Source organism: Nicotiana tabacum, chromosome 18 (genome assembly GCF_000715075.1).
Source record: "Nicotiana tabacum cultivar K326 chromosome 18, ASM71507v2, whole genome shotgun sequence".
NCBI lineage: Eukaryota > Viridiplantae > Streptophyta > Magnoliopsida > Solanales > Solanaceae > Nicotiana > Nicotiana tabacum.
Window position 1 is genome coordinate 109,136,795 of NC_134097.1, and position 72,089 is coordinate 109,208,883.

Consider the following 72,089-nt stretch of genomic DNA (forward strand, 5'->3'; position numbering starts at 1 on the left):
AGGACATTTAATTTATTTCGATCCGAGTGGTCCTGCTTGTATAAATATTGCCAAAATATATATTTTCATAAATCATTGCCAAATGATTTATTTTAAGAAGTTGTTGAAGTCAGGAGCCCGCCTGGAGAACGGAGGTGTTACATTTTAAGAAGTTATTGAAGTCAGGAGCCCGCCTGAAGAATGGAGGCTGAATTATTTTTAAGAAGTTGTTGAAGTCAGGAGCCCGCCTGTAGAACGGAGGTTGAATTATTTTTAAGGTTGGAGTAGTTAGGAGCCCGCCTGTAGAACATATGTTGTTATATTTTAAGTTGTTGAATGTTAAGTTGGTGTCAGGAGCCCGCCTGTAGAACGGAGGTTGTTATATATTAAGTTGAAGAAGTCAAGTTGGATTCAGGAGCCCACTTGCAGAACAGAGGAATACATTGAAGTTCGAAGTCAGTAAAGCAGAGGGTTACAACAAAAATCCCCAGTAGAAATTAGAAGGAAGACCACAAGTCGAGCTAGAAGTAAAGAAATACTAGAGGAAACACAAAGCAACAAGGTATCAACAATCACATGACCAAGCTCGAGAATAAATCTTTGTAATTCATAGATCATAGCTTAGTATAACTTCTTGTTTTCTTTCTAGCAAACAGCAGTGGTAACAGCATGCAACAGCAGTAACAGTAATATCGCAATCCCATGGTAGTCCCAGCTATCAACTTTCTGAACTACACGCGACCTGATTCCCTTATAACCAGGGATATGTAGGCTGTCCAAAACCAGGACTCGGTTGCGCCTTTCCTTTTTTTTATTTTCTTCCTCTTTTGAATAACGATATGATCAAAAATTAGTCGCATTGTTCACTTTATCTTTGCCCGAAAGCTCTTCGTGTTTTCGAGCAAAGAGGGACAGCTGTGAACACCTAATTTTTGACAACATTTAATTTTTTATCGATTCTTTTATGTAAATATTTTAGGGGGTTTTAACCTACTATTATTTTAGCTTTATTACACTTTTTATTATAAGATAAAAATACCAAAAAAAATTAAAAGGTGAATTATCACTATTAATATTTTATATATATATAAAATAATCCGAAAATATTTATTTTATTTTATTTTTAAATAATAATAATAATAATTTCGGGAATGATTTAAAAAATAAGAAAAAGAGAAGTATTGAATAAAAAATAATATAAAAGTAAAAATAGGTGGAATTCTCTTTTAAAAAAAGTAAAAGAATGTAGAAAATTTAAAAAAATAAAAAGTTTTGTGGAAATTTTAAAAAAATTAAAAAGTAAAAGAAGGTTGGAATTAAAAAATAAATATAAAGGTATCTGAAAATTTAAAAAATTTAAAGTAATTGAAAGTAGCATTTTTAAAAGAAAAAGAAAAGATAGTGGTTTGTTTTTTTAAAGAAAAGTTAAATAAAGTGAGATTCTCTTTTAAAAAAATAAAAAGTGGGATTTTAAATAAGATAAAAGTAATTAAAGTTGGAATTTTAAAAATAATAGTAAATAAAGGTGGGATTTCTTTTTCTAAAAAAATAAAAGCAATTTGTAAGTGGGATTTCTTTTAATTAAAAAATAAAAAATAATAAAAAAACAAATTTGAAAATTTCAAAAATTTTGCTATAAATAGAAGAGAAAATTTAGGAAGAAGGGGGTTCAAAAAGAGGAAAAACTAGATAGAAAGAAGAAAAATAAGAGGGGGCGGAGAGAGTGGTATACACTCGATATACACTCTGTATACACTAGATATACAGGGACAGAATTCATTTTGGAGAGAGTAAAAAAGATAGAACCAAATTTTCTGAAATATTGAGAGCGGAAGAACACCATAGAGAGTTCAAAGCTAGAAAGATAAAACAAAGAGAGATTTTCGGACTATTTTTCTTCTCCATTTTTACTAGTTTTCTCTGTGTTACTAGGATTTCTGGATTGAGGTGTTGAAGCAACTGTGTTGGGCTTTCTGCTGCTGTATGTTGCTGTGTTACATACTACTTTGCTGACCTTCTTCTTCTTGTATTGACAATACCAGGTACACAATTGTAACTTTGGCATATTGTAAGTTGAAATGTGAAAGCATGAATACATATGAAGAATGGAACTTTGAAGTTTTAATTTAGCTTTTTCTTTGTTTCTTTTACTAATTGTATTTAGGCTATTTCATGTATTATTATTCTGTAAATTTCTGTCGCTTTGCATAATTAGGCATCTTGTAGTGATGTATTAAATAATACTTTGCTTTAACTTGATTATTAGGTAGTATATATTTAAGCATGCTCATTACTGTCAAACTGTTTAATAATTGGAATAAGAGGAAAATAACATAAGTTGGTCTTTAGTTAATCGGATGGCAAAACTGATTAAGTTCACTGGCTATGAAGGTTTTAATATTGTCAACATTAGGTTAATCGTGAACATGTAGCTAAATTTAGTTAAAGCATGATTAAATTAATTTCGCGAATTAGGCATTATGGCATGATTTGAGTTCAAACAAGACGAGTTAAAGTTTAAATTTAATAAACTTTCGAATATGCATTGGTAATTAAGATTGATTCTAGTTTCAAATAGTTGTAAATGAATTAATTCCAACGGTTCAAGTCATCTAACAATGCGAGTTTAATCTAGTTATAGGATAATTATTTTCTTTTGAATATATTATTTGTCGATTCCGTATTTTATTTATAATTTCAATTTTAGTAATATTCCTTTCCGTTAACATTTGTCTTAATCTAGCATTTAATATGTTACGTTTTTTTAAGCATGTAATTAATTAGAATTTTTTATCTTTTATTTTAGAGACGAATTTAATAGAAATGTAGTCACTTTAGGATATCCTTAAAATAAATTAAGCGTGTTTCGCCAAAATAAATACAAAAATTGTGGGGCCCTCAAATTTCGGGATGGGCCGTATAGCAAATTTCACGGCCCTACCCAAAATAATAACAACGCGTTAGTCTTTAGACGCATATTTAATAATGTTATTTTCCTAAACTCGGGTGCACATTTATGTGACCCAAATCCAAATCTCAACGGAGTCGAAGTGTGTCGACGACCACGGGTACATTGACTGTGACGTGGTTCGAGATATATTTTCACGAGGTTGCAATTCTCGATAAAAAAATAATAATAATGATAAAAATGATTAAAAGTTAAAATTCACACATATGTTCAACATGTATTATATCAGATAATCAAGCCGAATATGACAGTTGAGCGACCGTACTAGAACCACGGAACTCGGGAATGCCTAACACCTTCTCCCGGGTTAACAGAATTCCTTATCCGGATTTCTGGTGCGCAGACTGTTAAACAGAGTCATTCTTTTCCTTGATTCGGGATTAAAACCGGTGACTTGGGACACCATAAATCTCCCAAGTGGCGACTCTGAAACAAATAAATAAATCCCATTTCGATTGTCCTTTAATTGGAAAAGACTCCCTTCCGAGCCCCTTTGCGGCGGCGCGGGTGAAAAAGGAGGTGTGACACTTGTACTCAGTCATGCTATATTCTACTGTTTTAATAACTCAGCCATGTTTACTCTGTTTTAAACATTAAATGTTATTTTCAATGATAAATTGGGGTGAGCATCATGTTTTACTATCGCTTGAGTGACTTATGAGATTCTGACTGAGTAAGGCCGATAGCCTGTGTTGTGAGGATACACTAATTATGATTATGAGGCCGAGGGCCTGAGTTCTACGCCACGAGGGGAAGGATGTGATGACCCGACCAATTGTCTCACGAGCTACCGCTCTGTTTCAGCTATTTCTGTTTCTTATTGCTTTGTTTATCGGTTATATGTGTGATCGGGTTGGTTGGCTCGAGTTCGGAAAGGTTTTGGTAAGGTTTGAGACACTTAGTCTCTTTTGAGGAAGCTTAACTTGGAAAAGTCAACCAGTTGTTGACTTATGTGTTAGAGGGATCGGATGTGAATTCTGATGGTTCGAATAGCTTCAGGAGGTGATTTGTGGCTTACGAGCATGATCGAAATGTGTTTTGGAGGTCCAGAGTAGATTTAGGCATGAATTGGCGAAATTAGAATTTTGGCGTTTTCCGTTTGATAGGTGAGATTTTGATATAGGGGTCAGAATAGAATTCCGGGAGTTGCAGTAGTTCCATTGCGTTATTTGGGATGTGTACACAAAATTTCATGTCATTCGGACGTGGTTTGGTAGACGTTTTGATCAAAAGCATAATTTAGAAGATTTTGGAATTCTAAGGCTTGAATCCGATGCGAATTTGGTGTTTCGATGTTGTGTTGAGAGTTCCGAAGGTTGGAACAAGTTTGAATGTTGTTATGGGATATGTGGGCATGTTTGGTTGAGGTCCCAGGGGCCTCGGGTGAGTTTTGAGTGGTTAATCGGACTATTTCATGTTTTGGATAAATGCAGAAAATTGTTGTTTAGTGTTCAAGACAAATGACCTTCGCATTCGCGAGTAGGCCCTCGCATTCGTGAAGGGTTGGCAAGTGAGGCTGAGGATTCAGCCTTCATGTTCGCAAAGGAGGCTCCACGTTCGCGAAGGAGTGGGATCTTGTGTATCGCATTCGCGAGGATGTGACGTGTTCACGTAGAGGAAAGTTGGGCAGCTGGGTTCAGGTGGAATTGTTCATCGCGTTCGCGAGAAAGGGAGCGCATTCGCGAAGGTTGGGCTGAGGAACCATCGCGTTCGCGAGGGACTGGTCGCGTTTGTGTAAGAGGAAAATTTGGTCAAAGTTAGATTATGCTTCACAAACATGAGACGTTGACTGCATTCGCGTAGAAGGTTTGGAAGCCTGGGCATAATGTTTAAATAGCCATCTTGTCCGCGATTTTGGGGTTAACTTCCACCATTTTTGAGTGATTTTGGAGCTTTTTGAAGAGGATTGAAAAGGGATTCAAAGGGAAACACTTGGAGGTAAGATTTATAGACTTAATACTCGATTCTTATGTGAATTCTACGTAATTAATCATGGAATTTAAGCCTAATATTGAAGAACTACGGCTTGTAATTGGAGGCTAAAATTTGGGATTTGAGGGGTCGTTTGTGGTTGAATTTTGATGCTTTTGGTATGAATGAACTTGGGGAGTGATAAGGAGTCTATTGATGTAAATTTAATCGGAATTTGAGACGTGGGCCCGGGGGTCGGGTTTAGCCAATTTTGGGATTTGTGTTGTAATTTGATTTCTTTCGAGTGAGATTTGTTTCCTTAGTATATTTTGATAATTTTGCACTGATTTTGGTTAGATTTGGAGCATTCAGAGGTCGATTTGAGAAGCAAAGGCATCGCGAGCTAGAGATTTGGATCGGGTAGATGTGAGTAATGATTGTAAATGTTGTTCTGAGGGTATGAAACACCGGATTGCACATCGTTGTGCTATATTGAGGTGTCACACATGCTAGATGACGAGTGTGGTGTCGTGCACCATTGGGGATTGTGACTTAGTCCATCCCAAATGACTGTTTTACCGCGTATTTGATTGAAAACTATTTGCTATCATCATGTTTTGGGCTGAAAACTATATTTGGGCCCCGTGCCAACTATTTGGATCCTTTAGGGTTTTTTACTGATATTTCCTCACTGTTTTGACTTTATACTTGTACTCAGTCATGCTATATTCTACTGTTTTCATAACTCAGACATGTTTACTTTGTTTTAAACATTAAATGATATTTTCAATGAAAAATTGGGCTGAGCATCATGTTTTACTGTCGCCCGAGTGGCTTATGAGATTCTGACTGAGTAAAGCTGAGGGCATGTGTTGTGAGGATACACTGATTATGATTATGAGGCCAGGGGCCTGAGTTGTACGCCACGAGGGGGAGGACATGACGACCTAGCCAATCGTCTCATGAGTTACCGCTCTGTTTCCCCCATTTCTGCTTCTTATTACTTTATTTATCGGTTATATGTGTGATCGGGTCAGTTGACTTGGGTTCGGAAAGGTTTTGGTAAGGTTTGAGACATTTAGTCTCTTTTGAGGAAGCTTAACTTGGAAAAGTCAATCGGATGTTGACTTATGTGTTAGAGGGCTCAGATGTGAGTTCCGATGGTTTGGATAGCTTCGGGAGGTGATTTGGGGCTTAGGAGCGTGATCAGAATGTGTTTTGGAGGTCCAGAGTAGATTTAGGCGTGAATTGGCAAAATTAAAATTTTGGCGTTTTCTGTTTGATAGGTGAGATTTTGATACAAGGGTCGGAATGGAATTCCGGGAGTTGCAGTAGTTCCGTTGTGTCATTTGGGATATGTATGCAAAATTTCAGGTCATTCGGACGTGGTTTAGTAGACGTTTTGATCAATAGCGTAATTTAGAAGATTTTGGAATTCTTAGGCTTGAATCCGATGCGAATTTGGTGTTTTGATGTGTTTTTGAGCGTTCCGAAGGTCGGAACAAGTTTAAATTATGTCATGGGATATGTGGGCATGTTTGGTTGAGGTTCCGTGGGCCTCGGGTGAGTTTCGGGTGGTCAATCGGACCATTTCATGTTTTGAAAAAATGCAGAAAACTACTGTTCAATGTTGTAGACAAATGACCTTCGCGTTCGCGAGTAGGCCCTCGCGTTCGCAGAGGGTTAGCAGGTGAGGCTGAGGATTTAGCCTTCTTGTTCGCGAGGGAGGCTCCACGTTCGTGAAGGGCTGGGATCTTATGCATCGCGTTCGCGAGGTTGTGCTACGTTCGCGTAGAGGAAACTTAGGCAGCTGTGTTCAGGCGGAATTGTTCAAAGCGTACGCGAGAAAGGGAGCGCGTTCGCAAAGGTTGGGCTGATGAACCATCGCGTTCGCGAGGGACTGATCGCATTTGCGTAAGAGGAAAAATTGGTCAAAGTTAGATTGTGCTTCACGAACGCGAGGCGTTAACCACATTCGCGAAGAAGGTTTGGAAGCCTGGACAGAATGTTTAAATAGCCATCTTGTCCGCGATTTTGGGGTTAACTTCCACCATTTTTGAGCGATTTTGGAGCTTTTTGAAGAGGATTGAAGAGGGATTCAAGGGGAAACACTTGGAGGTAAGATTTATGGACTTAATACTCGATTCTTATGTGAATTCTACCTAATTAATCATGGAATTTAAGCCTAATATTGAAGAACTAAGGCTTGTAATTGGAGACCTAGAATTTGGGATTTGAGGGGTCGTTTTGTTGTTGGATTTTGATGCTTTGGTATGAATGAACTCGGGGACTGATAAGGACTCTATTGATGTAAATTTTATCGGAATCCGAGACGTAGGCCCAGGGGTCGGGTTTGGCCAATTTCGGGATTTTTGTTGTAATTGGATTTCTTTTGATAGGGTTTTTTTCCCTTAGCATATTCTAATAGTTTTGCACTGATTTTGGTTAGATTTGGAGCGTCCGTAGGTCGCTTCGAGAGGCAAAGGCATCGCGAGTTAGAGATTTGGATCGGCTAGAGGTTAGTAATGATTGAAAATTTTGTCTTGAGGGTATGAAACCCCGGATTGCACATCGTTGTGCTATATTGAGGTGACACACATGCTTGATGACGAGCGTGAGGTCGTGCACTGTGCCAACTATTTGAATCCTTAGGGGATTTTTACTGATATTTCCTCACTGTTTCGACTTTATACTTGTACTCAGTCATGCTATATTCTACTGTTTTCATAACTCAGCCATGTTTACTCTATTTTAAACATTAAATGATATTTTCATTGATAAATTGGGGTGAGCATCATGTTTTACTGTCGCCCGAGAGGCTTATGAGATTCTGACTGAGTAAGGCCGAGGGCCTGTGTTGTGAGGATACACTGATTATGATTATGAGTCCGAGGGCCTAAGTTGTACGCCACGAGGGGGAGGATATGACGACCCAGCTAGTCGTCTCATAAGTTACCGCTCTGTTTCCCCCATTTCTGCTTCTTATTGCTTTGTTTATCGGTTCTATGTGTGGTCGGGTTGGTTAGCTCGGGGTTCGGAAAGGTTTTGGTAAGGTTTGGGACACTTACTCTCTTTTGAGGAAGCTTAAGTTGAAAAAGTCAACCGAATGTTGACTTATATGTTAGAGGGCCCGGATGTGAGTTCCGATGGATCGGATAGCTTCGAGAGATTATTTGGGGATTAGGAGCGTGATCAAAATGTGTTTTGGAGGTCCAAAGTAGATTTATGCTTGAATTGGCGAAATTGGAATTTTGGCGTTTTCCGTTTGATAGGTGAGATTTTGATAGAGGGGTTAGAATGGAATTCTGGGAGTTGTAGTAGTTCCATTGTGTCATTTGGGATGTGTATGCAAAATTTCAGGTCATTCGGACGTGGTTTGGTAAACGTTTTGATCACAAGCGTAATTTAGAAGATTTTAGAATTCTTAGGCTTGAATCTGATGCGAATTTAGTGTTTTGATGTTGTTTTGAGCGTTTCGAAGGTTGGAACAAGTTTGAATGATGTTATGGGATATGTAGGCATGTTTGGATGAGGTCCTGGGGGCCTCAGGTGAGTTTCAGGTGGTCAATCACTCCATTTCATGTTTTGGAAAAATGTAGAAAACTGTTGTTCAATGTTGCAGACAAATGACCTTCGAGTTCGTGAGTACGCCCTCGCATTCGCGGAGGGTTAGAAGGTGAGGCTGAGGATTTAGCCTTCGTGTTCACGAGGGAGGCTCCGCGTTCGTGAAGGGCTGGGATCTTGTGCATCGCGTTCGCATAGAGGAAAGTTAGGCAGCTGGGTTCAGGTGGAATTTTTCATCGCATTTGCGAGAAAGGGAGAGCGTTCGCGAAGGTTGGGCTGAGGACTGGTCGCGTTCGCGAGGGACTGGTCGCGTTCGCGTAAGAGGAAAATTTGGTCAAAGTTAGATTGTGCTTCGCGAACGCGAGGTGTTGATCGCAGTCGCGAAGAAGGTTTGGAAGCCTAGGCAGAATGTTTAAATAGTCATCTTGTCCGCGATTTTGGGGTTAACTTCCACCATTTTTGAGCGATTTTGGAGCTTTTTGAAGAGGATTGAAGAGGGATTCAAGGGGAAACACTTGGAGGTAAGATTTATGGACTTAGTACTCGATTCTTATGTGAATTCTACCTAATTAATCATGGAATTTAAGCCTAACATTGAAGAACTAGGGCTTGTAATTGGAGACCTAAAATTTGGGATTTGAGGGGTCGTTTGTGGTTGGATTTTGATGCTTTTGGTATGAATGAACTCGGGGAGTGATAAGGAGTCTATTGATGTAAATTTTATCGGAATCCGAGACGTGGGCCTGGGCTTCGGGTTTTGCCAATTTCGGGATTTGTGTTGTAATTTGATTTCTTTCGACAGGGCTTTTTTCACTTAGCATATTTTGATAGCTTTGCACTGATTTTGGTTAGATTTGGAGCATTCGGAGGTCGATTTGAAAGGCAAAGGCATCGCGAGCTAGAGATTTGGATTGGGTAGAGGTGAGTAATGATTGTAAATGTTGTCATGAAGGTATGAAACCCCGGATTATTTTACCGCGTATTTGATTGAAAACTATTTGCTACCATCATGTTTTGGGTTGAAAGCCATATTTGGGCCTGAATGCCAACTATTTGAACCCTAAGGGAATTTTTACTGATATTTTCTTACTGTTTTGACTTTATACTTGTACTCAGTCATGCTATATTCTACTGTTTTCATAACTCAGCCATGTTTATTCTATTTTAAATATTAAATGATATTTTCAATGATAAATTGACTGAGTATCATGTTTTACTATCACCCGAGTGACTTATAAGATTCTGACTGAGTAAGGCCGAGGGCCTGTGTTATGAGGATACACTGACTATGATTATGATGCCGAGGGCCTGAGTTGTACGCCACGAGGGGGAGGATGTGATGACCCAGCCAATCGTCTTATGAGTTGCCGCTCTGTTTCCCTCATTTCTGCTTTTTATTGCTTTTTTTATCGGTTCTATGTGTGGTGAGGTTGGTTGGCTAGGGTTTCGGAAATGTTTTGGTAAGGTTTGAGACACTTAGTCTATTTTGAGGAAGCTTAAGTTGGAAAAGTCAATCGGATGTTGACTTATGTGTGAGGGGGATCGGATGTGAGTTCCAATGGTTCGGATAGCTTTGGGAGGTGATTTGGGGCTTAGGAGCGTGATCAGAATGTATTTTGGAGGTTCGGAGTAGATTTATGCTTGAATTGACGAAATTGGAATTTTGGCATTTTCCGTTTGATAGGTGAGATTTTGATATAGGGGTCGGAATGGAATTTCGGTAGTTGCAGTAGTTCCATTGTGTCATTTGGGATGTCTATGCAAAATTTCAGGTCATTCTAACGTGGTTTGGTAGACTTTTTAATCAAAAGCGTAATTTAGAAGATTTTAGAATTCTTAGGCTTGAATCCGATGCGAATTTGGTGTTTTGATGTTATTTTGAGCGTTCTGAAGGTTGTAACAAGTTTGAATGATGCTATGGGATATGTGGGCATGTTTGGTTGAGGTCCCGGGGCCTCGGGTGAGTTTCGGGTGGTCAATCAGACCATTTCATGTGTTTGGAAAAATGTAGAAAACTGTTGTTCAGTGTTGCAGACAAATGACCTTCGCGTTCGCGAGTAGACTCTCGCGTTCGCGGAGGGTTTGCAGGTAAGGCTGAGGATTTAGCCTTCGCGTTCGCGAGGGAGGCTTCGCATTCGCGAAGGGCTGGGATCTTGTGCATCGCTTTCGTGAGGTTGTGCCGCGTTCGCGTAAAGGAAAGTTGGACAGCTGGGTTCAAGTGGAATTGTTCATCGCGTTCGCGAGAAAGGGAGCGTGTTCGCGAAGGTTGGGCTAAGGAACCATCGCATTCGTGAGGGATTGGTCGTGTTCGCGTAAGAGGAAAATTTGGTCAAAGTTAGATTGTGCTTCGCGAACGCGAGGCGTTGACCGCGTTCGCGAAGAAGGTTTGAAAACCTGAGCAGAATGTTTAAATAGCCATCTTGTCCGCAATTTTGGGGTTAACTTCCACTATTTTGGAGCAATTTTGGAGCTTTTTGAAGAGGATTGAAGAGAGGTTCAAAGGAAAACACTTTGAGTTAAGATTTATGGACTTAATACTCGATTCTTATGTGAATTCTACCTAATTAATTATGGAATTTAACCCTAATATTAAAGAACCAGGGCTTGTAATTGGAGAACTAAAATTTGGGATTTCAGGGGTCGTTTACGGTTGGATTTTGATGCTTTTGGTATGAATGAACTCGGTGAGTGATAAAGAGTCTATTAATATAAATTTTATCATTATCCGAGACGTGGGCCAGGGGGTTGGGTTTGGCCAATTTCGGAATTTGTATTGTAATTTGATTTCTTTCGAGTGGGCTTTCTTCCTTTAGCATATTTTGACGGTTTTGCACTGATTTTAGTTAGATTTGGAGCATCTGGAAGTCGACTCAAGAGGCAAAGGTATCCCGAGCTAGAGATTTGGACCGGATAGAGGTGAGTAATGATTGTAAATATTGTCCTAAGGGTATGAAACCCCGGATTGCACATCGTTGTGTTATATTGAGGTGACACATACGCTAGGTGACGAGCGTGGGGTCGTGCACCATTGGGGATTGTGACTTAGTCCATCCTGAATGGCAGTTTTACCGCGTATTTGACTGAAAACTATTTGCTATCATCTTGTTTTGGGATGAAAGCCATATCTGGGCCTCGTGCCAACTATTTGGATCCTTAGGGGATTTTTACTGATATTTCCTCACTATTTTGACTTTATACTTGTACTCAGTCATGCTATATTCTATTATTTTCATAACTCAGCCATGTTTACTCTATTTTTAAACATTAGATGATATTTTCAATGATAAATTGGGCTGAGCATGATGTTTTACTGTCGCCCGAGTGGCTTATGAGATTCTGACTAAGTAAGGCCGAGGGTTTGTGTTGTGAGGATATACAGATTATGATTATGAGGCCGATGACCTGAGTTGTACGCCACGAGGGGGATGATGGGATGACCCGACCAGTCGTCTCATGAGTTACCACTCCGTTTCCCCTATTTCTGCTTCTTATTGCTTTGTTTATCGGTTCTATGTGTGATCGGCTTAATTGGCTCGGGTTCGAAAAGGTTTTGGTAAGGTTTGAGACACTTAGTCTCTTTTGAGGAAGCTTAAATTGGAAAAGTCAACCGGATATTGACTTATATGTTAGAGGGCTCGGATGTGAGTTCCGATGGTTCGAATAGCTTCGTGAGGTGATTTGGGGCTTAGGAGCGTGATCGGAATGTGTTTTGGAGGTCCGGAGTAGCTTTAGGCTTGATTTGGCGAAATTGGAATTTTGGCGTTTTCCGTTTGATAGGTGAGATTTTGATATAGGGGTCAGAATGGAATTCTGGGAGTTGCAGTAATTTTGTTGTGTCATTTGGGGATGCATATGCAAAATTTCAGGTCATTCAGACGTGGTTTGGTAGACTTTTTGATCAAAAGCGTAATTTAGAAGATTTTGGTATTCTTAGGCTTAAATCCGATGCGAAGTTGGTGTTTTGATTATGTGGGCATGTTTGGTTGAGGTCCCGGGGGCCTCGGCTGAGTTTTGGGTGGTCAATCGGACCATTTCATGTTTTAAAAAAATGCAGAAAACTGTTGTTCAGTGTTGCAGACAAATGGCCTTCGCATTCGTGAGTAGGCCCTCACGTTCGCAGAAGGTTAGCAGGTGAGGCTGAGGATTTAGCCTTTGCGTTCACGAGGGATGCTCCTCACTGTTTTGACTTTATACTTGTACTTAGTCATGTTATATTCTACTGTTTCATAACTCAGCCATGTTTACTCTGTTTTAAATATTAAATGATATTTTCAATGATAAATTGGTCTGAACATCATGTTTTGCTGTCGCCCGAATGACTTGTGAGATTCTGACTGAGTAAAGTTAAGGGCTTGTGTTGTGAGGATACACTAATTATGATTATGAGGCTGAGGGCCTGAGTTGTACGCCACGAGGTGGCTTGATATGAGGCTGAGAGCCTATTGATTATGCCACGAGATGGCTTGATATTACGTTTGGGCCATAAGGAGCCCCTCCAGAAGTCTGCACAACCCTAGTGAGTGCGAGTATCCATTGTGATGTGAGATATAGCCCGAGGGGCTGGTATTATTCCATGTGTTGCCCAATGGGCTTATTCTGTTGGTATTGTGCATGAGGGGCGGTTCTTTATGTGTGTATCTTTCCTAGTTGTCTGTCATTTTAACTGTTAAAAAGGCATACCAAAGAAGTTTTAACTGAACTAAAGTGATTTTACCTATTTTTCATTGTTTCATTGCTTTTATTGACTTTTATTGCTTCTTTATAGTCTGTTGATGTGCCTTTACGTGGTTTCTTATTACCCAGTCTGCATTTATTATTATTACTCACTGAATTGAAGTACTCACTTTACTCCCTTCACCCCGTGTGCAGATTCAGGCGCATCAGGTCCTACTTGCGAGGGCTGAGAGTGCTTCCAGCAGATTTTAGAGATTCACTAGATAGCTACCCGACGATTCGCAGCCCAGTGCTTCTCCCTCTATCTTATTTTCTTCTGTTTTAGTTATGTAATAATTGTGTAGACTCTTTTCAGACTTGTAGTTTTTATGCTCATGACTGGTGACACCCCGATGGCGGGCTATGTCTATTCTGCAACTGTATTAAATTCCTTATTTTGGGATTCTTATTATTATGTTAAAGACTTAATTTTATTACTTAATTGCTTAAAAATGAATTGGGAATGTATCGGCTGGTTTTGTCTTCACCAGAGGCGTCATCACGACCGGGTTCGGGTTTAGGGTCGTGACAAAAATCTTCTAAAATTATAAAAAATTACAACAAAGTAAACACCTTTTCAATCATTCCCCATTCATCAAAAACATTATCTAAGATAACCAAAAACACCTGCAATAAAACAAAGGAAACAACAAATTTTTCTTTTGGTCTAAATTTAAATAGAAAAGGAATTTATGGACTCCTAATCATAAAATTGAAAAGCATATAATCAATGCTTTAATCACGCGACATAAATAACTTGTATCTTTCTCTCGAGTTAGAGTGCATACGATATTATAATAGATATAAAAAAATAAACAGAAAAGTTTAAAGAATATGAAAAGGAATTTCTTTAAGTTAGCCTCAAATTTGAATCCATTTAAATTACTTTTTTTAGGGGTTGAACATGTCATTGTCATAGACTATTTCTTAAATGTAATTAGATATTTATGAGGGGCTTAAAATGAAAGCTATATTAAATCAAACTGAAAAAAGGAGTTATCCATATAACACAAATGAAAAAATAAAATCCATATAAGACTAGTTCCGGCTAAAGACTATGAAGAGGAAACATGAAACATTCTTTTCCTTCCGTTAATGCTATTTTCTTTGGAAAAACAATTCAACATGAGACATACTTTTCCAACTATGAACCTCAAAAATAATTACTTTTTCTAGATAATTCTTTCCATCATTTAATCTCACAAGTTACATTTCTCTTCCATATAAATTTTAAAAGCAAAAAAGAATCAGACTAATACATACTCAAGTTCATTGGTGATGATTATTGTAACAAAAAATACTGAACAATTTAAAAGTAGATATTCACTCTAATATGTACTCAAAAAAAAATCGGAGGAACCGTTAAGAACTGAAATTTTCTAGTGCAATAATTCTTTATAGGTGCTGAAATTATATAGAATAGTAGTATTTATACAGAGTAACATATTAACTACCATACTTTTTCAATGAACAGATCTGTTCCATGAAAAAGAATGACACATCCTCACATTTAAATTTTTTATTCATCTAAACTAACTACACTATTCTTCTTAATTTTCATCATTTGTTTCTCTCCATCTCAATATTTCTTTGTTACCCATTGAATGCTAATTTTCAACGTTTAGAGGATTTATTTAAAGAAAACAGCAGAGGTGTAAGATTAACATATTTTTTCCGAACTATGACTATGATAAAAAGAAAAAAAAAAGTAAAACGATAAAATACATGTCGTGAAAGCATGAAGTAAAAGCCAATTTAATTCCTTCGTCATATACATTATGCAAAGAGCATAGCAACAATTAAGTAAAAATTACATGGGCCGCCTTATTGTTCGTCCCAATTTAACCTATACCTATTTTTTTTTAAAAGTTTTAACTTGTACCTACTTTTTAAATAACTTCAGCCCTCTTTCTCCTTCTTCGTTTTTATCACATCCAACTATGCCTTATAAAAAGGACTAAGCGGTCACTGCAAATATATAATCTGGTTCAGTCCGGAGTCGAATTCCACAGGGAAATAACCTATTTACTATAACTTTTAACACTGCTAATGAATAGCCCAAACAATCTCCGGATGCAAGATTTTTAATAGATAATGAGTAGAATTGAGTTAACTAATGAGAAGCAATAATAAAACTAGCAATAATAAAGAATAGAGTTGAATTCAAAGGTAAAATGGTCTAGGATTATTGATTTTTCCAATTGTCGGATTAATTCCTGATACGTTAGCTATAATCTCGCCGTAATACTCTATAAGAAATATGAGTTCTAGGTTACCGCAATTATCCCTCGATCAATTACGTTAACTTACTAGAAGCATTCTCTCGAACTACTCTAGTTAACAATTTATGCAACTCAGAATTATTCCACCAAAGCTTCATTATCTTTAACCTTGCTTTTAAATTCAAGTAAGTAATCTCTTAACTGACCCGAAAGTGATGTTGTTCAACAACAATCTAACCTAGTGTTCTTTCTCAAGCAACACAAAGTAATTAGACACGATTAATCAAGATCCTTTTCAATTAATCACAGGACAACACATAGTTGAACAATTATAGAATAAGAAACGACTTAATTATATCAAAACCAAATCAAAACTTCATCCAACAATTAGTTCCATCAACCCTAGATTAAGTAAAACAAGATAAAACCTTAAGATAATTCATAATTCACAAAATAATGATAACAAGAAGAAGAATGAAAAACTCTAATGGTGTCTTGATCTTCTCACACTTGTTCTTGCCTCCAATTGAGTCTAAAAACAAGCTTAACCTTCACTTGGGGAGTTTGTTAAGTTTATATAGGGTTAGGATAAGTTTTTCACGCTATACACTTTAGCCCTTAAACTTTCTTGGCCTTCTCCAGATCGACCGCGGTCCCACCGCAGTCATTTTTAACTTTCTATTTTTTGCCTTTCTTTCACCGTGTTCCAGCCGTGGCCCTACCACGGTTTGCGGTGGATTGTTGCCCAGTTTTTCTTTGCCTTTTCTTACTTGTTTTCATCTGGGCTCTTCTCGATTGGTCTTGTATCTACATATTTGACCCCAAAACACTTTATATGTCCTCCTAACTTGGAGTAGCTCCTGCAAAGCAAAACAAACCTCAACTAGAGAATTTTGTTATCATTTAGCACTTAAAACATCAATAAAGTATGGGTAACTTAGAGCATAAGTAACACCTACATCGCATAATATAGACTATTATCAATACCCCACACTTAAACCATTTCTAGTCCTCCAGCAACAAAACCACACTCTGTAGGCCTAATCACCGGGTCACTTTCCTACTCCTTATACCCAGAATAATTCACAGAGATAGACTACCTTAGCGTAACATCCTAACCTCAAGAGTGGACTCTTTCTCTAGCCACATAATGTCCCTAACCGACTTTCATACTCTTAACCAGAGGTCTAGACTTACCTTCCCTTTATGAATCATGGGCCTACTCACCACAAAAGAGACTTGTGTCATGGTCATTATAATTCACATACTGAGGAGTTCAAATACGTAAGATTTCACTCACCCTCAGAAATAAATTCTTATGCCAGAAACAACGCACCATAAGCTTGCCCGTAGTGTAATACTCGACTAATCGAGCTCATTTGGTCTAGAATCAAGTAGAACTTTATTCGGTTGTAATGTTGGATGCGGGACAGGTAGGATACATATGGGTATAGTGACTAGACCTCCCTAAGTACTTCAATACATTTTTCACTTTTAAGCCCATACTTTTGTCAAACCTTCATTCCACCTTTACATCATTGAGTTAAGCCCCTACTTCATTAAGCACACTTACATCAAGAATCACCACTTAGTAAGGAATTTTTTTCCTTTCATAACAATACAAATATATATATTATTTTTTTCAATTCAAGTGGCTTTTAATTTTTTTTTTCAACACAGTGCACCTTTCTCCTTATTTCGTTAGCTCCACTCAAAAGCCCAATCAACCACCCCACACTTTAACTTTTCCATATTCATTACCATTCAAGTGCTTCTAAGAGGTGATATGGTTAAAAAATAGACAATTCAAAACTTGGGTAAGACTTGTAATGTGGTTGCCAAAGAAACTAGATTACAGGCTCAAATGGGTTAACTAGGATTATACAATCAGGTGGTTGAAAACATATATAGATAGGTTCAACAAGGAAATGCCTATATCACTTTCCAGACCAATTAAGACTACTATTTCGCCTCGTACACATACAGGGCAAGTTCTAAGCATTGAGTGTTAGCATAGAATACACAAAGCCTCACTCACACATGACACATGACTCAATTCAGTTAGGACCATCAGACACTCTACTCAAGGTGCTTTAGCCAACTCAAGAACACACAATTTAAGGCTTTATTGCTAGAGTCAACTAATGAGACTAAGTGTCACATTAAAGCAATCTATATTCTTCTTCGTCCAAAAATTCCTAAACTAAAAAAAAAGGAAAAAAACAACTACACCCGGTTCAAATGGAAACCCTTGGAAAAGAAACGTGATTTAAAGAAAAATCAAGGGGGAGTTGATACACTACCTAACAGAAGACTTTTTTTTTGTTCGAATGAAGTCCCTCAAGAGACCCGTCGAGAGGTTTACGTCTTCGGGCCAAGTCGGAGTTACTTAACAGCAACCAAAAACACCAAACAAATTTATACAATTGTACAACAACAACAACCGTCCCCCACCCCGCACTTAAAGATTTGGCATATTCCCATGTCTAGGAAATTAAAGCAGAGTAAGGTAAGGGGACTTCCCTGGTGCTCACTCCTGATCGGAGACGGTGATAGGATCGAGTTGACATACTCGTCCTAGCACTCAGAGCCAGCCCAAGATCTTTTTCTCTAACATAGCATTTTGAGTAGCCAAAGTGTACGAAGTGCATATGCCAGCCATATCCTATTCCAAGGCTGTCAACCAGGTACTCCGACGATCCTGTGATAGGCCCGCCTCATCAACAATCTGCCCCAATGGGGCAAAAGCATGTATAGCTCCCTCATCATCATCATCGGCATCATCATCATCCGCCACAACCTGCTCTTTCCTAACTGTGATTTTGCTAGCCTTAAATGGGGATTTTAATGGCAACTTCCCATCTACTGTGGGATTTTCAGGAACTCATGAAGCACGACACAGCTTGGTGACCAGGGAAGTGAAGTAAAACCCTTTGAGTATTTTCAGGATGAACATTTCATCCTGAATGAGCCGAGCCACATCAAAATTGTGGTGGGTTACAAGATAATAAATCGTCGCTGCTCTTGGCCCATTAACATCTGTAATGTTGCTGGACGATGCAAACGGCTGTTGATGATTGTTAGCCAATACTTAGCTTCCCAAGTGAGAGATTGGGAGTTCAGGATCATTCTCGTCTTTATCCATATGGGATCCCAACCAGCCACACAGATTGTTTTAACAATTGGTTGCCACTTAGACAGGTGGGCGTTGATAATCTTGGTAATAATCCATCTCTCCAGTGAAGGCCAACAACCTGTACACTCGGCGGATGGCCTCAAGAGATGTATACACCGTGGTATTTCATACCGTAATCAGCATGGTTCGGGCAATTCGCATAAAATTCCCTTACCATCAGTACATTGCCCTCTTCCGGTTCATTAAAGAAGATGTTCAGCTAGCGCCTCCTTAATTCTTCATAGATACTTGGGCATTCAACTTACAAGGCATGCCTGTCAATGCGTACTTCAGGTACCAGCTTCTTGAATGTATTTGCATTAAACCTATCTTGAACTGCTTTGGAGACAAACTGAGTACGGTCAAACTGGTTCGAACTAGCCTAAGCTCGAGCTCTAGATGAACCTCCTGGCCCACTAGCAGAGGAACCTGTGGCACATCTTTTTCTTGATTGATGCATTGTACCTAACAAAACAAGGGCTACAATTAGTGAGGGTTTGAGTTGTGTGAACCCTGGGTGGTTACTCAGACTTCACCACCACCATGGTTATATTAGCCATTACAGCACAATTGGGGAAATTTGACAAGCACATGGTGTTCATGGAACTATGATTTAACACATTTATCCCATGGAAGTATAAACTCTCCCCCCAAATCAACCACAATCACTTCACAACTCCACCCACCACATTTTACTTCACACAACAACAACATGCCCTTCTTTACTACATTCTACACATTACCCACTAAAAAGAAGAAAAGAAAACCAAATATTTAACTATAGATACTATAACAACTCAAACATTAAAATTGAAAAAGAGAAGGGGAGAAGAAGAGAGAAGGAAATCATGACATACCTGGTTCTTGTAGAGTTGGAGTGTAATGGAGGTTGGGGAGGAGGGAGTCGGAAGTGTGTGTGTGTGTGTGTGTGTAGGGAGGGGGAGAGAGAAATGGGTTTGTGAGAGATGTGAAGAAGAAGAAGAAGAAGAAGAAGGGGCGTGGGATTAGGGATTTAGAGTAAGAATGAAGAGTGGGGAAGTGGGGGCGGTTAGGTTTAGAAGAGAAAAAGAAGAAAGAGAAAAAAATAAAAAAAATAATTAGTTGTAATTCACCGCGCCCGTCTTGTGTCCCGACTACGGTTGCGGTGAAAAAAGAGAAACAAAACATCCTAGTCGTGATTCACCGTGCTTGGGCCGTGGTCCCACCGCGGTCGTGGTGGCCCAGAAACAGAATATGTCTAAACTGTCATGCCCAGGTCGCGGTCACGGGCTTTAAAAATTGTTTACCTTTCCGGAGTTAGTTCTTGACCCCGACTTCTCCCAATATGCAACAATCTTGCCCTGTACACTAAAAAAGGGTTAGTATCACACACATCAAGTACAACATCAAAACAAAAAGAGAAACAAAAGAAAACATGGGTTTCCTCCCACGCAGTGCCTGATTTAACATCGCGGCACAACGCAGACTTTGATCATCACTCCTTATTCGCGTACTAGGGATCTTCCAAAGTTATTACCACTCTATCCCTCTTTTCTTCGGCCATGCCAAGGTAATGTTTTAGCCTTTGGCCATTCACCGAGAACTTATTTTTTCCATCTTCTGATTCAATCTCCACAACTCCACTTAAGAACGTTTGCACCACTCTGAAGGGTCCTGACCATCGAGACTTCAACTTACCCGAAAACAATCTCAATCTCGAGTTGTATAACAACACTAGATCTCCAGGTTTGAAGTTTCGATCTAAGATGTACTTATAATGCATTTGTTTCATCATTTCCTTGTATAGTCTAGCACTCTCAAATGCCTGGAATCTGAATTCCGCGAGCTCATGTAGCCCCTTGATTCTGCTGGTGCCTGCGGTCTCCATATACAAATTCAACTGCCGCAATGCCCAAAGTGCTTTATGTTCAAGCTCTACCGGAAGGTGGCATGCCTTTCCAAACACCAACTTGTACGGTGACATACCAATTGGAGTTTTGAATGCTGTGTGGTACACCCACAATGCATCATCCAGCTTCTTCGCCCAATCGATCCTTTTTGCATTCACTATTTTTGTAAGGACACTTTTAATCTCCCTATTTGACACTTCAACTTGCCCGCTCGACTGTGGGTGATAAGGTGAGGCTACTTTGTGGCAAACTCCATACTTTTCCAATAGGCGTGCGAATGCTCTATTACAAAAATGGGTTCCACCATCACTGACTATAGCTCTCGGGGTGCCAAAACACGTGAAGATGTTTTTCTTTAGGAAACTTGTCACCCCTTTTGCATCATTGGTAAGGAGAGCTACCGCTTCGACCCACTTGGAGACATAGTCAACCGCTACCAATATGTATTTGTTACCATACGAGCTGACGAACGGCCCTATAAAGTTGATCCCCCACATGTCAAAGACCTCCACCTCTTGAATTGTAGTCATTGGCATCTCGTGACCACAAGAAATGTTGCTTGTCCTTTGGCATTTATCGCATCTTTTGACCCAAGCGTTGGCATCCTTGACTAGAGTTGGCCAATACAAACCCGATTCCAACACCTTAGCTGCTGTCCAAATTCCTCCAAAGTGTCTACCATATGGTGAAGCATTGCAAGCCTGCAAAACAGAGTGTTGATCTTTCTCGAGGATACACCTCTGGATCATGTTATCTACATATATTTTAAATAGTAGATGTTCATCCCAATAATAATAGTGACAATAGTGAAAGAACTTTTTCTTTTGAATTGAAGAGAGTTCATAAGGTACAATACCACTTGCTAAATAATTAGCAATATCAGCATACCATGCGCCTCCTCCATTGTCATAGTAAGTAACTATTCATCCACGAATGTCTCTGTGATATCTTCAACCTCCATTCTCTTTTCTGCTCCTTCTAACCTCGAGAGGCGATCTGCCACTTGATTGTCCATCCCCTTTCTATCATGGATTTCTAGATCAAATTCTTATAACAATAGAACCTAGCGAATCAAGCATAGCTTTGACTCTTTCTTTGCTATCAAGTACCTAATTGTTGCATGGTCAGTACAAACAATAACTTTTGAGCCAATTAAGTACGACCTGAATTTGTTGAAGGCAAACACTACAGTGAGCATTTCCTTTTCCGTGATAGTGTAGTTAACTTGTGCACCACTGAGCGTCCTGCTTGCATAGTAAATCGGGTGCATCATCTTGCCTTTTCGTTGCCCCAAGACTGCTCCTATAGCATAGTCACTTGCATCGCACATGAGCTCGAACGGTTGCTCCCAGTTGGGTGCAACAATGATGGGTGCAACCACCAATATCTTCTTTAGCTCCTCAAATGCTAACCTGCAATCATTAGAAAATACAAAGGGCTGATCCTTTTCAAGGAGTTTACATAAAAGGTTAGCAATCTTAGAGAAATCTTTTATGAATCACCTGTAGAACCCGGCGTGGTCAAGGAAACTTCTCACTGCCTTGACTGAAGTAGGTTGTGACAACTTCTCAATCATGTCAACATTAGCATGGTCAACCTCGATTCCTTTACTGGACGCTCGATGCCCCAACACTATTCCTTCTTGTACCATAAAATGACACTTCTCCCAATTCAACACTAGATTTGTGTCCACACATCTTTTGAGCACTCTTCTTAGGTTGTGAAGACAATCTTCGAATGAATCCCCCACCACGAAGAAATCATCCATAAACACCTCCATAATATCCTTAACCATGTCAGTGTGAAAATGGCTAGCATGCACCGCTGGAATGTAGCCGGTGCATTACAAAGTCCAATGGGCATTCTCTGAAAGGCAAAGATGCCATACGGACAAGTGAAGGACGTTTTATCTCTATCTTCAGAGGCTATTGAGATCTAGTTATACCCCGAGTATCCGTCCAATAAACAAAAGTGGGATCGCCCAGCTAACCTGTCCAACATCTAGTCAATGAAAGGCAAGGGGAAATGGTCCTTCCAGATGGTCGTGTTCAGTTTTCGGTAATCCATGCAAAATCCGCCATCCCCTGATCGTACGAGTTGAGATCAACTCATTATTCTCATTTTGTACAACCGTCATTCCTCCTTTTTTCGGCACACATTGAATAGGGCTGACCCAATTGCTATTAGAGATGGGGAAGATGATACCCGCATCTAACCATTTGATCACTTTCTTCTTCACCACCTCTTTCATATTTGGGTTCAACATTCGTTGATGTTCTCTGGAAGGTTTATGCCCTTCTTCCAGGAGAATCTTGTGCATACAAAAAGCTGGGCTGATACCCTTTATATCTGCCATGGTCCAACCAATGGTAGTCTTACATTTCTGTAACATATGTCGGAGTTGCTCTACCTGCACAGCTAGCAAACCAGAGGATATAATAACAGGTAAAGTAGAATTAGGCCCTAAAAAAGCGTACCTAAGGTGAGCTGGAAGTGGTTTTAGGTCCAACTATGGTGGTTCGTCTATCGATGGTTTCACAGGTGTTGTTGTTCTTTCTTCTAAGTGTAAGGGCTCGAACTGGGGTCCCCTTTCCCAGAACCCTTGACCTTTGAGAGCCATGACCCATTCCGCCCTCACCATCCACATTTTCCAAATTCATCAAGCAAGCTTCTAGCGGATCCCTGACATTAATAGTCTCATCCTCCTTTTGTAGTATCACATCTACGACCTCTACTAGTGAGCAATTTGCAAATTCGCTGGGTCTCCTTATAGATTGCTGAACATTGAATATGATTTCTTTATTGTTCAACCTCATTTTCAATTCCCCAATCTCATAGTGAATCAATTCTCTCCCAGTGGCTAGAAACAGCCTTCCCAGAATGATTGGTATCTCTTCATCCATTTGACGGTCAAGAATGGCGAAGTCTGCAGGGAATACAAATTTCCCCACTTGAACAAGCACATCATCAAGAATTCCATTCAGTCTTTTCACTGTGCGATCAGCCAGTTGCAACAACATTGAGGTAGGTCTAGCTTTTCCAATGCCCAATTTTGTATATATTGCCAAGGGCATCAAGTTTATGCTGGCTCCCAAATCACACAATGCTTTAACGAAAGCATAACTCTTAATGGTGCATGGGATAGTGAAACTACCTGGATCAGACACCTTTTGAGCCATAGGTCTTGTCACTACCGTGCTGCAGGTCTGCATCAGAGTTATAGTGGACAGGTCCTGGAAGCCAAATTTTTGCGACATCAGGTCTTTCATCATTTTTGCATACCTAGGAATTTCCCTTAAAGCATCCATCAGTGGAATATTCAGTTGAATTTTTCTAAGCATTTCCATGAATTTCCTGTATTGATCATCTTTCTTTTGCTTTACCAACCTCTAAGGGAATGGTGCAGGAATCAACCTCTGCCCACTGCTTTGTGTCTTTTCTTTACTGGAAGCTTTTTCTACTACTTGTTCTAGGAGCTGTTCACCTTCCTTCTCCTTACCCTTGTCAATCTGTGCTTGCTCGATTACAACCTCGGTGAGATTTGCCGACTCATCGATCTCTAATGTAACTGGAGCAGCTGGAGTAGTTGGCATTGTCTCTCTCCTAGATTGAGCAACTTCTTGCTCCCTCTCTAAATCTCTCCCATTCCTGAGACCCACTGCCATGAGCGGGTTCAGGTTCTGCTCCTTTGGATTAAGTTTGTATCGGCAGGCAATGTTCCTTGTGGGCGATTGTTCAAGGCCATAGATAACTGTCCCAATTGAGTTTCAATGCCTTTGATTGCTGAATCATGTACAACTAACTTCTCTTGCATCTTTCCATTTGTCCCAATGAGTTGTTGCAGCATACCCCTGATTTCGATCATGTTACTATCCTGCTACTGATGAGGTGGTTGGTAGGTCAACTGTTGTTGGTGTTGCTGATTATAGCCCTGTTGCCTTTGATAAGGCATGACTTGGCCTTGTGGTTGTGCTCCTCCTGGATTGGGGTTGTGTTGTGGCTGGTTCGGTCTGTACGGTTGGTTTGCTGTTGGTCCCTATTGTTGCCCACCTTGCCTCTAACCTCTAAAATTATTGACATAATTCATGTCTTCTCTGAATCCCTGGTTGTCATTCTCTCCATTCCACGTGCACACATATGACTAGTTTATGCAAGAAGTGCACAAGCCTCCATTTGTGGTATCCACAATGTGCACCTGTTTCGTACCCATCTCATCAATTTTCTTTATCAACAAGCTCATCTGGGTCATAAGAGTGGCTATGTTTTCTGCATGTGTGTTGTTGGGTTAAAGATCGACAGAATGCACTATTGGAGTGAGTGTTGTGTCTCTCGTCATCCAGCCTATATTTTGAGACATCTTATCAAGAAGAATCTTGCACTCTGTGAAAGTTTTGCTCAAGAATGCACCCCCGGCAAAAGCATCTACATTGGCCTTTAGACTGTCAGCCAAACCCATATAGAATCTCTGTCCAAGCAATTGATCCGGAATGCCATGGTGAGGGCACTTCACCAATATGCCCTTAAACCTCTCCCAGGTCTCTTGCAAAGTCTCAGTCGATTTCTGCTTGAATTGCAATATCTCATCAATCTACCTCGCAGTTTTGTTAGGTGGATAAAACTTATTTATGAACTGCTTGACTAGTTCCTCCCAAGTAGCAATGGAGTTTATTAGGAGCAAATTTAACCAAGTTTGAGCCTCCCCTGTTACTGAGATGGGAACAATAATAATTTGATTGCCTCAGGAGTCACATTCGGCTGTCTTTGAGTGACACATATTGATAGGAAGTTCTTCAGATGTTGTTGTGGGTCTTCGATATATGACCTGAAGAACAACCTTTTATTCTGCAACAGGTGCATCATGTTATTGGTAACCTGGAATGTATCCGCTTGTATCTGAGGAACCGTAATTATTGTGGCCAGGTTGTCCGCAGTTGGTTGCGCGTAATCATAAAGAGCAGCTTCCGGCACAAGAGGTGCTAGCACTCTGATGTTTGGGTCATTTCGACCATTCCTATTATTCCTGTTGCCGTTATCTACGTCACACATTTCAATTTCAATTTGTTCGTTTTGTTGCAGTTGTTTGCTCTTCCTGTTAGCCCGGTTCAATATCCGGAATGCTTTCTCAGGATCTGAGAGTCATTCAAAGAGTTCACCAGTTCTCGAAGAGCTTCTAGGTATGCACCTGAGTTATAGAAGAGTTCAACCGTGAGAATTTCAATGGAAATATTTTTAACACCACAGAAAATTGATCTAAACTAATAATCCTAGCAATTCTTCAAAGATGCAATAAATAACACCGTTAGTTCCCAGCAACGACGCCAAAATTTGATCACGCCCAACTACACCTTATAAAAAGGACTAAGCAGTCACTGCAAATATATAATCTGGTTCAGTCCGGAGTCGAATCCCACATGGAACTAACCTATTTACTATAACTTTTGACACTGCTAATAAATAGCCCAAACAATCCCTGGATACAAGATTTTTAATAGATAATGAGTAGAATTGAGTTAACTAATGAGAAGCAATAATAAAACTAGCAATAATAAAGAATAGAGTTGAATTCAAAGGTAAAATGGTCTAGTGTTATTGATTTTCCCAATTGTCGGATTAATTCCTGATACGTTAGCTATAATCTCGCCGTAATACTCTATAAGAAATATGAGTTCTAGGTTACCGCAATTATCCCTCGATCAATTACGTTAACTTACTAGAAGCATTCTCTTGAACTACTCTAGTTAACAATTTATGCAACGCAGAATTATTCCACCAAAGCTTCGTTATCTCTAACCCTACTTTTAAATTCAAGTAATTAATCTCTTAACTTACCCGAAAGTGGTATTGTTCAACAACAATCTAACCTAGTGTTCTTTCTTAAGCAACATAAGGTAACTAGACATGATTAATCAAAGGCCCTTTCAATTAATCACATGACAACACATAGTTGAACAATTATAGAATAAGAAACGGCTTAATTATATCAAAACGTAATCAGATTGCATCTAATAATTGGTTCCATCAACCCTAGATTAAATGTTTAGCTACTCATGGTAAAACAAGATAAAACCTTAAGATAATTCATAATTCACAAAATTATGATAACAAGAAGAAGAATGAAAAACTCTAATGGTGTCTTGATCTTCTCACACTTGTTCTTGCCTCCAATTGAGTCTAAAAACAAGCTTAACCTTCACTTGGGCGAGTTTGTTAAGTTTATATAGGGTTAGGATAAGTTTCTTACGCTATACACTTTAGCCCTTAAACTTTCTTGGCTTTCTCCAGATCGACTGCGGTCGCAGGCCAATCATGGTCCGACCGCGGTCATTTTAAACTTTCTATTTTTCACCTTTCTTTTACCGCGCTCCAGCCGCAACCCTACCGCGGTCACGGTGTGACTACTGCCCAGTTTTTCTTCGCCTTTTCTTGCTCGTTTTCATGCGGGTCTTCTCGATTGGCCTTGTATCTACATATTTGACCCCAAAATACTCTATATTCTCCTCCTAACTCGGAGTAGCTCCTGCAAAGCATAAAAACCTCAATTAGAGCATTTTGTTATCATTTAACACTTAAAACATCAATAATGTATGGTTAACTTAAAGCATAAATAGCACCTACATTGCATAGACTACTATCAGTTTTCTTTTTCTTCTTCTTCTTCTTCTTCTTCTTCTTCTTCTTCTTCTTCTTCTTCTTCTTCTTCTTCTTCTTCTTCTTCTTTCTTCTGCTGATGTTGATGCTGCTATGTAACTTTAGTTCGTGGGATGATTGCCATAAGTATGTTTATTAGATTATTTAAAAATAAATTATATATAATTACGTAAGTTAGTAGATAATAATTTGTGAATATTTCTACGTACGGGGAGTTTAAGGTCACACTTAGTGATTCTTTTCATGATAATTTTGTTCTTTTCACGTTTATTATTTCCAAAATTTATGATTTAGATGCTGTTGGCAATCTGATTATTTATCTAGTATGTTAGAAAGCTTTTTCAAAAACTTTAGCTTATTTAGTGCTGAAGTTTTTACAAATAAACTAAATAACTTCAGCATCTTCTGCTGAAGTTTTTGAAAAAGCTTTATGAACAAAAACTAATGAATCTAGGACAAAACAACTTCAACTTATTTAGTGCTGAAGTTTTTATAAATGAACTAAATAACTTCAACATTTATGCTGAAGTTTTTGAAAAAGTTTTACGACAAAACTATTGAATCCAAGATAAAAACTTTAGCTTATCAAGTGCTGAAGTTTTTATAAATGAACTAAATAACTTCAGCATCTTCTGCTGAAGTTTTTGAAAAAGCTTAATGACAAAACTAATGAATCCAAGATAAAAAAGCTTCAGCTTACTTAGTGCAATTACAAACAAAAACTTCAGCAAATAGAGAACAAAACTTTAGCTACTATACTTAAGTTCAGCAATTACAAATAATAACTTCAGCAAATAGAGAACAAAACTTCAGCTACTATGCTTAAGTTCAGCAATTACAAACAAAAACTTCAGCAAATAGAGAACAAAACTTCAACTACTATGCTTAAGTTCAACAATTACAAATAAAAACTTCAACACACTTGGTTCAGCAATTTTTGCTACTTCAGGTCCGTCTACTAGAATGTTGAAGTTTTGCGTGATTGCATTTGCTACTTCAGCCCCGTATGCTGAAGTTACGCGAAAAAGTGGGTACGCTTGCAATATTTTTGCAAAGCGGGCATAAGTTAAAACGTGACCCAAAAAGCAGGTATAGATGCAAATGAAAGAGCATAACAAATATTGAATCATATTACATGTGAAAGAGAAAAATCATTGATAAAGAAAAGTACATCAAGAACAAAAATCTTTACTTTAACATAAAATGTACTTCAAACCACACTTGATATACCTAAACGATAACAGCACGAAGCCAAACAACTAAAACAATAATCTATTAACATACTCTTGGAAGCCCCGATTAGCACCGAAAATGTGAAACCAATTGGATCGTATAACATGCCTAAGAAAAGGGGATTGACAACATGTATATGAAATCTATATGAATGAATTTATTGAAAAAGGAAATGTTATGGTGAATGGGGAGGTGAAAAGTTTGTAACTCATCTAAAATTATAAGGATCCCATTAATTAGTGATTCAATCAATATAATAAATATGATTAAGATTTAAGAGAATTTAAGAATGTCTTTTGTGTTATTTAATCTAGCACGTAAATTGATGAAAAATGAAGGAAATGCCAAAAAATTGAGAAAAAAAGATAAATAGGTTTTTTGGGCAAAGAGAGGTGCCGAGTCAGCATTATTTTTTCCTCATATATAGATTGTAATTTGAGGCACAACCCTTAAGTCTTATAATGCATTTATCAGTCATTCTGCAAATTCTTTGATTTGAAGAAGTTGAAAACTATGCAACTATATTTAACTATTTGTTTTGTTTAATTAACTAATTGATATTCGAAGCTTTATTATTTAAGCAGAATACACTAAGAATAAACAATTTTTATCAAGTTATCCCATCTCTGTAACAAAAGTAATTACATTAATAAAAATAAGTAATTACGTAGTAATTTGCAAATCACAAAAATAAAAAGTCACTATTAGAAGTCAGCTTACATCCTAAAAGTGCACTTTCCACTAAAAGAAAATTAAATGTAATCATTAACATATTAGTAGTTTATATTTTAATTTAGGACCAAAAGTACATATGCTTAAATTATTACTTAGAAAAAGTAAAGGAAAAAAAAAAGAGTTTACAAACTTAAAAGAGAAAAAAAAAAGGAAATTCCTTTTGTGTTGAAAAAAGGTGGACACTACAGCTCAGAACACACATTACACAAATACACTTCCCATTTGTCTGTTTTCTTTTGCTTACAAAAATATACAAATTTAGAGAACCGATTCAACCCCTTTTCTTTATTCTCTGCATGGATGTAATGTAAAGTATTTTACCCCCTGGTTCTGACACTGCCTACACACTTCACACATCTCTAAAGATTTCCTCTTTTATTTCTTCCTTTCACAGTTTCCACCCAATTCCTTCCAATTCTGTCAACTGGGATCATCTTTCTTCCCTGAATTCCACAATATTTCACCAGTTTGACTTGTTGACTCTTACAGGTAATATCCTTACACTAAGACCCACAATCCCTTTTGGCCTTATGGTGACAAAAATTTGATCTTTTTCTATTTTTCCATTTTGTGTGTTCTTTATAGCCTCAAATTTTAATTTTTTTTAAATCAAGTTTTGAGCTTTTTTAGTTGTGGTGATGGTTTAGTGTGTGTGTGGGTGTGGGGGGGGGGGGGTTGTGATATTTGATTTGGGGTTGAACTGAATTCTGTTAAGTTGTTGTGAAGTCTGATCTTAATTTAACAGTCCAGTTTTTTAATTTGGAGATTACTGATCCCTTTTGGTGATAAAATTTGATCTTTTTTTAGTCTTCCTTTCTGGGTGTTCTTTATTGCTTCAAATTCGTTATCAAGTTTTGAGCTTTTTTAGTTGTTGATATGGTTTAGTGGGTTTTTGTGTTATTTGATTTGGGGTTGAATTGAATTATATTCAATTGTTGTGAAATAGTGTCTTATTTTGGAAGTCCAGTTTTCTTAATTTGGAGACTACTGATCCCTTTTGGCCGTTTGGTGATTAATTTGATCATTTTCTTTTGATTTTTTAGTTGTCCTTTTGGGGTGTTCTTATAGCAGTTTTGAGCTTTTCTTTTTGTTTTTGTGAAGTATTGATCTTACTTTGAATTTATTAATTTCATTATCAAGTTATGTTTCTTTGTTGTGGTTGATTAATTGGTTTTTGGTGATATTTGGTTGGGGTTAAATTTACTTCTGTTAAGCAGTTAGGAAGTTTCAGAAATCTGTGACTTTTAAAGATTAGATTTATAGTTGCTTCTTCCTTTTTTTTGGGGGGGTGGGGGTGGGGTGGGGGGGTGGTGGGTTTAGGGGGTGGGGTATTTGGTTGGGATTGAATTGAATTCTGTTAAGCAGTAGTTGATGTTTCAAAAATCTGTGAATTTTAAAGATTGGATTCTTAGTTGTCTCTCTCCCTTTTTTCTTTTGGAGGTTGATTCTTTACTTTTTGATAAATTCTTGCTTTGGAGAATAATTGATCCGTTTTTGGTAATCTTATTAAATGTTAACTGATCTGATTTTCTTAGGCAAGTTTTTTTGGTGCTTCTTTAGTTAGTTGATATTTAGATATTTTGTGTCAAATTTAATTAGGTTTGGTTTCTTTTGATGGTGAATCTGCGGTTGTAGGGCACTGAATATTTATTTTATTTATTTAGTTTTACACTTTTTCTACGTTTTGTGATGTTTAATCATCTTAGTAGTCTAATTCTTATTAAATTCATCCGATGATTCCAATGTTTAATCATCTGAATTTGACATGTTTGTAAAGCCTGATTTAGCGGGATTAAGTGACCCAAACTGGTGGTTTGAATTTTTTTAATTCCCTTATGTTATCCATTACTGGATATAGAAGTTAACTGTTTGGATAGCCGCATGATAAGCCATGTTTAGCTTTTTCCCCACTTCAGCAATGATATGGGATTTTCCGTTTTGAATATCTCTTATAGTATTGGATCTATTTAGTTGAGATTTGAATGATGTGCTCCATTGATCTTGTTATGAAGTGTGAAAATGGTGTTTGCTTAGAGCTTTCATGCATTTTCTCTTAACAAATGAATAATCTTCTGAGATTTTGAATCAGAGCTGCGTCTTCGTACCTTGGACTAACTATTCTGGGAAGTCAAAGAATTTTTCAACCCTCGAATGATTTGATGGGGGTGTCAAACTCTAAACTAGATGAAGATAAAACCTTGCAGCTTTGTCGTGAACGGAAGAAATTTGTTAGGCAAGCTCTTGATGGCCGGTGTAATCTGGCAGCGAGTCATATTGCTTATATCGAGACTCTAAAAATTACGGGAACTGCTTTAAGGAAATTTGTTGAACCTGAGGCTCCATTTGAATCTTCAATCTACACTTCAACTAGTGCAACACCTGAGCCACTTGCATTAACTGAAAAGTCCCTTTCCCAGTTTTCATTCTCTTCTCCATTCTCACGTCATGCAGATGCAACTGAGAATGTCCTGCCGTCTCCTTCACCTCCAACCTCAAGTCGATACCATGTGAATCACATGAAATTTAGAGGTACATTTTCTAGGAAAGTTGAAGAAAAACCGCCGGTTCCAGTTACTGTTTCAGTTACTTCAAGTACACCACAGAACTCCACGCCTCGTTCCATAGAGAGGCCTGAAGCATCACCTTTTGAAACCCCTCCTTTCCCTTCTGAAACTTCACCTTGGGACTATTTTGGTCTTGGCCATTCTATCGATAATCATTTTACTTCACAAGATGGAAAGATAGAGAATGGAAATGACAGAAGACATCTCGGAGATGTGGATAGAGTTCCTGCATCAGAAGATGAAGAAGAACGGTATTCTTCACCAGGAAGGGATGATGGGTCACAGGTCTCAGATGATGAATTTGATGAGCCTTCCGCAGAAACGCTGGTCCGAAGTTTTGAAAATGTCAATAGAACAGCTGATCATGCTACTAGCAATAGTGTCTCACCTGACATAACCTCTGTGAGAAGGGTAGTTTCAGAAGCCAAGTCTCTGAATGGGGAGAAAAGCAAGTCACCTGATTTGTCCCCACTAAGAGATGCACCCTCAGGACCCGCTGTTGATAATGACATGAAGACACCAGTAAAAGAAAATGATATTGAGAATAAGATTGCACCCAAGGACTTCTTTTTGAGCATAAAAGATATTGAGTATCTCTTCGTAAAAGCATCTGAATCAGGAAGAGAAGTTCCACGCATGCTGGAGGCTAACAAATTTCATTTCCGTCCAATTTTTCCCGGGAAAGAAAGTATGTCCTCTCTCTTTCTTCTCTCATGCCAGATAGAAAACGCATATAAAATGGTCATAACCTTAACTCTGTCTATTTAATCAAGTTGGATAGGCAAGGGAACAAAGTGAGTATTTTGGACGTGAACTGTTGCTCTCTTAACTCTTTTGTATAGCATTCTTTCTGCATTTTTTTAATTGATCAATGATATTTTATCTGTGGCAGGTGGGTCAATGACCAAAATATTAATAAGATCTTGTTTCTCTTGCGGGGACGATCCAAGCCAGGTTCCTGAAGGTAGGCCGCTTAATATAGAGATAGCTGTGGTAGCTTTTTCAGGTTCTACATGTATAATAAATAATTTGTTTAACACATTCTCGAGTTCTTTTCATCCCACTTCACTCTTGGGTCCACATGTTTTCTAGTTTATGATACGGAGATGGGGGAATCGAGCAAGATATAGGGAGGTTCTTTTTCCTTGAGGAGTGCAGATTATTATTTAGATCTGATTTGGTCTTCTAACTCTCAATAATCTACAAGAAAACACATATTAGCTTTTTTAAGTTTTTCTCTTTTCCATATGCTACTCTACTTCGTTTCCTCTTTTCTAGGGTTTTGGGGGGGGGGGTGGTTCTGGTGGTTGGGAAAGGTTATTGGAGGAGGAAATGAGGTAAACATTCTAAACAAGGAAAAATGTTATCATCTGAACCATTCATTTCTAACATCATGTTCATATTAAAAAGTTGAAGGAAGGGATTACTGTGCAATCACAACCTTGGTCCTGACCAAGTAGGTGTTCTGATCTCCTTCTTGCTATCCTTTTATCTTGGACACTTTTTTTCTCCATGCTCATTTGATCGGAATTCTTGCTGTCCACATTCGTTATGACCTCCTAAATATCAATGAAGCTATTGTGTTAATGCATGAATGTGCTTCTATTAGTAAATTTGAGACCATGTACGTATCCAAATACACAGTTCTGCATTAATCATCGCTATTGCTTGCTGACCATTGTATGTCAAATGATGGTTTTGAAACTTCTAACCTCATCCAGACTCACTCGCTTTAGATGCTCTTATGCATGGCTTATTACTTCTGCGTACCTTTCATCATATTTTCTTATAGCTTTTACGGTCTTTTTGTTTTTTTTCCTCCATGAAGCTCATCCAGCCGTCTTAAAATTTTTTTCAGAGCCTCCCCAAACTTCCTTGAAGTACCTGACATGGCCTCGCACCACATCATCTCATGCTTCCTCCCCAAATCGGCTTGGTGTAAACTCAGCAGATAATATTGAGGATGTTACTAACAATCTCTTCGATAATTTCTGTATGGTCTCAGGAAGTCATGCCTCTACATTAGATCGGCTGTTTGCATGGGAGAAGAAGCTATATGACGAACTCAAGGTAAGATATTGCTCATTTATGTATCGACGATGTATTTGTCTAGTTGTAACAGGGATACATGTATGTGAGCTAGTTAGTTATATGTAAACAACCCATAAGTCTTGTTGTTCTATGATGATGACATTCCTATGGATGAAAAACTTACCTCTTCGATGTTAGTTTCTGTACTCAGATATTTTGTATGCAAAAAGTATTAACTCTAGGTTTCATATGGGGTTTAATGAGGTAACTTATAAAAGAATATCCTAGTGGAAATGCTCTTCCCTCCACTTCCCCCCAAAGAAATCTAGTAATCTTGATGTTAATTATGTTTCTGCATTCTTTTTGAATGACAAACTAAATTTCAGTTTCAAAGTTACGTATTAAGTCAATTTCTTACAGAGTGCATTATTAATCCCTTGAAGCATGAAATTTGCAAGAAGATAGTCTAATTTTTCTTTCAGAGCTCTTGACTGATCTCTTGATGTAACTGGTCAAAAGAAACAATTCCGTAAATATTCTTCCCGTGTTTACATTCCTTTGGCCTGTTAAGATAGTGATAGACTTTGTACCACTGTTATCAAAGGCACGCTTAAAGCGCGCTTAAGCCCTGAAGCGAGGCTCAAAACATGTTGAGCGCTTCGCCTTGCTTAGTGGGCGCTTCAGTGTTGTCATCAAGGCTCTAAGGCATACTTTTCCTTGGCAATGAGCTTAATCGTGAAGAGATGACACTAAACAATTGATTACTTTATCGTAAATTTTCTTCAATTTCTTTGCCACATATATGGTATTCAAGCTTATAGGCATTAATCTTGGACTACACATACATATTTGTAGTTTTTCTCCATTTGCGCATTTCTTCATTAAAGCCCATGCTTTATTTGCACTTTGCGCTTAAAGCCCCACCAGACCATAGAGCTTTTTTGCGCTTTTCGCTTTTGATAACACTGCTTTGTACCAACGGTCATATATCTTCTTTTTTTCCAAAACCCAAGGCATAGTCTTCTGTCGAAGTTTCTTACTTGCTCTAATTATAGTTCTTTTGGAAGTACCGAGAGTTTAAATGAGATGCTTTTCCTTTCTCGTATTATTGTCTGAGATATATAGTGTTGTAAATTTGATATTAATCAATTAAGACATACTGAGATCCCAGACAAGAAATCAATGCATAACATCTGATCTTAAAATGGAATCTTGCAGTTGTGAAGATTAACATTTTGCAAAGTGATTGTGGTTGAATTTTATATCAACTCTTTAAGAAAAGTTGAAGAATTTATTAATAGACCTTTCAGTTTATTAGCATCTGCTGGTTATATTCTATTTTCCTCTTCTTAATGGTGTTTGAGCTGCTTATTGTAAATATGTAGTCCTTTCCCCCGTATTCTTTAGTTGCCGGCGTACAACTAAATGTAAATATCTTTTGGCTTTCAGGCTTGTGAGATGATCCGAAGTGTTTACGATGCTAAGCGTAAGCTTCTGCGACAACTAGAATCTAAGGTAGAAAGTCCACAGAGGATAGACAAGACACGTGCTGGTGTGAAGGATCTTCACTCGAGAATTGGAGTTGCAATTCATAGAATTAATTCCATCTCAAGGAAAATTGAGGAAATAAGAGACAAGGAGCTTCAACCTCAACTGGAGGAGTTGATTGAGGGGTACGTCACTAATGTTGCTCACTATTTTAGCATTGAATATAATGTAAATCTATAGAGATATTCACTTAAATGCACTCCATACGAGGTACTCAATGCAGGAAAAAAACTCGTTATATCATTGCACATCCTATAAAGAAGAAAACATGCACTTTAATAGTTCCATGCTTCAGAGATATGGAGAATCTCCATCAAGTTCTCTCTACCATTATATGTTGAGCAAAAAAATTGTTTTTGCAATTTTTCACCAGTTTTGTCAGGAGAGAAAAGCTCTCCTCCTCACAAAAAAAAAACAGCATTCTCACACACGTGTGCTCATGTTTGTAGGAGGATGGCTTTTGAAGGTTAATGGTTAGAATTATTTTCTTATTTTATTGTGCGCGTGCTAACCTGTTCCTATGACAGATTGAGGAATATGTGGGAAATGATGCTCGACAGCCACAAGCTTCAGCTCCATATCATATCAATAGCTCATTCCCCTGGAAATATGAAGATCCTTATTCACTCAGATACTCGTCGGCAGATCGCCATCCATCTTCAAAATCAATTGAGTTCTCTATCTTCAAGTTTTACAAAGTGGATTGTCGCTCAGAAGGCATACGTGGATGCTATAAATAAGTGGCTCCACAAGTGTGTCTCCCTTCGCCAGCAATCATCCAGGAGAAATAAAAGAAGGTTGCAACCTCCGCCACTCAGAAACTATGGCCCGCCTATTTATACCACCTGTTCTGTCTGGTTGGAGATGTTTGATTCTTTACCCACTAAAGAAGTTTCGGATGCTATGAAGGGCTTGGCCGCTGAAATTTCTCACTTCCTACCACGGCAAGAGAAGAACCAAGGGAAGGGTACAAATCATCATCCTCATGGAAGTGATCCAGCTCTTACCCCACTGAGAGATGATTCTCCTGAGGACTGGATAACCGGCTTTGATCGTTTTCGTACAAGCTTGGCTTTTTTTCTTGGCCAGTTAAACAACTTTTCTGAGTCTTCTCTGAAAATGTTTACTGATCTCCAAAAGGCCATCCAAGAAGCCAAGCATAGTTATGCACTGCGAATGAACTCCCAATCATAAAATGGTCTTCGGAGAAACAAATAAGTTGCAAAATGTGAAGTAGCAGCAGATACTGAAAGGCAGGCTGAAACTCTGAAGAGATACCAGTGAATATAGCAAAGCAAGGACTATTTATTCTGTCATTTGTACAGGGAGGTAAACAAAAGGGAATAATTCTTGGAGCATCAATATATTTTTGTTGAATCTTGAAATAATAAAAATCCCTATATAGTGGCTGTATATGCATATTTTGAAATGGGGCAATGGGAAAGTAAGGAGTGTAGAGTAGTCATTAAGAGAGCTGTTTATATGATAGCAAAACATGTACATTACTTTGATGAACTCAGTTACAGTTTCATTAAATATTTTCCAGTTCCATATTTGTTTCTATTTTATGGAGCTTTCCCAAGTCGTTTAGAGAAGTTTGGGTGTGCTAGAAAATCCCTCAATATTGCAACCTTCATTGCGTAAGTTAGCTTTTGCGGTTGAGTTAGGTCTATATTTATTTCTTTAACAGAGGAGGCAGACTCCATATGAATAGCTCCCCCAAGAAGACTTGCGCTAACCTGAGTACCAAGTACAACATGCAAGCTATTGTCTTTGAGATGAAGCATAACTAATACATTCATTATTACTAGATTAATTGCTTGGCTTGTGAAGTTGTGGTTTAATGATTGTTCCTACGCCTTCCTTTCTTAATCAGAAAAGTTCCATACCTTCCCAACAATGTAGCCATATCAAAATAGTTAGACAATTATCTTGATGCCGTATCCAGATTTCCAAAAGGCCCTTGATATTGGGAAAGGCGGAGGGGTTGGATTGGGCTCTTACAACGGTCTCAAATTAATATTAGGCGAACCACTTCTAACACTACTGCAAGACATACTGTTGGTTGGCACTGTAGTCGAGCACTGCATTGCAATCTGCATATAAAGTCACACTCTTTATAACAACATTCTTATATAATAATCATTCATTATAAAAATTAAATTTTTTTCGGAACTGATTTTAAGTTATGCTATAGTATATATATCCTCTATAATAACAATAAACTGTATCAGAACAAATGATGTTGTTATAAAGAAATTTGAGTGTACATGTGATATTGTTGGTTGAAGTTGGGGGTGCATTGTTCTTCTTGTTTGCCGTTTCAAGTTCTTGTTCACGAGCAAAGTACAATTCCATTCACATAACTTGATAATTTAGGACTACGAGATTGGCTGTTGTTGGTCTAAGCAGAAACTGTGTCAAATTGGACAAGTTACCTATGAGAAAACATGTGATTCAGCTCACAAACAAATCTAGGTTCACGAATATATCCCCAAACTCGCGAATATATATTCAAGGAAGCCAAAAATTTATTTATTTTCTATGTAGGATGAATTAACTAAAATTTTCAGTTTATAAAATACAACAATTTTCTCCCTATATAAGAAAGAATCGTTTATATAAATTAAATTTGACTAAAATGTTCTAGCCCTCTACCAAAGCCTCACACTATATTTACAATGTTTGGAAACTATTTTAGATTTCTCCGTTAAAGTATCCACCGTTATGTCACACTTAACCTTAACGGTAATTTCCCACGTCTTAACGGCTCCAACCTTGATCTTAACGGGCGCTTTAATGTCCACCCTAAACGGCACTTTCCCTTGCTTCTGTTCATTCCTTAACGCAGTCCTAACGGCGCTTCCGAGCAGGACGTTTGATCCTTTCAACGGCGTCTTAAAAACCGTTACGTTATTCGTTGGCTGATAAAATGCCGGGAATTCGCCGTTAGAGAGGTTAACATCGGAGTAGAGTACAGTAACGGAGCTTCCTTTCCTGTAGTAAATCCCGATCTTGTTGTTAGGGTTTTCAGCTCGGACAGTGACGTCAAATGCAGGCGATACGGAAGACGATGACGTCAGGTTGAAATTCTTAATCGCGACGTCGGAGATTGTGTACTTCGGCGCTTCAGGGCGGAAGACGAGGTAGAGAACGCCGGCGGTGATGCCGAGCGCGATAATGAGAATGAGGAGTAGAGAGAATGTGTAGCAAAGGCACCGACAGCAGCAGCTCCTGCGAGGCTTCCGTTTCGTCAGAGATTCGTAACGGCGGGAATTCTCCGGCGGAGGATACCGGTAGATTTGATCCTTTGGTACTTGAACTACATACGTTCCAGGCGGTGGCAGAGGCTTTGGAGACGCCGGCTGCGGTGGTTTTGTAGGAATTCCTACTTCGCCGGAGTTGTGCGACGACGGCAATGGGCTCTCCGGCGGCGAATCTCGAGGATGTACACGATCAGCCATAGTGTACTTATACAAAACTATAGATACAGAATATGGAGTGAGAGAACAGAAATGAATGTGAACGTTGTTGTGTGGAAGAATGTGAGCAAAGGAATAGCGGAAATGAATGAGGTTATGGATTGTGTGATGTTTTGTATTTATATTTATGGTAGTACGTGTGTGCGTGTAATGAAAGAAAAACCGCGTGACATGTTACACGCAAGAGGTGGATATATTAAATTTAGGTACAATTCAATATTTGAAGATCACAGTTGTAAAGCACAAAGCGGAAATTAACTAGGAAAAAACAAGAGAAATACCAATCTTAATTATCCATAATAATGGAAAATATGGTTTTATAGATCTTTAACAAATATTGTTTTAGTTATATAATAATTTTTTTAATACGAGATTTTCAGGAAATAACACAAGAAATTTGTAAATAAAACATATTACTAGTATTGTTTTTTTATTCAAATTGTAAACGGGCATAAGAGATTATTTCTTCTTTAAGGGACACTAGAATAATCTTTTTTCGCCTTTCATTTATGAAGCAGTGTGTTTTATCAGTAGCTTTAGAAATGGAATTTTTTTCTTTAGTTATCTTATCCACAATGAAGATAATTTGACTCCAAATCTTCGATCAATTAATTAATTATTAATCTCATCTTAAGAAAAATTTATTTCTTGTAACATCATAATGTGTGATACAACTTTCACTAAGTCAATTTTCCAAAACAGGAAGTGGACTATTTCTCGCTTTAGGTGAGGAATTTATTACTACATTGATGTGCAGCGGTGAATGAACGGAGTTTTGGTGAAAGGGAAATAGGTTGAAACAGTAAAGCTCATATTAATTGAGAGGCAAATAAGAATTATTCAAACAAGAAACACATGAAATAATTAATTAAAGAAAATGAAACTAGAGGAGAAAACGACAAAAAGAAAAGTTCAAAGGGTGGACTTCCTTAAAAATTGACAGCTAATAAGCTGTTAAGAAAATGGTGGCTATTAGTAAGTCACGTCCTTAGTTGTTAACTAAGTACATGTGCAGCACTTGACACAACTCACTCACGATCTTGCACAACTTGCTCACGTTCTTGCTATGCCAAGTCAGCCTTACTACACTCAAGATCGCTAAGAGAATGAAAGAAAAAACACAAGAGAATTATTAAAGGAAACTTTGTATTAGAGAGAACTTGAACTGTTTGCTTGGTGAATTACAAATGAGTGACCCCCTTATATACTAGTCTCCTAGGGGCTAATGTGTAAATATTAATTATTATACAAGTCCTTGATATTTACAAGATAAGGACTTTCTCTAGAATTCTCTACAAGCCTAGAAGATTCCAAGGACTTTCTTAGCAAATCCATAAGGATCTAGGTTCTTCCTAAGGAAATATCCATACCTCTCTAGAATCTTCTCACAAATGCTAGCCTTCTTCTTATGTAAGCTTCCACATGACATTAATATATGCCAAATGGCGCCTACGCGGCATGATGACATAGTGGGTCATCACACTCTCCCCCACCCAATATTGCGACGACCGCGACGCAATGCTGCTACATAAACTCTCGGATCTTATCTTTGAATTGCCACAAGTCTTCATATCGTTCCCACGTGGCCTCCTCCGGTGATTGCCCTTTCCAATGGACGAGGAACATAGCGGTGGCTTTTGCCCTTATTTTCGCCTGGCCTGGTAATCTATGATAGCCTCAATCTCCCGATCATGCGAGGCGGTGATAGTCATTGGCGTTCGACTTGATTGGCCCCTACTTGGATCATCCTTATCTTCATGATATGGCTTAAGCATGCTGGCATGGAAGACAGGGTAGATCTTAATATACGATGGAATGTCAAGCTTGTATGAGATCTTGCCTACCTTGGCGACGATCTTAAATGGGCCCTCGTACTTACGAATAAGATTCTGATGCATGCCCCGTAGTGCCTTGAACTGTCTTGGGTTAAACTTTACCATGACCATGTCCCCCAACTCTATAGTCTGTGGGACGCCGCTTACGGTCCGCAAACTTCTTCATCTTCTTAGCTACCTTATCCAAGTAGGACTTAGCAGTATCGAGCTGCTCCTCCCATCCTTTGGCCATATGATAAGCCCCAAAACTCTTTCCCTCGAATGCGGCTGGTAATGAATGTGGAGTTTATGGTTGTTGGCCGTGGCTAGCTCAAATGGTGTCCGCCCCGTGTACTCACTTCGCTGCAAGTTATAAGAGAATTGGGCGATGTCTAGGATCTTTGCCTATTCTTTCTGGTACGCACTTACATAATGCCTCAAGTAGCATTCTAGTAAGGCATTGACCCGTTCTGTTTGTCCATCCGTCTGTGGGTGGAAACTAGTAGAAAAGTGCAATTCCGTGCCAAGTATTTCGATCAACTCTCTCCAAAAGTTCCCAGTGAAGCGGGGGTCTCGATCACTGATGGTATGCCTTGGTAAGCCCCAATACTTTACCACGTTCTTAAAGAATAGCTTGGCGGCTTCCTTAGCTGTGCAACCCGGTGAGGCAGGCATGGAGGTGACATATTTGGAAAATCTATCCACGACCACCATAATAGTACTATAACCGTCAAACTTCGGTAGACAAGTGATAAAGTCCATAGTCACGCTCTCCCATGGATGCTCTGCAACTGGTAGTGGCTCCAAATGTCCTCCGGGTTGTTGTTGTTCAACCTTGTCCTGTTGACAGACAAGACAAGTCTGCACATAGCACTCTATGTCATCTCGCATGCGTGGCCAATAGTAAACTGACTCAACCAAGGCCCTAGTGCGATGTTGACCTGGATGATCAACCCACATTGTGTCATGACTCTCCCTTATTATCCACCGTCTAATGTCTCCAAATCTAGGCATGTAGACCCGCCGACCTGTGGTAAGTAGTATGCCGTCTTCTATCCAAAACCATCTCGTCTTGCCTTTGTTGGCTAACTCGATAAGTTCTGCATTTCGAGGCTTTAAAAAACCTCTTTTAGCATTACCTCGATTTGCGTGCACGGCCCAGGCGTGTAGCCGGAAAGCTTATATGTAAAAATCTTTGGAAAATGATAAGTTTTGACTATAAAATGAATTAATTTGACTTCAGTCAATGTTTTGGAACCCGGACCCGGACCTGCGATTTGACGGTCCCGGAGGGTCCATAGAAAAATATGGGACTTGGGCGTATGCCCGAAATCGAATTCCGAGGTTCCCGAGAAATGAATTTTTGAAGAAAAGTATTTTCTGAAATTATTTAAAGAAATTGGAAATGAATTTTGATTAGAACATGTTGGTATCGGACCCGTATTTTGGTTCTGGCACCCGGTATAGGTCTTATATGTGATTTAAGATAATTTTATTAAGTTTGGTAAGAAACGGAATCCGTTTGACGGGATTCGGACCTTAAATGCAAAATTTGATGTTTTAAGAAGTTTTGAAATATTTCATTGATTTTGAGGTTTAATTCATTGTTTAAGGGGTTAATTTGGCTATTTGATCGCACGGATAAGTTCATATGATGTTTTTGAGTTAGTATGTATGTTTGGTTTGGAGCTTTGAGGGATCGGGTGTGTTTTGGAAGGTTTTTGAACTCATAAAAGTTGCAGGTTTTTGTTGTTCAGTGCCTAGGGATTTTACTCTTCGCGTTCGCATGGGCACACTCGCGAACGCGTAAGGCAAATCTCCCAGGTGCCAAATTTCTTTTTCGTGAACGCGAAGCTAGTGATGCGAACGCGAGGCTAAGGGGGGATACCCTTTGCGAACGCGACCTAACACACGCGAATGCGATGGCTTATGAGCCTGGGCAGGGGAGGGGTATTATACCTACGCGAACGCGACCACCTGGACGAGAACGCGAGGGCTCGAGGAGTTAGTGCTCCGCGATCGCGAGCCCACTTATGCGAACGCGAAGGTATCTCAGGCCTAACTCTTCGCGAACACAATGAGCTTGTTGCGAACGCGAAGACCAAATTCGCCCAGTTATTTTATGTTTCAAAAACAGAATTCATTACGGGAATTCCACCATTTTTCATAAACTTCATCTTCTCCACACCTCTTGGGAGATTTTTGAAGAGGAACTTCACCATAGCTTCATAGGTATGTAATGCTAAGCTCGTTTTATTCCATTTTTATCAACACCTACTAGATTTCTAGGCCTAAAACATGAGATTAAGGGTAGAAAATTAGGGATTTGGGTAGAGTTAGGGCTTTTTGATTATTTGGAAATTTGACCTCGTTTTGGGGTCGGATTTCAAAACTAAAATATATATTCGGGATCGTGGGTGAATGGGTAATCAGGTTTTGGTCTGAACCTCGTGTTTTGACCAAGCGGGCCCGGAGTCAATTTTTGACTTTTTGGGAAGAATGGTTAGAAAGCTATAATTAAGCATTGAAATTGGATTGTTTAGTGTTTATTGATGTCATTAAGTCGATTATGTCTAGATACAATTGATTTGGAGCCGAATTCGAAAGGAAAGGCGGTGTTTGAGGCTTGAGTTGGCCGTGGTAGTTCGAGGTAAGTGTTTGGTCTAACCTTAGCTTGATGGATTAGGAGTCGTGTCCTATTTGCTATTTGCTTCTTGTTGAGTGTGACGTATAGGCATGGTGACGAGCATCTATACGTTGGTGTCGAGCATGACCGTGAGTCTTAAATTGCAATTTGTTGTGTTCATAAATGATAATAGAGATGCTTTAATTGATGATTCTCGATATTGAGAAAGGATTAAATTTGTTTTCATGGAAATTACTTATGATTGAGTATTGGTGTTAGATGAGATGAGTAGAAGTTGGGTTAACATTGGTTATAGATGTTTCTGCCTTGTCGGGACGTACTTACTCTTACTATCGAATCCCTTGCCGAGATATTGTAGTTTATTATTGATCCCTTGCCGGGACTTTTGGTATGGTTGTTGCTAAAGGTATATAAATATATGGAATGGGTTGCACGCCGCAACAATACTTTATATGGAATGGGTTGCACGCCGCAACAATGTTATGTTGGATCGGGTTGCACGCCGCAACAATGTTATATTGGATCGGGTTGCATGCCGCAACAATGTTATGTTGGATCGGGTTGCACGCCACAACAATATTATATTGGATCGGGTTGCACGCCGCAACAGTGTTACAGTTAGACCGGGTTAAGCGCCGCAACAGTGTTATTATTGTTTTGTAGTAAATCTTGAATTGTTCCCTCATATTTCTCTTAAGTTTCTGCTGGATTTGATATCTCCCCCGTAGCATGTACCCCCTCCCATGTTAATTGTTTATTCTTGTTTATTTCCGCTGTATATTATATAACTGCCCAGGTTTATCTGGAGTCTGGTCCTAGCCTCGTCACTAACTCGCCGGGGTTAGGCCAGACATTTACCAGCACATGGGGTCGGTTGTGCTGATGCTATACTATGCATTATGTGCAGATTCCGGAGCAGGTTTTGGACAGTAGCACTTGGGGAGCCTGCCTTTAGTCCAGCTAGAGATTCTGAGGTAGTCCTGCAGGCCTCCGCAGGCCAGACGTTCTCTTCTGCTTTATTATTTACTCTATTTTCATTAGATTTCGAGACAGATTGTATTTCTTTCAGCCGTTTATATGTAGTACTCATAGACAGTCCGTGAATATTGTGACACCAGATTCCGGGTAGAGGAGTATATTGGCATTGTAGTACTGGCTTGGTTATTTTTCGCTGTTTAAGTCTTCCGCTTGTTCTGTTTATCATTAATATTCAAATGTTGATTTCCTGTTAATTCAAAATTGTAAAAAGGATTAAAATGAAAGAGTTAGAATTTCTATATTTCGTGGCTTGCCTAGCTTCTACGAGTAAGTGCCATCACGACTCCCGAGGGTGGGAAATCTAGATCGTGACAAGTTGGTATCAAAGCTCTAGGTTACATAGGTCTCACTATTCACGAACAAGCTTAGTAGAGTCTGAGGGATCGGTACGGAGATGTTTGTATTTATCCCCCAAAGGCTACAGAGCTAGGAAAAACTTCACATTTGTTCTTTCTTACCGTGCGGTTTGGTTTCTCAATGCTAATTGAATTTCTACTCTATTCTTTTGCAGATGGCGAGAACACGCGCTTCCTCATCCACCGATCAGCAGCCCGAGCCCCCAACAGTAGCTCCCACTAGGGGCAGAGGGCGAGGCCGAGGTAGGGGCAAAGCTCAGCCCAGAGTAGCAACACTAGCGGCGGAGCCTCCGGTTGACTTTGATGATAAGCTTCTGGCCCAGACAGTTCCGGTGGGCCCAGCTCAGTTCCTAGAGGGGTTTATTGCTACCCTAGTACTTCAGGATGCTCTGGTCCATCTAGTTGGCCTTATGGAAAGTGTCACCCGGGCAGGCTTGCTTCCTGTAGTACTAGCCGTCTCTCAGGCTGGAGGAGGAGCCCAGACTCCTGCTACTCGTACTCCGGAGCAGATGGCTCCACAAATTCAGACTCCAATGGCTCAGCCAGTTGGAGCAGTTCAGCCGGGTGTGGTAGCTCAGACCTGCGATGGAGCAGCTATGTGTGCCGATGCTTTGTAAGGATTGGACAGGTTCACCAAGCTCTTCACTACTACTTTTAGCGGTGCATCTACTGAGGATCCCCAGGATTATCTAGACAGCTGTCACGAGGTTCTTAGGAACATGAGGATAGTTGAGACCAATGGGGTTGATTTTTCTACTTTTAGCTTGTTCGGATCTGCCAAGATTTGGTGGAGGGATTTCTGCTTGGCTAGACCAGCCGGATCGCTAGCTTTGACTTGAGAGCAGTTTACTCAGCTATTTCTAGAGAAGTTTCTCCCCATCACTTAGAGAGAGGCCTATCAGAGGCAGTTTGAGTGTCTCCAGTAGGGTTCCATGACTGTTACTCAGTATGAGACCAGATTCATTGACTTGGCTCGTCATGCTCTTATCATACTTCCCACCGAGAGAGAGAGAGAGAGAGAGAGAGAGAGGATGAGGAGGTTCATTAATGGACTTATTCAGCCAATTCGTCTTCAGATGGCTAGGGAGACCAGGAGTGAGATTACTTTCCAGGAGGCACCTAATGTGGCCAGGAAAGTGGAGATGGTTCTATCGCAGGGAGGTGGTCATGGGTCAGACAAGAGGCCCCGTCATTCAGGCAGATTCAGTGGTGCCTCGTCTAGAGGCAGGGATTCGTATGGTAAAGGCCATCCTCCTAGGCCCTTTTAGTCAGCACTTCAGGTTTCTCACGGTGCTTCAGGTGGTCGTGGTTCTCACATGCAGTATTCTGATCAACAGTCCTACAGTGCACCACCATCTCCTGTCAGTGCACCACCGGTCCAGAGTTTTCGGGGTGGTCATTCAAGTCACCATGGTTAGTCTCAGTTTCCTTAGCCGTAGAACTCAAGTGGATGCTATGAGTGTGGTGAGTATGGTCATATCCGGAGGGCTTGTCCGAGATTAGTGGGTACTCAGTCGCAGCGGCAAGTTTCCTGTGCTATGGGCACCAGGTGTTCCACAACCCGCCCAGCCAGCTAGAGGTGGGGGTAGAGGTTCTAGAGGTGGAGGTAGAGGTGATAGAGGTGGAGCTCCGACCGCTAGATGTGGAGGCCAGCCAGCTGCAAGCCATCCCCGAGAGGTAGTCCAGGGTGGTGGGGCCTAGCCCCGATGTTATGCTCTTCCAGCCAGGCCTGAGGCTGAGGCTTCCGATGCAGTTATCACAGGTACTGTTCTAGTTTGTGGCAAAGATGCTTCCATTTTATTTGATCCAGGGTCTACGTACTCCTATGTGTCATCTTATTTTGCACCGTATCTAGTCATGCCTAGTGATTCCTTGAGTGCCCCTGTATATGTGTCTACACCGGTGGGTGATTCTATTATGGTTGATCGAGTCCATCGCTCTTTTATAGTCGTGATTGGGGGTCTTGAGACTCGTATAGAATTGTTGCTTCTGGACATGGTTAATTTCGATGTTATATTGGGGATGGACTGGTTATCACCTTACCAAGCTATCTTGGACTGTCATGCCAAGACTGTGACCTTAGCCTTGCCGGGTTTACCCCGTTTAGAGTGGAGAAGGACTCCTGGTCATTCTACCCGTAGTGTTATCTCTTATGTGAAGGCTCGGCGTATGGTCGAGAAGGGGTGTTTTGGCCTATTTGGCATATGTTTGTGATTCTAGTGCTGAGTTTCCTTCTATTGATTCTGTGCCCGTTGTTCGTGAGTTTCCTAAGGTATTCTTTTCAGACCTGCCGGATATGCCACCCGGCAGGGATATTGATTTTTGCATTGATTTGGCTCTGGGCACTCAGCCCATTTCTATCCCGCCGTATCGTATGGCCCCTCCTAAGTTGAAAGAGTTAAAGGAGAAGTTGCAAGAGTTGCTTGAGAAGGGTTTCATTAGACCTAGTATTTCGCCTTGGGGTGCGCCGATGTTGTTTGTTAAGAAAAAGGATGGGTCGATGAGGATGTGTATTGATTACCAGTAGTTGAACAAGGTTACAATCAAGAATAAGTATCCATTGCCAAAGATTGATGATTTGTTTGATCATCTCCAGGGTTCCAAGGTATTTTCGAAGATTGACTTGAGATCTAGCTACCATCAGTTGAGGATTAGGGCATCCGATGTCCCTAAGATAGCTTCCCGCACTCGGTACAGGCATTATCAGTTCTTGGTGATGTCATTCGGGTTGACAAATGCCCTAGCAACTTTTATGGATTTGATGAACCGAGTGTTCAAGCCTTATTTGGACTCATTCGTGATAGTCTTCATTGATGATATTTTGATATATTCCCGCAGCCGGGAGGAGCACGAGCAACATCTTGGAGTGGTTCTTCAGACTCTGAGGGATAGTCAGTTATATGCTAAGTTTTCAAAGTGTGAGTTCTGGTTGATTTCAATTTCATTCCTAGGTCATGTTGTATTGACAGAGGGTATTCAGGTTGTTTTGAAGAAGATTGAGGCATTCAAGAACTGGACTAGACCAGCATCAGCTACAGAAATTCGGAGTTTCTTGGGATTGGCAGGCTACTATCGTCGGTTCGTGGAGGGGTTCTCATCTATCACAGCCCCGATGACCAGGTTGAACCAGAAGGGTACCAGTTCAGATGGTCAGATGAGTGTGAGGCGAGCTTTTAGAAGCTCAAGACGGCTCTGACTACGGCACCGGTGTTGGTTTTGCCTACAGGTTCAGGGCCTTATACAGTTTATTATGATGCATCTCGTATTGGACTTGGAGCAGTGTTGATGCAGGATGGCAAGGTCATTGCTTATGCTTCGTGGCAGTTGAAGATTCATGAGAAGAACTACCCGGTTCATGATTTAGAGTTGGCAGCCATTGTTCACGCATTGAAGATTTGGAGGTATTATCTGTATGGCGTGGCATGTGAAGTGTTCATGGATCACAAGAGTCTTCAGTATTTGTTCAAGCAAAAGGAGTTGAATTTGAGGCAGAGGAGGTGGTTGGAGTTGTTGAAAGACTATAATATCACCATCTTATATCATCCGGGAAAGGCCAATGTGGTAGCCGATGCTTTGAGTAGGAAGTCAGCCAGTATGGGTAGTCTTGCTTATATTCCGTTCGGTGAGAGACCACTTGCTTTGTATGTTCAGGCTTTGGCCAATCAGTTCGTGAGGTTGGATGTTTCTGAGACCAACCATGTGTTAGCTTGCACAGTCGCTCGTTCTTCATTATTGGAGTGTATCTGTGATCGTCAGTATGATGATCCCCATTTATGTGTCCTTAGAGACACAGTGCAACACGGAGGTGCCAAGCAGTTACCTTAGGTGATGATGGAGTTTTGAGATTGCAGGGTCGAGTTTGTGTGCCTAATATGGATGGACTCCGAGAGTTGATTTTAGAAGAGGTCCATAGCTCCCGGTACTCTATTCATCTGGGCGCTGCGAAGATGTATCAGGATTTGCGAAAACATTATTGGTGGCGGAAAATGAAGAAGGATGTCATTGCATATATGGCTCGGTGTTTGAACTGTCAACAGGTTAAGTACGAGCATCAGAGGCTTGGTAGTTCATTTTAGAGGATTGAGCTTCCCGAGTGGAAGTGGGAACGGATCACTATGGATTTCGTTGTTGGACTCCTACAGACTCGGAAGAAGTTCGACGCAGTATGGGTCATTTTTGATAGGCTGACGAAGTCAGCACATTTCATTCCTGTGGCAGTCTCCTATTCTTCTGAGAGGTTAGCTGAGATCTATATCCGGGAGATTGTTTGCCTTCATGGTGTGCCCGTGTCTATCATTTCGGACCGAGGTACATAGTTTACCTCACGCTTCTGGAGGGCAATTCAGTGAGAGTTGGGCATACGGGTTGAGTTGAGCACATCGTTTCATCCTCAAACGGATGGGCAGTCCGAGTAGACCATTCAGATTTTGGAGGATATGCGCCGAGCTTGTGTCATTGACTTTGGAGGCTCGTGGGATTAGTTTTTGCCTTTAGCAGAGTTTGCCTACAACATCAACTACCAGTCGAGTATCCAAATGGCTTCTTATGAGGCTTTATATGGTAGGCGATGTCGGTCTACAGTTGGATGGTTTGAGCCGGGAGAGGCTCAGTTATTAGGTACGGATCTGGTTCAAGATGCCTTGGACAGGGTCAGGATTATTTAGGATAGGCTTCGTACAGCTCAGTCCAGGCAAAAGAGTTATGCCGACCGCAAGGTTCAAGATTTGGCTTTCATGGTCGGTGAGCGGGTATTGCTTCAAGTGTAGCCTATGAAGGGCGTGATGAGATTTGGGAAGAAGGACAAGCTTAGCCCTAGGTTCATTGGTCCGTTTGAGATTCTTGATCGAGTGGGAGAGGTGGCTTATAGACTTGCATTGCCGTCGAGCTTATCAGCTGTGCGTCTAGTGTTTCATGTGTCCATGCTTCGGAAGTATCACGACAATCCATCCCACGTGTTAGATTTCAGCACTGTCCAGTTGGGCAAGGACTTGTCTTATGAGGAGGAGCCGGTAGCTATTCTAGACCGGCAGGTTTGTCAGTTGAGATCGAAGAGTTTTCCTTCTGTTCGTGTTCAGTGGAGAGGTCAGCCCGCTGAGGCATCAACCTGGGAGTCTGATTCTGATATGTAGAGCCGTTATCCCCATCTTTTTCGTGACTCAGGTACTTCCTTCTTCTGTCCGTTCAAGGACGAACTGTTGTTTCAGAGGTGGAAAATGTGATGACCTTTTGGGTTCCGAGGCTTTAAAATGAAATTCTGCATTCCGAGGCTTTAAAAAAACTCTTTTAGCATCACCTCGATTTGCGTACACGGTCCGGGCAGGTAGTCGGAAAGTTTATATGTGAAAATTTATGAAAAATGATAAGTTTTGACTATAAAATGAATTAATTTGACTTCGGTATTGGACGGTCCCGGAGGGACCATAGGAAAATATGGGACTTGGGCGTATGCCCGGAATTGAATTCTGAGGACCCAAACCCGAGAAATGAATTTTTGAAGAAAATTGTTTTCTAAAATTGTTTAAAGGAATTGGAAATTAATTTTGATTAGAACATGTTGGTATCAGGCCCATATTTTGGTTTCGGCCCGGTACATGTCTTATATGTGATTAAAGATAATTTTGTGAAGTTTAGTAAGAAACTGAATGTTTGACAGGATTCAGACCTTAAATGCAAAATTTGATGTTTTAAGAAATTTTGAAATATTTCATTGATTTTGAGGTTTAATTTGTTGTTTAATGGGTTAATTTGGCAATTTGATCGCACGGATAAGCTCATATGATGTTTTTGAGTTAGTACGTATGTTTGGTTTGGAGCCCCGAGGGTTCGAGTGTGTTTCGGATGTTTTGGAAGGTTTTTGAACTCAAAAAAGTTGCAGGATTTTGCTGTTCAGTGCCCAGGGATTTTGCTGCTCACGAACGAGTTAGGCAAATCTCCCAGGTGCCAAATTTCTTCTTCGCGAGCGCGAAGCTGGTGACGCGAACGCGAGGCTAAGGGAGGATACCCTTCACGAACGCGAATGGTGTTTGAGGCTTGAGTTGGCCGTGGAAGTTCGAGGTAAGTGTTTGGTCTAACTTTAGCTTGAGGAATTATGAGTCGTGTCCTATTTACTATTTGCTTCTTGTTGAGTACGACGTATAGGCATGGTGACGAGTATCTATACGTTGGTGTCGAGCATGACCGTGAGTCTTAAATTGCAATTTGTTGTGTTCTTAAATGATACTACGGATGCTTTAATTGATGATTCTCGATATTGAGCAAGGATTAAGTTTGTTTTCATGGAAATTACTTATGATTGAGTATTTGTGTTAGCTGAGATGAGTAGAAGTTGGGTAAAGATTGGTTATAGTTGTTTCTCCTTTACCGGGACGTACTTACTCTTACTGTCGAATCCCTTTCCGGGATAGTGTAGTTTATTCCCTTGCCGGGACTTTTGGTATGGTTGTTGATAAAGGTATATAAATATATGAATCGGGTTGCACGCCGCAACAATACTATATATGGAACGGGTTGTACGCCGTAACAATGTTATGTTGGATACGGGTTGCACGCCGTAATAATCTTATGTTGGATCGGGTTGCACGCCACAACAATGTTATATTGGATCGGGTTGCATGCCGCAATAATATTATATTGGATCGGGTTGCACGCCGCAACAGTGTTATTATTGTTTTGTAGTAAATCTTGAATTGTTCCCTTATATTTCTCTTAAGTTTCTGCTGGATTTGATATCTCCCCCGTAGCATGTACCCCCTCCCATGTTAATTGTTTATTCCTATTTATTTCCGCTGTATATTATATAACTGCACAAGTTTATCTGGAGTCTGTTCCTAGCCACGTCACTACCTCACCGGGGTTAGGCCAGACACTAACCCGCACATGGGGTCAGTTGTGCTGATGCTACACTCTGCACTTTGTGCAAATTCCAGAGCAGCTTTTGGACAGTAGCATTTGGGGAGCCTGCCTTCAATCCATCCAAACATCCCGAGGTAGTCCTGCAGGCGTCCGCAGGCCGGGCGTTCTCTTCTGCTTTATTATGTACTCTGTTTCATTAGACTTCGAGACAAATTGTATTTCTTTTAGCCGTTTGTATGTAGTACTCATAGACAGTCCATGAATATTGTGATACTAGATTTCGGGTAGAGGAGTATATTGGCATTGTAGTACTGGCTTGGTTATTTTTAGTTGTTTAAGTCTTCCGCTTGTTCTGTTTATCATTAATATTCAAATGTTGATTACCTGTTAATTCAAAATTGTAAAAAGGATTAAAATGAAAGAGTTAGAATTTCTATATTTTGCGGTTTGCCTAGTTTCTACGAGTAGGTGCCATCACGACTCCCGAGGGTGGAAAATCTGGGTCGTGACAATAAGCTGTTTGGATGCTGGATCATGCTGCATGCCTTCTTTTATAGCCTCCCGATTGTCCCATCTCGCCGAAGTGATTGCAACAAGCTCGGCTTTCGGCTCAAGGCATCGGCTACAACATTACTTTTTCTTGGCTTATACTCTACCGTATAATCAAACTCGTCCAAGAAATCCTGCCACCTAGCCTGCTTTGGTGTGAGCTTCTTCTGTGTCTAAAAGTAGCTAGTAGCCATATTATCAGTCTTGATCACGAACCTCGACCCGAGCAGATAGTGTCTCCATGTACGAAGGCAATGCACAATGGCAGTCATTTCCTTCTCTTGCATCATGTAACGCCGCTTCGTCTCATTTAACTTGCAGCTCTCAAATGCTATGAGATGCTTATCCTGCATCAGGACATCCCCAATGGCGAAGTTTGAGGCATCTGTGTGCACCTAAAATGTCTTGGAAAAGTCAGGTAATTCCAAGACTGGCTACTCTATTACAGTTGTCTTAAGGCATTCAAATTCCTTTTGACAATACTCCGTCCAAACCCATGGCTTGTTCTTCTTTAGCAACTCAGTCAATAGTGAGGCCTTTGCTGAGTATCCACTGATGAACCGACGATAGTAGTTAGCAAGGCAAAGGAAGGATCTCAACTTAGTTACCTTTATAGGTGCCTCCCACTCCTGGATAGCACGTACCTTAGCCTCGTCCATGCGTAGCTCTCCATTGCTAATGACATGGCCCAAGAAGTGCACCTTTGATTGTGCGAACTCACATTTCTCCCTCTTGATGTATAGCTCGTTCTCTCGCAAGACTTGGAAAACCTTCCTTAAGTGCTCCATGTGCTCCTCCAAGGTGTTGCTGTAGATGACTATGTTGTCTAGGTAGACTACCACGAACTGATCAAGGTAGGGATGGAAGATCTTATTCATAAGGGTGCAAAATATGGCCGGTGCATTGGTTAAGCCGAAGGGCATCAACAACCACTCAAAGGCTCCATATATCGTCACACATGCTATCTTTGGCTCATCCCCTTTCGCAATGCGAACCTGGTAGTAGCCCTTTCGAAGATCCACCTTGGTAAAGTACTTGGCTTGCCCAAGTCTATCGAACAAGTCCGCAATGAGCGGGATCAGGTACTTATTCTTCACTGTGACCTTATTAAGTGCTCGGTATTCTATGCACAAACGCAATGATCCATCCTTCTTTTTCTGGAACAATACTGGTGCGCCAAAAGGTGCCTTTGCTGGGCGAATGTGACCAGTATCTAGTAGTTCTTTCAATTGTTTCCTGAGCTCCTCTAGCTCGGGTGGTGTCATATGATATGGGGAAAATGTGGGTGGCTTAGCCCCTGGCTCCAACTCAATCTTGTGATCCACCTCTCGCCTAGGCGGCATGAGCTTAGGCAACTCCTCGGGCATGACATCTTTGTTTTCCTCAAGAAACTTCTCTATGCAAGGCGGCAGTGTCTCTTGAAAACTCTTGTCTTCCTCCAGACTTGTGATGTTTACCACAACGTCGACTCCCCCTTCTTGATCCCCTTGACAACTTGCATAGCTGAGAGTTGTGCTTGGATCTGTCCATGTGGCATAGTCATTGTAGGTACCATGCAAGCTCCTTCTAGCTCCATAACCGACGTTGGAGGTAGGGGTCGATCAAAGTATGACAATGTCTAAAGAACTCTTGCCCTAGTATGATGTCAAAGATATCCATAGCGGTTACGGTAAAGTTTGTCATACCTTTACAAATTCCCAATTTGACACCAACTCCATTAGCTACCCCACGAGCATTCTGTATCTCGACATTCACGGTCTTGATGCGAGAGTTAGTTGGAGCAAGCTTCAATTCTAGTCTCTTTGCGGCAGCCTTAGTCACAAAATTATGAGTTGTTCTAGTATCCACCATTGCACGAGCGGGCTTGTTGTTGATCGTGATATCCATGTACTGATTGCCATTCTTGGTAGGTTGGATAGCTTGCTTTGTGACATCCCCACATAATCTGATCATACCCAACTGTGCGGTTCCCGAACTCTCTCTTTGTGGCTGCTCCTTTCGCTCACGTACCATGGCACTGAGGCTCTTGAGGTCAGGAAAATTCCTGAAGCCATTTGGCCCTCCGCATATATAGCATCCCTTCTTCTCAACCTGCGCCTTCTTCTCGGCGTAGCCCTGACGGCCACTCGACTTTTTGAAATCTTGAGTCTTGGAGTATTGTTGTTGTATCTCCTTGCCTTTGCCACGGTCTCCCCCACCTTTGACATTGTTAACCTTTGACTCCTTGCCATTGCCTTTGTCGTGCTTACCATGCCTGAAATCCATCAATGATTCGGCCTCCACTATGGCTTGGTCTATATCAGTGACTTGTCGGCGTTGCAACTCCTGCTTAGCCAAATTTTGCAACCCGTCCATGAAGTGGAACAACAAGTCATCATTGGTTAAGTTGGGGATTTGAAGCATAAGGGTAGTGAACTCCTTGACATAGTTACGTATACTCCCTGTTTGATTCAATTCCCTAAGCTTGCGCCTTGCCTCATACAAGATATTGTTAGGAAAGAACTGTCGCTTGAACTCCGCTTTGAAATGATCCAATGCGCTAATAGTACATTGACCTTTATCCACGTGGGCCATGTTCCTTCTACACCATAGCATGGCAGTCTCTAAGAGGTACAATACCGTAAAGCCCCAGAAAATTTTGCCAAGTAATTTAAGATTTCGTGAAGCCAAGGTAGGCTAATTATTTTATTTTGTGTGCAAGTGCAGATTCATGATATAATGGATATCAATTGGATATGTTAATAAGCATATAAGTCATATTATAAGTGATTTGTGGTCTAAGGAGAGGCCTAAGTCTAAGCCAAGTTGGAAAATTTCATAATAGACTAAAGTTGTGAATGAGTAAGCACAAGACCTCACTTTGGACAATCATATCTCCAGTTATATAAGGAGTTGTGTGATGCAAAACCTATCTAATTAAAGCTCTTTGAGTCTAGTTTTTGATGCATCAAACCGTTTGTCATTTGGAGGTGTATACAAAAACATACGACCATTTTACTGGGCATGTGTCATATGCGCGCCCAGGTGCGCGACGGAAGCGCGACCGCATATTGGGAAGTATTCTGCCTCTGAGCACGGCCATTAGTGCGGACTAGTAGCAGACTTCTAAATATACCTAAGGACGGGAAATGAGAGGATTTAAGTCATTTTTCAAGACTAGGGCATCCTCTCTATCCCCAATCAGACCAAGGTATCCAATTGCACGCCTAAGGTGAATTTTTAATTTGTTTTCATGATGATTTCACTTCTCAATCACTAGTTACAACATGATTTTGATTGGATTTCATAGGATTTCTTCAAAATCTCAAGAATACCCCAAAGTTGTCTTTCAAGATTTGGTCTACAAGAGGTAATCCTTTACCCTTGGACTTACATATATGGATATATTATGGGAATATGAGTATAAATTATGTATTGGAACTCTTGGTGTGGTGATTGGAAGCCATAAGTTCCCAATATAAATACATAATTATTGTAGAGATTAAAAGGTGATTATTTGATAGGATTTGTTGGTTGGGTGTGAATGGGTGGTCATACATATGTTATTGGAAGTTATAAAATTGGTTAGGAATGACGGTGAAATAAATTGTTGGTTAATGGTGATAGTTGGATGAACTAATACTATGGTTATAATATGTAAAGATCTATACCTACAAGGTGTTTGATAATATGCCTAAATGGCTTAAGTTATGGAATTTGTTACTAATATTGGACCTATTGAATGTTGTATTGTAGATTGAAGTTGCTTAAGTGTATTGGATCATTGTAGTATCATTAAGGGGCAAATTTCAGGTATGTATGGCTAAAACTCTGTCTCTTAGAAATTGAGCTTCCATGGTGCCCGTGTAAATGTTGTAAGTTCGAAACGTGATTGGTGCAGTACTTGTTATGTTAAGTGAATTATTGTTGAGAAAATGTATGTGGTAGGTACTTCTTCATATGTTTAATGTGTTATTCTTTGTAAATGGAGGATGTGTGGGGAACATGATATATGTACTAAATGCCTAAATGTCATGCCAAAGTTACTTTGGGACTAATATGCCAAACTTGACGAATTCCTCTCTATGCTTATGATTTAAATTGCCTTTGTATGCGCCTATGATTCTAAGTGGCAAAGTAAATGTTGAAAATGGGAACAATGTGAAACGTGAATTATGGAATGTGGAAATTGTGTCCTCAAGTGTCGGTAAACTAATACATGTGTAACCAAAGATTTGAGTGAGAGGAATAATAGAAAATGGTAATGTCTCGGGGAGGCGACTTAGCCGATCGGACCGTGATCGGACGCCATGATATATACACATGGTGGTAATGTATTGATGATTGAAACTGGAAAGTGTGAATGAAATAATGGTAACGTCTCCGGGAGACGGCTTAGCCGATCGGGCCGGAATCGGACTCCGCTCAAAGAAGCGGTGGCAAAGTGAATAATGATGCAACAGTGTGGGATGCTCCAATCTAAAATTTTAGAAACTATGTGAAAATCATGTGAACCTCCTTATATTGTTGACATGGTGCTTATTTGAAACTTTGTTGTCTTTATGATTTCCTCTTTATTCTTGTATGAAAGTCCTTTCTAACTAGATGGTGTTTAGTTATACAAACTAGTGCTATTCGATAGCACTAACATCCCTTTTGCCGGGGGCGCTACATTTTTTAGATGAATGTAGGTGGCTCCATAACGGATAGTGCCGATCGCGTGTAGCGGAGCATCCTCCTCTCAAAGTCTTGGTGAGCCCCTTTCTCCTTCAAGAGGGTTATGTTGTACATCTTTTGCTATAGATATCCACTTTTGAGGTATAGCCGGGGCTTTGTCATTGGTATTGTCATACTTGTCTTTTGCATCCTTAGAGGCTCCGTAGACATATGTGTGGGTTATCTACGGGTGTTGGATGGGTCTACGAACTATGTTGTAATTCTAGCTCTCGCTTCTCTAAAGTGTAATTGTATAGGATCTTGGAAACTTAATTACGGTTTAAGGTTGTGATATAAAATGAACTAACCGTGTTGAATGTACTAGATTTCCTATTGTCTAAATCAATGAAAGCATGGCTTCCTTATTCTTATTGATATGGGTTGAAAGTGTTTGATAAGGCTTGCTCCGTTGGGTTCACTTGATTGAGCGCCGGTCGCGCCTCCTGAGATTTTGGGGCGTGACAAACTTGGTATCAGAGCCTAAGGTTTTAAAGTGTCCTAGGATGTCTTGGAGCCGTGTTTAGTAGAGTCCTTCTTATCGGTGTGTTGTCGACCACATCTATAAGTTGGAGGCTACTTGGGCATTTAGGAATAACACCCTTCTTTGATATTCTGGATCGTACGGTACAATTTGTTATGAAACTATTCCCTCTCTAATTAGTGCATTGTCCTATCTTTTAGTAAATGACACCTAAGAAGAAAGCGAGAACTGGACAAAAAGCTAATGCTACCTCAGGAGTGGCTGATGATTTACTGCTTGACACTGCGGGTGAGGGTAGTCGCCCTGCTATCACCCTGCCTGGTTCTTCTATTCCAGAGCAGACTACCCCAGTTCCTACACCTACGGAGGGTACTACTATCCCTCCCATTGATACTCCTATTCCACATCCATCCCCAGCTTCCGATTATAGTATTTCTGATAGGGATCTTAGGGGAGCTATTCAGATGTTGACCCAGCTAGTGGCCTCTCAGGACCAGAGGTCAAATATTGCGCCTAGTTCATCCAGCCAGCAAGGGGATTACAACAGTTCTAGGGTGAACAAATTTCTTCAGTTAGACCCTCCAGTATTTACGGGTACCAATCCAGAAGAAGACACTCAGGATTTTATTGATGAGATGCACAAGACCCTCAGGATTATGCGTTCAACTAAGACAAAGGGAGTAGAGTTGGCTGCCTACCGTCTGAAAGGGGTGGCCTATTCATTGTTTGAGTTGGGGGAAGATTCCCATGAGGAGGGGAGCCCTCCGGCGAGGTGGAGCGAGTTTGCTGATGCCTTTATAGATCATTTCTTTCCTGCCGAGACAACGGAAGCCCATGCAGCGAAGTTTGAGAATTTGAAGTAGGGTAGCAGAAGTGTGTGGGAATACCATATGGAGTTTGCTCGCCTGTCTAAATATACTATTCATATGTTGCCCACAATGGGGGCTAGTGTGCGTCAGTTTGTTCAGGGTCTCAATCCTTTAACTATTAATGAGGCTTCTACAGCTGCATTGAATTCTGACATGAATTATGGGAAGATGGTGGCATTTGCTCAGGCCACAGAGAATCGTAAATTGAAGAACATAATGGAGAGAGAGGGTAACCGAAGGACCCGGTCTACGGGCAACATGGGTGAATCATTCGGTGGGGGAAGATCAACTTTTAGAGGAGGATCATCAGGGCTATCCCAATCTGTTGCACAGTCTTTAGCCAGTGCACCGCCATCAAGGCCCATCCAGTAGCAACAGTGGAGTCGTTTCAGGCCCAGTAAGGGCAACATAGGATCCTATCAGTGGGGTCAATCAGGAGAGAGATCCCAGTAGTAGCAGAGGTCTCCGAGCCCCAAGTACGGGAAGATGCACTCAGGGGTTTACTACTTGGAGTTACCCGTATGTTATAGATGCGGGATGAGGGGCCACATTCAGAGGCATTGTCATACATCCCGCCTGGGAGTGGGTAGGGGCACAACACAATCATCCAGTCCAACAGCTGCTACATCCTCAGTCCCCTCTCCAGCTCGAGGTGCCCCAGCACCCACGGGGCGTGGTGTATCTAGGGGTGGTGTGCAGAGTTCAGGAAGACCCAGCCAGTTCTATGCTATGAGTGGCCGCCAGACTGCAGAGGCTTCTCCAGATGTTGTTACAGGTATTTTGACTGTCCAATCTCATGATGTGTATGCACTTATTGACCCTGGTTCCACCTTGTCCTATGTTACCCCTTTTGTTGCTATGGAATTTGGGATAGAACCGGATCAGCTTCATGAGCCATTTTCGGTGTCTACTCCGGTGGGTGAGTCTATTATGGCCGCTCGAGTTTATAGAGGTTGTGTTGTTACGATACGGGGTAGGGATACCATGGCCGATCTTATTGAATTGGGGATGGTCAATTTTGATGTAATAATGGGAATGGATTGGCTTTATTCATGCTTTGCCAAACTTGATTGTCGGACTAGAACCATAAGGCTTGAATTTCTTAATGAGCCCATTGTTGAGTGGAAGGGATATAATGTATTGCCTAAAGGTTGGCTTATTTATTACCTTACAGCTGCGAAGATGATCAATAAGGGGTGTATCTATCATTTAGTTCAGGTTGCGAACACCAATGCCGAGGCGCCTAGCCTTGAGTCTGTGCCAGTTGTGAATGAGTTTCCGGATGTCTTCCTAAATGAACTCCCTGGAATTCCTCCAGACGGGGAGATTGATTTTGGGATCGATGTGATGCTAGGCACGGAGCCTATATCAATTCCATCTTACAGAATGGCACTGGCAGAGCTAAAAGAGCTAAAGGAGCAATTGAAGGATTTGCTAGAAAATGGTTTCATCCGGCCGAATGTGTCATATGGGGCGCACCGGTCTTGTTTGTAAGGAAGAAAGATGGGTCGCTACGGATGTTTATTGACTACCAGCAACTCAACAAGGTCACAATCAAAAATAAATATCCTCTACCAAGGATATATGACTTGTTTGATCAATTGCAAGGTGCTATGCGTTTCTCAAAAATTGACTTGCGGTCTGGGTACCATCAATTGAAGATAAGGGAACAGGATATTCCAAGAACAACTTTCAGGACTCGGTATGGGCACTTTGAATTTATGGTGATGTCTTTTGGGTTAACAAATGCCCCGACAACTTTCATGGATCTTATGAATCGAGTCTTCAAGCCCTTTCTAGACTCCTTTGTGATAGTATTCATTGACGATATTCTTGTATATTCCTGAAGTCGAGAAGATCATGCTAACCATCTCAGGGCAGTTCTGCAGACTCTTCAGCAACATCAACTGTATGCAAAGATTTTGAAATGCGAATTCTGGCTTGAATTCGTCGCATTCTTGGGTCATGTCGTCTCCAGGGAAGGAATTATGGTTGATCCTCAAAAGATTGCAGCAGTGAGGAATTGGCCGAGACCTACCACTCCAACAGAGATTCGCAGTTTCTTGGGTTTGGCTGGGTACTACAAGAGATTTGTGGAGGGGTTTTCTACTCTTGCCTCTCCATTGACTAAATTGACCCAAAAAGCAGTTAAATTCCAATGGTCCGATGCTTGTGAAAGGAGTTTCCAAGAATTGAAATCAAGACTGACCACAACACCGGTATTAACCCTGCCAGAGGGTACAGAGGGATTTGTGGTGTATTGCGACGCTTCAAGGATCGGGCTTGGGTGTGTGTTAATGCAACACGGCAAGGTTATAGCCTACGCTTCTAGGCAACTTAAGAAGCATGAAAAGAACCATCCAACCCATGACTTAGAGCTTGCGGCAGTAGTGTTTGCACTAAAGATTTGGCGACATTATTTGTATGGGGTGCATGTGGATGTATTTATGGACCACAAGAGCCTTCAATATATTTTCAAGCAGAGGGAGTTGAATCTGAGACAAAGAAGATGGCTAGAGTTACTCAAGGACTATGACATTGATATTCTCTATCACTCGGGAAAGGCTAATGTTGTAACGGATGCTCTTAGTCGAAAATCTAAGGGGAGATTGGCTCATTTGGAGGCATATCAGAGGCTGTTGGCCAGGGAGGTTCACCAGTTGGCTAGTTTGAGAGTTCGCCTAGCGGACTCTAATAAAGGAGGAGTGATTGTGCAGAATAGGGCTGAATTATCGCTTGTGACGGAAGTGAAAGAGAAGCAATTCAACGATCCATTGTTAGCACAACTGAAAGAGGGGATTCATAAACACAAGATCACGACTTTTTCCCATGGCATGGATGATGGTACCCTATGGTACCAAGGCCGCCTATTGTCACACCTCCTTTTTTCACACCCGAGAGGGGATATAAGGGAGTTTTTCCAATTTAAGTGACATTATTCGAAATGGGATTAATTATTCAATTTTGTTCAGAGTCGCCACTTGGGATGGTTTGTTTTCTGGTGTCCCAAGTCACTGGTTTATTTTAAATCCCGAATCGAGGAAAATTCGACTTTCCTTTTGAAGTCTGCGAACCAGAAATTTTGAATAAGGAATTCTGTTAACCCGAGGGAAGGTATTAGGCACCCTCGGATTTCGTGGTTCTAACACGGTCGCTTAAACTATTATAATCGGCCTATTATCTGATTTTAACACATATTTTAACTTATGATACATTTTAATTTTATTAACCGCTTTTAATTAATTTTAAGAAGATTTCAACGTCATCTAAAATATGTCTTTGGACCGCGTCACGTGAAATGCACCCGCAATCTGAAACACATTTTATTCAACGTTATTAAGATTTTGGATTTGGGTCACATGAAATGCGCGCCCGACTTTAAGAAGGTAATATTATTAAAATGACATGCCTAAAGCAACTACGCGTTGTTAAATTTGCGAGGGCCACGGAAAATTTGACTAAATGGAACACGTCGATTTCTAAAGAATTAAAATTAATTAAGTGAGGGCCATGAGTTTTGAGATTTTATTTGGCATGACACACCTCGATTCCGATTTTTAAAGGAAACTCAAACTAAGCTTTTGAGGGCCATAAACTATATCTTACTTAATATGGCACGCCTCAAATCTAATTGTCTAAAATTCTTATTTTTAAAATTATGAGGGTCATAGACTATTGGTGTTATTTATTATGGAGCACCTCACTAATTAACGGAATCTAATTAATTAAACACTAAAAGAGTTGGGATTTTTTACCCTTTTTTAAACTAACGTTCATACTAACATAAACAAAAAACCGTTGCATTAAAGAAGAAAGAAAATCTATTTGTTTAACAAATGGCTCAGGCCATCTACAACAATTAAAAGGGAATTTTAAAAAGAAAGGCCCAAACATGATGAGGCCCATGATTCACATTTTAGGAGTCCTCAAAGTCCAGGCCCCAGAGAATGGCCAGAATCTTCACAGAATCAAAGAGTTAGGGAATGCCAGACTCGAGATCGAGTCCCCATGGCGTGCATACAGTATCTGAAAATTAAAGGGTATCAACATGAACCCAACTAGCTGTCAACGATGCACAACTATACATGCCATCCAATTTAAATCAGTTCCAGCTAACTCAATGGACATTTATATGAGATTCCAACTTTAATTAAGCCCCTTTTCCACACATACAATAGTAGATAAAAACTTTATGGGATTGTCAAATAAACAAATCTGAATTAAATATCAAACTCTACTTAAACATGCTTACAATCACACCAAGACTAATTCTGTATATAGCTCGACCCTTAAAGTAATCACCTAGACAATTTCCTTATCCAAATGACTGTAAATTGATTACTAACTTTAAAAGCATTAATAATTTTATAAAGTAAAATAATACATGATTTCCAAATGGCAGAATATGCTCACTAGGATAAATTGCAACTGAAGAATTCTTGTCCCACACTTATGCACATCACTCCAGCAGACTCAAGCCAAAATCACCACAAACAAACTCTGATTCCCAACAGACTAATATAGATCTAAACAAATTTAATTCTACTGGACTTCATAACTGCACTAAACCTATATCTCATGCATAAGAATAGGATCTTTGTTCATTCAAGCAAAACAAACTGAAGGACAAACCATTCATACGAACAGAGTATTAACTCATCCAAAACCAAATGATTGAAAGCAAATACTTATTCAGTGTTTCTAACAGAACCTGAAACTACAAGAGAAAAGAGCAAACAAGCATATGAAGAAAACTTAATTAATTACAGGAGCAAATATTTGCAAAAATAACATCTATGTAACAAATGTGTCACTGATTTTCAAGCTCAATCAAACAGCTTCGAAACCTTTCATTTCAACATGTCAATGAGGTGCGGTGAGTACCTGGTTATAATAAAGAAAAGAAGAAGAAGATATGCTTAAAGATCAGCAAGGTGAGGAGTTCAGTCAAAAACAGCAATACTTCAAAAGAAATGGAACAGTGCACAATAGCCTTTACACCATCTTTCAATTCAGAACAAGCTAGAAATCCTTTAAAGGTTCCAGGATTGAAAGACTAATCACAGAATTGGATTAATTTCTACCAAAAATGCCAAAATTTTTGAAATTCTTTTAGCTCAGACTTTTTGAAAAGCTTTTTTTTAGTGTTGTCATTCTTCAAAATCTCACTTGAGAATGAAGTTACAATGCCTTTATAGGCAAGCCTTAGGGCAGCATAGAATGGGTTCAGTTTTGCACTTGAACCCTTTTTTTGAATTTTTATTCTTGCTTAAGTATCCTTATTGTAAAAATCAGATTTTCAGTTAAGTCCCCATCCCAGCTTCTAGGAAGCTTCCTCAGTTAGTTACAAATTATTCCTTTATCTTAAATTCCTAAATCACCCCTTATGAGCCCTGTTTTTACCTTAAGAGACCAGACAACACATGGGTCAAATTGACCCAATTCAAATGTTATGGGTCTGTAAATTCAGGTCGAATCCCCTCTTGGGCTTTTGGTTTTATCGAAGCCCCATTTCAAAATTGAAAGCTCAGAGACCTTTACCAGTTCGTTTACAGAGTCTTAAAGACTCGTGCAATTTTGGGCCCAAAGAAACTTAAAAAAAAACAGAAAATAAATACTAATTAAACAAGTTCTAAAACTAACATGCAAATACGGATGATTTGAAGAGATGAAAGGATAAAAAATAAAAATCAGAAAAATAAAAGAAAGAGTAGAAGAAGATGAGAAGAGAACAAAAAATAAAAATTAAATATCAAAAGGTAAAGAAAAGAAAAATACCTAAAAGAAAATCTTGGACCAGTAAGAAATGGAGACCGAGTCTTCAAAATCTTTCAATTTTCGGTCCAATTCGATATTAATTGTGTGTTCTTGATAAGAACACACGATCTAAGATTTTGGGATTTTAGGGTTCCACCTTCGATCTAAGATTTGAGAAGTTCTAGCAAGATTCGAGGGAAACAGAGTGAGGATTTGGGGAGAGGAAGCCATGGGGGTTTTACGGTGTTAATTTGGGGTGGTTTGAGGGTGGCACTGCCAGCCTGAGGCGGTGGGATCTCAGGGCGACGTTAGGGTTTTTGGGTGAGGGTCTCTGAGAGAAAGGGTTGGGGGAGACGAAGCCTGGGGGTAGGGTAACGTTTGGACATATATATATTATTGACTCCCTAGTTCCAGACCGTTTGATTAAGGAGATCCAACGGCCGTGATCAAAGGGTAATCAAACGACGTCGTTTCGGATGAAGGGGTGACCGGACCGGGTTGAGATGCGGGTTTGGGCCGGTTTTGGACGGGTAATGAGTGTTTAACACTTGGGCCTGGGGGAAATTCAATTGTAACAGCCGAAAAATCGGATTTCTTTTATTTCTTTTGTTTTTCAATTTCAAATCCTTTTCCTTTCAAATTAAAGTAAAACCTAAATTAATTAATTAACTAAATTAACCTACCCGATTAGATTAATCACTCATCATATTATTTACAATAATTAATTAAATCTTAAATTTAAAGAAAAACTATAAAATTCAAAAATTAAAGAGTTAAAATGTAAAAATGAACTATTTTTTTTATGATTTTCATATTTTATAAAACAAACTAATTTACTAATTAATCTAAAAAGTGTAAAATTAAATCCTAAATTAAAAGCATGGTATTTTTGCTATTTTTTATGATTTAAATAAAATTAATTATGCACACAAAATGTAAACAAACACGAAAATTGAGCAATTAATTCCTAAAAACCAAATAATAAAAAGAAAAATCCTAATTTTGGAGATTCTGTAGGAGTAATTCATGCGAAGCAAAACTCACGTGTTCACACCCATGAATCTTCTTTTGTTGTCCATTCTATTATTGTCGGAACGCGATCTAAAATTCTCATGATGTCGATCATTATCAAATCACTCAGTCCCTAATTCATGTTTAGTTTATCTTGTTCACCTGTCCATACTGAATTCTATATCCTTGGCTATAAAGGAATCAGGTCAGTATAGTTCTGGAAGTTTTGGTAGCTGGGACTACCGGGAGATGTGATTCCACCGTTGCTGCTGCTACTACTCGCTGACCTCCTTATTACACCAAAAAGGAAAATGAAAAGCTAAACTAGCTAGGCCTATCAGCTACGAGTTACAAGATTCATATCTATAAATCTCTTGAAGCTTGATCTTGAGTCTGAGATGATTTTACTGTGGACCCCGATCTGAATCTTGATGCTCGCAAACTATAGGTGTTAGTTCTTTCTTCAGCATTGGATCAAGGCGGGACATGCGAAGCTTGTGACTTCAATCAAGTTTTGAGCAGTTTGCATCTTTGTCTGCCTCACCACTTTGAATTCACTTTTTTTTGTTCTTTTTCTTCTTTTCTTTATTATGGATTGAGACTCATTCTTTTGGTCATCTCGAACCCTGTGTCTCGAGGTAAAACCTGCTCAGACACCAAAAACAAACAAACGAATGAAATTTTTCTGCCCCAGTTTTCACTAGGAAAGTTTTGTGAGTTATTTGCAATAAAATCTAAACTATTCAGGGGATGGAGCCCTATATCTAAAATGTCAACTCGGGGATTGGGGCCCTAATGTTGGCGAAAAGGCGAAGTGGGAATGGAGACCCTATGTCTAAAGGCTCAACTCAGGGATTGGAGCCCTAATATTGACAAAAGGCGACTAGGGAACGAAGGCCTTATGTCTAAAAAGCTCAACTCAGGGATTGGAGCCCTAATGTTAGCTAAAAGGCGACTAGGGAATGGAGGCCCTATGTCTAAAAAGCTCAACTCAGGGATTGGAGCCCTAATGTTGGCAAAAGGCGACTAGGGAATGGAGGCCCTATGTCTAAAAAGCTCAACTCAGGGATTGGAGCCCTAATGTTGGCAAAAGGCGACTAGGGAATGGAGGCCCTATGTCTAAAATGCTCAACTCAGGGGTTGGAGCCCTAATGTTGGCAAAAGGCGACTAGGGAATGGAGGCCCTATGTCTAAAAAGCTCAACTCAGGGGTTGGAGCCCTAATGTTGGCAAAAGGCGACTAGGGAATGGAGGCCCTATGACTAAAATGCTCAACTCAGGGGTTGGAGCCCTAATGTTGGCAAAAGGGCGACTAGGGAATGGAGGTCCTATGTCTAAAAAGTTCAAATCATGGATTGGAGCCCTAATGTTGGCAAAAGGCGACTAGGGAATGGAGGCCCTATGTCTAAAAAAGCTCAACTCAGGGATTGGAGCCCTAATATTGGCAAAAGGCGACTAGGGAATGGAGGTCCTATGTCTAAAATCTCAACTCAGGGATTGGATCCCCAATGTTGGCAAAAGGCGACTAGGGAATGGAGGCCCTATGTCTAAGATCTCAACTCAGGGATTGGAGCCCTAATGTTGGCAAAAGGCGTAAAAGGTTGAGATTAGGGATTTTAAACTATCATTTTATTCAGATTTTCTTTTTTCCTTTTTTTTTCATTTTCCCTTTCATTTCTTTTATTTCAATAAAATGGAGGAAAAAATTTGGAGGAAAACTTCCCTTCTGGATTGATTGTTTCTGCGAAGTTGTTTCTAGCTTTTGCACAGCTTTTCTTTTGGCTACATCTGCTTTTGCACGGTTGCCTTGGGTTGCACCTGTTTCAATTTTAAACAAAGAACAATTGTTAGTTTGAAACGATGGTTGGTTTTGTGGCCTTGATTGTCTCCATCACTCGATCTCGGCCCGAACCTTTGTTGAGAACCTCTGCTGCTTAGTGGTTTTTTGAAGATTGATCTATCTTTCAAACCGAGGGATTTAGCTTTTAAGATTTCATGACGGCTTACCCACGTGGGGCTTCGACCCTTTCACTTTATTCCGCCTTTAGGCTTTTGCCTTTGGCTTTCTTTTCCTTTTCAATAAATTTGAGTTCAAAGCATCAGCCATCATGGCCAGTCGGGATCGACTTGATGCACCCGCTGAGGCTGGGTACTTTTTTTTCAACTTTTGTTAGGCAGGACCCTGTAAAACCAATCTTGCCACCTTTTCTTTGTATTAGTTTCGGAAACAGAGTTAGACCGAAAGGGATTCAAGGAAAAGTAAGCAAAAGGCAAGAAAATGAATTTAGAGAGAAATGTCCTTTTCAGGGAGGAAGGACGGACTTATCTGGGGTGCATGTAGACTTCAATAGACATGACATGCTTCTTGGACTGGATGCCCAATCCGCACAACTATCCAAGTTCTCATATATCCATTGCGACCCGTGTTTTTAAACCGATAAACCTTGCTAGGACTCTTTCAATACCAATGGTGATGAGGGATTTCTTCTTTTCGATTAACGACGCCTTTTGCAGGTTTTCGCCAATCGACCTCTCTCATTTCTCTTCTCACCGTCGCCTTATAGTGCTCTTTATGAGTTTTCACTAACAAGACTCTCCTATTTTTCATTTCTCTGCTTACTATCGCCTCATGGTGCCCGTGTGGGTTTTCACCAAATAAGACTCTCTCATTTTATTTCTCTCATTCGATTGCGTCGGATCCAAACAGTTGTGTTTTCTAATTCCGACGCCTTTGCTGATTGATCAGAAGGACTTGAACAAGGTTTGGGTAAAAAGAATCTGGATGAAATTACAACTTTGGAACCGTTTAGGTAGTCTCATTGCCGAACCATTATAACATCTGCCCCAGTTTCACTTTTGGGGAAAATTGGATTTTTATTTTGGTGTGACTGAACCCCAGGGAGATGCTTCCTACGTATCCTTTTGGAATCAAGTCGAACGTAATTTAGGGAAACATTTGTTTTGTTGTTTTTGCTTTTGCTTTTTGCTTGCTTTTTTTTTAACAGTTTACGGTTCCCAAGAGGGTAATCAAAGAAGAGTAACCAGATCAAATGGGTTTACAAAGGGTGGGGAGTGTTTGGGTAGCGAGAATGAAAGCCTTCGTCATTCCAATCGGACAAAGTTGTCACTGCAGAAAAGCTAAACATAATACCTTTTGACTGCATCCGCATTTACAGTTGCTTCGGGATCCTTCCCTTCAATATCGCCCAGATACAACGCCCCTTTTGGCAATATCTTTCTGATGATGTATGGGCCCTTCCAATTAGGAGCAAATTTTCCTTTCGCTTCCTGGTGATGGGGAAGTATGCGCCTTAAAACGAGTTGCCCTACTTTGAAATTTCTAGGCCTCACTTTCTTGTTGTAGGCACAGGTCATTCTTTGTTGGTACAACTGCCCATGGCAGACCGCAACCATTCACTTTTCATCGATCAAGGTTAACTGTTCCAACCGAATTTTAACCCACTCACTGTCTTCAATTTCAGCTTCAACGATGAACCGGAGAGAGGGGATTTCAACCTCCGCGGGTATTACGGCTTCAGTGCCATAAACCAAAAGATACGGGATGGTTTCAATTGATGTTCACACAGTGCACTGACACTGATGACACTTCCGGACAAAGCTGAAACAGCCCTTTTCCATGGTCATCCAGTAATAGCCTGCTCGAAGGAATTTTTTTGCTAAAACATGCCCGTTCATGTGGGGTCCGCATTTTCCCGCGTGTACCTCATGCATGATTCTTCCAGCCTCTTCCACGTCAACACATCTCAACAAGTTGAGGTCCGGAGTTCTCTTGTACAAGACATCACCACTCAAAAAGAAACCACTCGCGTGCTGCCTAATAGTTCTCTTCTGGTCTCCACTGGCTTGCTCGGGATATTTTTGCGTTTTCAAAAACCTTTTGATGTCATGATACCATGGGTTGGTATTTGGTGCTGTTTCAACCATACTACAATAACCGTGCCTTTCCGAATTTGGATTTCCAATGGATCAATGTAGGCATTGCCTAGGTACGGCAGCATTGAGGCTAAAGTGGCAAGTGCATTAGCTAGTTCATTGTGGCAGCGAGGAATGTACCTGAACTCTATTGACTTGAATCATTTGCCAAGTTCTTCCATATGTTGCCTATAAGAAATAAGCTTGACGTCTCGGGTTTTCCATTCTCCTTGAGCTTGTCGGATAATCAAATCTGAGTCTCCCATGATTAACAGTTCTTCAACATCTTGGTCGATTACCATGTTCATGCCCATAATGCAAGCTTCGTACTCGGCAGTGTTGTTTGTGTAGAAAAACCGAAACCTAGCGGTGGCTGGGTAATGCTGACCGGTGGGCGAGATCATTCCAACACCTTTTGCGTTTACCGCTCCATCGAAGAACATTTTCCAAGCATTGATGTCTTCGGATATTGCCTCAACTGAGTTTACCTCTTCATCCGGGAAGTAAGTATTCAAAGGTTTGTATTCATCATCGACCGGATTTTCAGCCAAATGATCTGCTAACGCCTGGGCTTTCATTTTCGTGCGAGTGACATATACTATGTCGAATTCCGTAAGCAGGATCTACCACTTTGCTAGTCTCCCAGTGGGAATTCGCTTCTGGAATATGTATTTTAAAGGATCCAATCTGGTTATGAGGTAAGTGGTGTAGGCTTGCAAATAATGCCTCAACTTCTGAGCGACCCATGTCAAAGCGCAGCAAGTCCTTTCCAACAAAGTGTATTTGGCTTCATAACTGGTGAATTTCTTGCTTAGATAGTAAATAGCCTACTCTCTCTTTCCGGTCACATCGTGTTGCCCGAGGACGCAGCCAAAAGAATTTTCCAAGACTGTCAGGTACAATAACAAGGGCCTCCCTGGTTCAAGTGGGATCAAGACTGGTGGATTTGAAAGATATTCCTTGATTTTATCAAAAGCTCCTTGACATTCATCTGTCCACTTGACTGCTGCATCTTTCTTCATCAAATTGAATATGGGTTCACATGTGGATGTCAACTGGGCAATGAATCGGCTGATGTAGTTCAATCTACCCAACAGACTCATAACATCCTTCTTGGTTTTCGGAGGAGGCAAATCTCGAATAGACTTTATCTTTGTTGGGTCTAACTCGATGCCCCTTCGACTGATGATGAATCCCAAGAGTTTGCCGAATGGTACCCTAAATGCACATTTGGCTTGGTTCAGCTTCAAATCATATTTGCGCAGCCACTCAAAAAACTTTCTCAAGTCCTGAACGTGGTCGCCATGGGTTTTAGATTTGATGATTACATCGTCCACATACACCTCTATCTCTTGGTGCATCATATCGTGAAAAATGGCAGTCATGGCCCTCATATAGGTTGCCCCAGCGTTCTTGAGACCAAATGGAATGACTCTGTAACAGTATGTACCCCAAGGTGTGGTAAAAGCTGTCTTCTCTGCATCTTCTTCATCCATCAACACCTGGTGATATCCTGCGTAACAATCTACGAAGGACTGTATCTCATGCTTGGCGCAATTATTAACAAGGATGTGGATGCTCGGCAAAGGGAAGTTATCTTTGGGACTTGCCTTGTTTAAATATCTGTAATCCACACATACCCGCGTCTTCCCGTCTTTCTTTGGCACTGGGACTGTAAGCACGTGATTTTTGCCCTATATGAGAATTACTCCCAAAAAATTCAAAAATAAAATGATTTTTCTTTGGTGTACAATTTTGTGATATTTTGAAGAATTATTTGTATTTGTCTGTGCGTGTTTATTCGCTAAATTAATAAAAAATAAAAAAATATGTCGCATTTTGCATGTAGGATTTAATTCTACAATTGTTAGTAATTAAAATTGTTTTACAAAAATTAAAAATTACAAAAATAGGCATCGTTTGCATTTTTAGCATTTAATGTCCAAATATACAATTTTATGCTTAATTAATACTTAATTGTGCGTTAATTGTTATTGGGAGTTAATTTGCGCCTTTATAACTTAATTTAGTTCTTAATAATAGTTTAAGTATTTTTATAATTTAGTTTTAGAAAAATAAAAGAAGAAAAGAGAGCGAAAATATAAAGAAAGTCGGAATTTGGCCTCTTCTTCAATTTCAAGCTATAGGCCCAAAAAATGGCCCAATCTTCCCTACGACCCAGTCCATTTCGAACTGGGTCGACCCAGTCCATTAACCCAACACCCCTTCTTCATTTTTGTCCAACACAAAACAAAACCAAAAAATAAAAATAAAAAAATAAAAAGTGAATTATCACTATTAATAGTTTTATTTTTTGTTTTTTTATATATATAAAAAAAATCCGAAAATATTTTATTTTATTTATTATTTTTATTTAAAAAAAATATATATATATATATATATATATATATATAGTAATTTCGGAAATGATTTTAAAAAAATAAAAAATAAAAAAATAAAAAAAAAGTAAAAGAATGTAGAAAATTTTTTAAAAAAAAGTAAAAAGTTTTAAAAAATTTAAAAGTAAAAGAAGGTTGGAATTAAAAAATAAATATAAAGATATCTGAAAATTTAAAAAATTTAAAGTAATTGAAAGTAGCATTTTTAAAAGAAAAAGAAAAGATAGTGGTTTATTTTTTAAAGAAAAGTTAAATAAAGTGAGATTCTCTTTTAAAAAAAATAAAAAGTGGGATTTTAAATAAGATAAAGTAATTAAAGTTGGAATTTTAAAAATAAAAGTAAATAAAGGTGGGATTTATTTTTCTAAAAAAATAAAAGCAATTTGTAAGTGGGATTTCTTTTAATTAAAAAAATAATAAAATAATAAAAAACAAATCTGAAAATTTCGAAAATTTTGCTATAAATAGAAGAGAAAATTTAGGAAGAAGGGTGGAAAAAAAGAGAGGAAAAACTAGATAGAGAGAAGAAAAAAGAGGGGGCGGAGTGAGAAGTATACACCCGATATACATTCTGGATACACTGAATATACAGGGGCAGAATTCATTTTGGAGAGTTTTGAAGTTGAAAAAGAATAGTTACTGCTTCATTGCCTCGCTTAAGATCTGAAATAGTCAGAACCTTCCTACCTTTTACTTCTTCACTATACTTGGAGTCGTTTATAGTCTCTTGGGTTTTCTGCTATTCCTACTGTACTGGTTTGCGATGTTGCTGAATCTGCTGTTGCTGTGTTATTACTGCTGCTGACTTCTCCTTCTTTTGTTCTTGTACTGCTGTTTCCAGGTACACATTTGTACAATCTCGGCTTGAAGCAAAAAATGAAATATTAATCAGGCTTTGTTCCTGTTGAATTCCTCCTGTTTAGATTTGTGGTTGAATATAATTTTTCTTTCTTCGTATAAAGATGTAGTTGAATGATTAATGAATAATGAGGTTGCATATGTATACTTTCTTCATCTAATAATGTTA

The 72,089-nt window shown here is 39.8% G+C and overlaps 2 protein-coding genes across 2 annotated transcripts; one reads left to right on the forward strand and one right to left on the reverse strand.

Moving 5' to 3' along the window:
- The first annotated feature begins 29,199 nt into the window (after positions 1-29,199).
- On the forward strand, positions 29,200-36,731 carry LOC107816668 (nitrate regulatory gene2 protein). The gene is made up of 6 exons (XM_016642397.2): positions 29,200-29,526; positions 31,127-32,289; positions 32,494-32,565; positions 33,460-33,671; positions 35,082-35,305; positions 35,708-36,731. Exons 2-6 carry the CDS (start codon positions 31,197-31,199, stop codon positions 36,372-36,374), a joined length of 2,268 nt encoding a protein of 755 aa, XP_016497883.1. The 5' UTR covers positions 29,200-29,526; positions 31,127-31,196; the 3' UTR covers positions 36,375-36,731.
- Positions 36,732-37,693: 962 nt separating this feature from the next.
- LOC107816666 (NDR1/HIN1-like protein 13) lies at positions 37,694-38,756 on the reverse strand. The gene has a single exon (XM_016642396.2). The coding sequence runs from the start codon at positions 38,642-38,644 to the stop codon at positions 37,835-37,837; it is 810 nt and encodes a 269-aa protein (XP_016497882.1). The 5' UTR covers positions 38,645-38,756; the 3' UTR covers positions 37,694-37,834.
- Positions 38,757-72,089: the final 33,333 nt, after the last annotated feature.

Coding starts and splice junctions, on each gene's coding strand:
- LOC107816668 (XM_016642397.2), top strand. CDS start 31,197: ATGGGGGTGTCAAACTCTAAACTAGATGAAGATAAAACCTTGCAGCTT. Junction 32,290..32,493: donor AATTTTTCCCGGGAAAGAAA/GTATGTCCTCTC, acceptor TATCTGTGGCAG/GTGGGTCAATGACCAAAATA. Junction 32,566..33,459: donor TCCAAGCCAGGTTCCTGAAG/GTAGGCCGCTTA, acceptor AATTTTTTTCAG/AGCCTCCCCAAACTTCCTTG.
- LOC107816666 (XM_016642396.2), bottom strand. CDS start 38,644: ATGGCTGATCGTGTACATCCTCGAGATTCGCCGCCGGAGAGCCCATTG.